Source organism: Petromyzon marinus, unplaced genomic scaffold, assembly GCF_048934315.1.
Source record: "Petromyzon marinus isolate PM22_M1 ecotype Great Lakes invasive population unplaced genomic scaffold, UKy_Petmar_22M1.pri1.0 PM_G_Scaffold_11, whole genome shotgun sequence".
In the NCBI taxonomy this organism is placed as follows: Eukaryota; Metazoa; Chordata; class Hyperoartia; order Petromyzontiformes; family Petromyzontidae; genus Petromyzon; species Petromyzon marinus.
In genome coordinates, this window is record NW_027422662.1 from 4,871,183 (window position 1) to 4,936,011 (window position 64,829).

Below are 64,829 nucleotides of genomic sequence, written 5' to 3' on the forward strand. Positions count from 1 at the left end.
AATGTAGACTGTAGTAATGGTTATTAAGTATGGTGAGTGTACTGACAGTCTATAATGTAGACTGTAGTAATGGTTATTAAGTATGGTGAGTGTACTGACAGTCTATAATGTAGACTGTAGTAATGGGTATTAAGTATGGTGAGTGTACTGACAGTCTATAATGTAGACTGTAGTAATTGTTATTAAGTATGGTGAGTGTACTGGCAGTCTATAATGTAGACTGTAGTAATGGTTATTAAGCTGAGTGAGTGTACTGACAGTCTATAATGTAGACTGTAGTAATGGTTATTAAGCTGAGTGAGTGTACTGACAGTCTATAATGTAGACTGTAGTAATGGTTATTAAGTATGGTGAGTGTACTGACAGTCTATAATGTAGACTGTAGCCTGGTTATTAAGCTGAGTGAGTGTACTGGCAGTCTATAATGTAGACTGTAGTAATGGTTATTAGGTGTTGTGAGTGTACTGACAGTCTATAATGTAGACTGTAGTAATGGTTATTAAGTATGGTGAGTGTACTGACAGTCTATAATGTAGACTGTAGCCTGGTTATTAAGTATGGTGAGTGTACTGACAGTCTATAATGTAGACTGTAGTAATGGTTATTAAGTATGGTGAGTGTACTGAGAGTCTATAATGTAGACTGTAGCCTGGTTATTAAGTATGGTGAGTGTACTGACAGTCTATAATGTAGACTGTAGCCTGGTTATTAAGTATGGTGAGTGTACTGAGAGTCTATAATGTAGACTGTAGTAATGGTTATTAATTCTGGATGAGTGTACTGACAGTCTATAATGTAGACTGTAGTAATGGTTATTAAGCTGAGTGAGTTTACTGACAGTCTTTAATGTAGACTGTAGTAATGGTTATTAAGTATGGTGAGTGTACTGGCAGTCTATAATGTAGACTGTAGTAATGGTTATTAAGCTGAGTGAGTGTACTAGCAGTCTATAATGTAGACTGTAGCCTGGTTATTAAGCTGGGTGAGTGTACTGACAGTCTATAATGTAGACTGTAGTAATGGTTATTAAGTATGGTGAGTGTACTGACAGTCTATAATGTAGACTGTAGTAATGGTTATTAAGCTGAGTGAGTGTACTGACAGTCTATAATGTAGAATGTAGTAGTGGTTATTAAGTATGGTGAGTGTACTGACAGTCTATAATGTAGACTGTAGTAATGGTTATTAAGTATGGTGAGTGTACTGACAGTCTATAATGTAGACTGTAGTAATGGTTATTAAGTATGGTGAGTGTACTGACAGTCATTAATGTTGACTGTAGCAATGGTTATTAAGCTGAGTGAGTGTACTGAGAGTCTATAATGTAGACTGTAGCGGTACGTAGCTAACCGTGCTAATTGTGTTCTGGTTGCATTTTGCACAATTATAATCGTACAATATGGCACCAATCTTTAGCACGAATGTTCAGTTTTATCCTGAAAATTCATCTCTGACACTTTCAGTGAATACCTGAAATGATTTCCATTGAGAATGTCAATCTCTTGACGCGTAAGGGGAAAATATCCCGGTGGGTTATGACCACGCGATGCCATGCATTCACCAAGACAATGCAGTGAATGTGCTGGGGGAAAGTAAGCACATTAAGAGCAAATATCCTAAATACATTTAAAATAAAACTTGATCGTAACTTACTTTTTGGCTTTTTCGGTGAAGTCACATAACGGCCAGCATGTTTTTTTCCCTCCAAATGTTATTGTAATCTGTGCACATGACCTGATGAAACGAATAACCTTTTTTATTTAAATAACCCACGTGACAGATCCAACTAATCTCTCTTCTTCAACTATAAACTAGTTTTTCTATTTTATTGTACAAGGTAAGGCCCACTGAGCTACGTGGCGTTTTTTCACAAGCGACCTGCCCATCACAAATGAAAGCTCAACACAAAGTGACTTCATCGTGTGGAAATGTATCGCAGTGAAATATTTTAAATGCGTGATGTTAATTCTAAATCTGGAGGGGGGGAAACCGGAGGAACCAGAAACAAATCCACGTGACCACGAGGCGAGAGACACACACACTCCAAATATACTACCAGCAGCTCCACTATCAACAACAACAACAAGCGCCATTCACCACTAAGTGGTGGTGACGTCACCACGACGCTTGTGCCAGGCCATCTGCACCTTGAGGCCACGTGAAGTGTCGAACGCCCGCTGGCAGGAGGTCACGGGGGCAGACCCAGATGCGACGGGTCGACTGACTGAGACGACTGGCTGATGCACCACCTGTGCCCCCTACTGTGCCAACTTGCTGTCCTCAACGGATGGCACCTCAGCCAGCCACTCACAGGGGGTGACTTCCTCCAATATTTGAGGCACCGCAGCCTCAGTAGGGTCATCCCCACTTTGTCCCACGTTTTCCTGGCTGAGGGATTTCCACTTCCCCAGGACCTCAGGAATGCTCAGAAAATCTGCAAACCTGTTCCTGGGGGTCGGATATTGGATCACCGTTCTTTCCCCTAATGACGGTAATAGGTGTGGCGCTGCAGGTTACTTTTTTGATGGAATTAAAGAGCGATTTGTGATCGTGGGCCACTGAGGCAGACTCCATCTCCTCAGCAACCCGCGACCACCACCCATCCTTGCAGCGCCTCACGGCTCTCCGAACCTCTGAGCGAAGGCTGCGGTAAGCCTCCTCATGCTCCGACGTGGGATGCTGTAGCCGATGAGAGTGGGCCTGTCGATTTTTCTCAGCCAGCTTGAACACCTCCTCTTGTCAGCCAGGGTCTCTGGCGAGGTCTGGACCGTGTACCCAAAGCAGCCACTGCAGCTACATGAGCTACAGTCCTAAACCTCGCCCATTTCCCCTCGACATCAAGAGGAGTGGGGGATGATGCCAATCCCAGCCACAAGCTATGATGAAATTCTCGTTTATAACTTTCATCAGCTAGCTGAGACCATGCCACTAAGGGTTTGAATGGGGTCCTGGGTGTACATCCACCACCGGAGTGGAAGAATTGCAGGTGTATCTTACAGATGACAAGTCGATGGTAAGTGGGCAGATCAGCTCCACGGTAGGTCCTGGTGTCAAGGACATGGGCCCGCATTCGCTGTTCCGTCACTATGTAGTCCAGCAGATGTTCTTGCTTGGACCCGCATGCATCCATGATGTGGTGTGGATGCGCCGATGCCGGAACAACGTGTTGGTAATTACAAGCCCATGGGCTGCACAATAATTTAGCAGCCTCCTGCCGTTGTTATTGAGCTGATCTGCCCGATGCCTTCCAATTATTCCAGACCAGGTGCCAGCATCATGACCAACTCGGGCATTAAAGTCACCCAACAAGATGACTATCCCGAGGGGCTACTTTAGCCAGCACCTGTGACAGGAGGTCATAGAAGGCATTTGACTCATTGGCCTTGCTTGCATTCCTCCACGGATGTTCGTCTTTGGTTGGGGCATAAGTTACCATGACCACCACTCCTCGCCTGTGGTTGATGGGAAGGCGAGCCCAAAGTAGCGTGGGGCTTACAGCATCCCACACCTCATCACCACGCTCCCACGCCCCCTTCATTCTTTTATTCAGAAGAAGAGCCACACCCTGTTGTTTGGCAGTCTCCTGCCCCGAGTAGAGGACTGTCCACCCCTCATGGTGGCAGGAGCCAGAGCCGGTCCACAGGACCTCCTTATTACCACAGAGATCCAGGCGGTACCGGTCCAGCTCTTGACAGAGGAGTGGCAGCCTCTCCTCCGCAGTGAGCGTTCGAACATTCCACGTGGCCACACGTAGTGGTTTTTTGTTGTTTTTGGAGGAGCCCCGAGGGGAAGGATTCAGTCTCCTGGCTCCGCCAAATGGGGTTTGGCCAGGAGACGTCATAGACGCCTGTCCCCCCGGGGCCTCCGGCACAAGCTTATTTATAAAATGTTGTGGTCGTGGTTTAGTGGTAATTAATTGGAGGTGGAGGGGTTACCAGCCCCTCACACCTGCCCAGAGCCCCCACTTAGCCACTGTGGTGGTTACAAACGTCATGAGGGGAAAGGCCAATCCGAATTGGCCCTCCCCCCCGGCACTGCCCACGGCAGCGTTGCCCGTCCGGCACCACAAGGAGGTAGGGGGTTGTTTTGCCGGACACCACCACCATTACCACCACTACTACCACCAACACTACCACCACCATTACACCACCACTACTACCACCACCACTAGCACCATCACCACCACCACTTCCACCACTTCCACCATTACCACCACTACTACCATACACTACCATCACTACCACCACCATTACCACCACTACTACCAGCAACGCTACCACCACCATTACACCACCACTACTACCACCACCACTAGCACCATCACCACCACCACTTCTACCACCACTTCCACTATTACCACCACCACCACTACTACCATACACTACCATCACCACCACCATTACCAACATCACTACAATCACTGACCACCACCGCTACCACCAATACCACCACCACTACCAGGACGTTTGCGTGCTGAATGCTGGAATCTGATCCCGCGTCTCCTCCCTCTCCTCCGGCCCTCCCCCCTCACCAGCGGCCTACCAGACGGCCTCCCCCGGCCCGGGCCCCGGCCCCGGCCACGGCCACGGCCGCCCCCTCCGCGAGGGCTCGCTCCTCCCGGCCCATCCAGGTGCCCAAGCACTCCGCGGACGACACCGGAGGAGGAGGAGGAGCCGAGTCCCACGCGGCGCCCTCCAAGGTCGCTCGCCTGCTCGGCGACGACGCCGGGGGGCCGGGGCCCACGCCGGGGCCTCCCCGCCGCAGCCGTCGTCTTCGTCGCCCCGTGACGTTCCGGGCTCTCGAGGGGAGGCGCCGCCGCCGGGAGACTCCGGCGGCGGCGCCCCCCCAGGAGAACTCCCGCGGCAGCGGCGGCGGCGCCCGGCCGACGCCGCCGCCGGGAATCGGCCCGAAGGTCGCCCCGGAGCGTGGAGACGGCGGCGGAGAGTCGGGGCCGGCGCTCGGCGCCGACGAGGCGGCGGGCGCGGCGGAGGCGGATGCGGAGGAGGCGGAGAGACGCAGGGAGGCCGCGGTTGGACCGCGTGCGGTGCGGAAGAGACACTTCGACTTTTGGTGGCAGGGCATGGGCAGGAGGGGGAGCAGCAGGAGGGGCGGAGGAGGAGGAGGAGCGAGAGGAGGAGGAGGGGAAGAGGAGGCCGAGGCGGCGATGAAGGCGGAGGAGGAAGAGGAGGAGGAGGTTTTGGCCGGGCGGTCGCCGCTAAGCAAGCGGCGGGAGGCGGCGGCGGCGGATTGCCCGGCGGGACCGAATCCCGATCCCTGCCCGGGCTCCTCTACCTGCCGCGCTCCTCCGTCTCCTCCGTCTCCTCCGCCTGCAGCCGAGCGTCGACAGAGCACGAGACGATGGGGAGGTGGCGGACAACGAGGAGGAGGAGAACGAGGAGGAGGAGGAGAGGAAGACGAGGAGGAGGAAGAAGAAGAGGACGAGGAGGGGACTACGGAGATCACGCAGTGCAGTCGATGATGGCGACTACAAGTTGGGCGACGAGGTGGAGGAGGAGGAGGAGGCGGAGGAGGAGGAGGAGAGGGTGGCGAGTCTCAAGAGGGTGGAGGAGTGCCGGATTCTCAAGCAGATAGACGACATCATGGCTGAGATACCCCAGCTGGAGGGGAGATGCAGGGTGAGGAGGAGGAGATGAGATGTAGGGTGGTGAGGAGGGGCTGGGTGTGTTAGGTGTAGGGTGGTGAGGAGGGGCTGGGTGGTGAGATGTAGGGTGGTGAGGAGGGGCTGGGTGGTGAGGTGTAGGGTGGTGAGGAGGGGCTGGGTGGTGAGGTGTAGGGTGGTGAGGAGGGGCTGGGTGGTGAGGTGTAGGGTGATGAGGAGGGGCTGGGTGGTGAGTTGTAGGGTGGAGAGGAGGAGGGTGAGGAGACTACCGGGCAGCGGGTGAGGGCGTTGGGAGTGGCTCACTCAGTCACTCACTCACTCAGTCACTCACTCAGACACTCACTCAGTCACTCACTCAGTCACTCACTCAGACACTCACTCAGACACTCACTCACTCACTCAGACACTTACTTAGACACTCACTCAGTCACTCACTCAGTCACTCACTCAGACACTTACTCAGACACTCAGACAGTCACTCACTCAGTCACTCACTCAGACACTCACTCAGTCACTCACTCAGACACTCAGTCACTCAGACACGTACTCAGACACTCAATCACTCACTCAGACAGTCACTCAGTCACTCACTCAGACAATCAGTCACTCAGACACACACTGACACACTGACACACACACACTGACACATACACTAACACACACACACTCAGACACACACTGACACACACACACTGACAAAGCAAAAAACAAAGATCCCCCGTATAGCCTTAACAGACTGTAGGGGCAAGTGCTGTTAGCGAGCACCTACACACACTGACACACACACTGACACACACACTGACACACACACACTCACACACACACACTGACACACACACTGACACACACACACCATGATACACACACTGACTGGAGGAGGTGGAGCGTGGTCAACACATCTATGCCTGAAACATTTTAGAAAGAAGCAGAGAATAGGGAACAACCCACCTGTTGTCCATTTCGATTTCCGTGTTGCCTCTAATCTTCAGTCTTGCTGTGTATCCACCGTCTGCTGGAGCTCACCTTCTATAGCGAGGATATCCATCATCTCCAGTTTGTGTGTCTTTAATAAATTGTCTCGGATATTTCTTGCTGCTATGTCCTTCATACATGCTGCTGCATTGACATTAAGGTTTCCGCATGGTCCATGAATCATATTTGCGGTCACTACTGCAAACAGATTTTGGGTCTTCCTCTGGATTTGGAAACTCGGCAGATATAACATCGATTTGGATTGGATGATTTTATTCTTTCAGCCAGATTAAAATATGAGCGTGGGGAAGTCATCTACATCATTAGACCACCTTTGGCGGTACCAAAATATAATAATAGGGGTTTTTTCCCCTTTTTCTGGCAACAAAACTGAAACCTTTTTACAAGGATTCATGTTACTGCATTAACCACAATACCTGCAGTCAAAATGCAAACAAAACACACGCACTATGATAATATGTGGCATTGTCCTTGAAACCGATTGGTCCACACCAAGGGACGGCTTTCTTGAGAGCCTCGACCCAATTGATGCTCGAGCAGAGGACGCTAAAGGTTTCAGTTTTGTTGCCAGAAAAAATGGGGAAACCCCTATGATGTGGAAGTCCTCGCTTCTGCCACTCAGTTGAGTACATCCAGCATCTTGTTTCTCCAAAAAACACGACTCTCAGTGAATGCTCTCGATGAATTTAACTTGCTTTTGTCTGAACACCCTGGCTGTGAAGTCGTATCGACGGCTGGGTGTCTGGCCGACTGAAAGTTGTTATTATTTTTGTTTTATCTCAGGCCAAGTCGGATTACATGTAAAGGTAATAAATAAGTCGGGGACATCCATACGCTCTAACGTATGACATGGCACCTTGAGCATATTCGTGTATGCGTCTAGGGATTCCTGTGATCGTAGCAGACGCCTGGATGTTACAAGAGGGGGGGGGGGATGATGTAGCGCCATTGTTGGGCTGTATGCGTATTACCACGGGAGCTGACCTGTAATAGCGGACATGCGTCAACAGGGGGTGGTGTACAGACCAGGTGGGACGAACAGGGCCCCCAGACCCCAGCTGGGGGGGAGGGGGGGCTGGGGGATGTTCCAGGGCCCCCTAGAGAGTTCCAGAAGGCTTGGCCAGGGGCAGAGAGACCCTGGAACGGGGAAAAAAGCCGGATCCCTGAACGGGTTTGGCGGTCCTCGTCCACCTGAAGCTCTGAAGAAGTCTCTGAGCGCTACCCTGAAGACCCTGAAGACCCTGAAGCGAAGAGCCCAGTGACTCTGGCTAGGGTCGGGTTCAGACATAACCAGTGTAGGGTTAGCGCTAGAACCAGAGTAAGGGCACCGTAGTGTGGAGGGACTGCCTCCTGAGGTTATCGGCTGTGAGGGGTCGTCACCCCTCTGTGTTGTGGTTCCCTTGTTGAATAAACGTGTTGCCTCCAGCGAACCGTCTCGCCTCGTCTTGGGCCCACTGCACGTGTAACCTGTGGTAATGAAACCTCTTGTCGCAAAAAAATTAGCGGCGTGCGAAAGTGAAAGATGTTAACAAAGTAAAAATAAATTTTTATTTAAAGCTTTCGTGACTGCGAGGAATTAATATTCTTGGTTCTTTCGGTAAAGTCACCACCACGTAGAAGGGAAACAATAAAATAATAAAAATATAAAACAAAATTCTCACGACGTTTCGACTGCAACACGAGCAATCATCATCAGGTGTGAAAACCACAGCAAGAAATTTTGAAAAAAGTGGCGGGTTTTTTTAACGTTAGCACCACGGAGAGCGATTTGACAGTCATTCAGATGGACGAGCCCATCTATGTTCGGGATAGAGGGGGGAGACGAAAATAATGGAATGCGGTCGGAAAGCCACCATAAGTGTGAACAATCATTTAAGACCTGAAATGGTTTATCAAATCCTTCCAATGATTGCTAAGCCAGAATTCCTTCCTCTCGGCTGAAATTGTCTGTGTATATGTGGATAGCCTCATGAACGAATCTTTCATGGTAGCCAGATGGATTGCAAAGAACCTCCGTCTTGGAGAAGTCAATGTCATGTGAGCCTACTGAATTATAACAGTGATCTGCCACGGCCGAGGTGTTGGTCCTACCGTGTTTTAGGTCTGCATTCTGTTCACGAATGAGGTCCGAGACATGTCGTATGGTTTCTCCAATGTAACTACTACCACAGAGGCAACTTAGTTTATAGACACCAGGGTACTGTATGTCCGAAATCACATCTATTACAGACGGAGCCAGATCACGGATTTTATGTAATGTGTTGAATCGGACCTGGATCTTGTGTTTATTCAAGATTTTGGAGATCTTTTTTGTGATCCCCGCAATGTAGGGCAAAGTGATGGTTTTGAAAGGCTCCTCAAGAGGGTCCTTCTTCATGGTTGGAGTGATAGCTTTGCGGATTGTAGTCGGAGTAACCATTAGCCTTAAGAGCATGGTGTACGTGCTTGAGTTCACTGGCTATGTGTTCCTGGTCGGATATCTATTGGGCTCTATGGTGCAGAGTCTTGACGAGGGAATTCTTCTGGGATGGATGGTGGTGGGAATCCGGTTTCAGGTAAGCATCCGTATGGGTAGCTTTCCCGTAGACAGAGTGGCTCATTGAACCATCAATTTTTTTACACCAATTCCACTTTACAGTAAAATTGTAGACACGGCACAATATATATTTCTGAATCTTTATTTTTACCAACATTTTAAAAAATATTCTCCCTTAAGGCAAAATTCTGAAATGTTGGATTTTTTACAAAGCCTTGTGAATTCACCTTGTATCTGAACATGTTCAATTTGTGCAAATAATTTTTTCAAACGTAGAAATTAAAAAGACTGCTTACAAATATCAGCTCTATGTTTTCAAGTAAATACATTTTTGGTAGTGAATAAATTATAGTCTAAATAAGCTACACATGACGAATTGTAGGCAATTATAGTTATAATCAAAGACATTTTTAAACAATCACGTGGTCCCTGTAGTCGCCGTTAGAAACACAATCTGCTTGAAACAGTTTATCAACATATGAATACATTGATTCGAATAAGCAGAGTTAATTTCTTATTTATGGCATGCCAGTTACGTGTCAGTTTTCGATATCAACATCACCTTATAAAAGAATAACATTTAAAATACGCACAGACAAGTATTCATTCGTAATTATTGACAGGCATATTAACAAAATTGATTTACTGCAGTGAAATATACTGCATCAGCTTACATCGTATTAACAAGAAGCTATTTTAAAAATACGCACCGCCTGCTTAAGTGTATGTACAACGTACTATTGTAGTGTCATTCAAAACGAGTAGGCCATTGCATGCTGGCATCTGGGTCAAAATGTAGCAAATTCTAAACATTAGCTACAAATAATAGATCACGGAGTTTAGATCGCAACTCAAGCAATCGTCATCAGGTGGGACAACCACAGCAGCAAGAAGACAAAACTGCTGAAGTAGGCGCCTACTACTTCAGCGTCTTCTTCTTGCTGTGGTTGTCCCACCTGATGACGATTGCTTGTGTTGTGATCTAAACGCCGTGATGTTATGTTTCTACCCACGTGGTGACTTTACCGAAATAACTCAAGAGTGTGGATTCCTGCAGTCACAAAAGCTTCGAATCAAGATTGCCTACAAACTACACAACTGGGATGACGCATCAATCATCACCCCCAACTGACAGGCTCTTGTCCACATGCAGACTGGTGCAGGGCCACCACCCTGTGCCACACAGGGGCAGCTGATATTTGGGGATGCTCTTCGAGTGTTTCAGACGAGGTACGACACAAAACTCCGAGTTGCCGAGGCGATAAAGCAAGCACCGTGTAAATGCAATTATAACATAGTGAATGCTGGGGGGCGTATTGTCTCTCGCTCCTGGTTAAAGATCTACCCAACCCACAGGCCCACAAAGGCTGGCCGCCCTTACTCTGCAGGTTGAACTAGGAACTGAGTGTCCAACTTCACGTTCTTGTCATTAAAGGCCTGTGACAAAGGTGCATCTATTGGAGCGACATCATCTCAAGCTTACACATCTACCGGGTCTCCACTTGACTTTGTATTGTCTCAGAGGAAGTCCACCCACACCTCCACTTTCACAAACTGCTGGGAGTTGCCTCATTCTGCCTCACAGTCAGAATTCTCCTCCTGCTTCACGATGTGAAGGTCCCATTTTGGAGTTGAATCTTCACCTTCACATTTTACCATCACGTCTTCGCTCTTCACCATCACCTCTTCACATTTCACCATCACCTCTTCACATTTCACCCTGATACCTTTAAAAGTGTCCAAGCTGGGATTTTCCTCCGGTTCTTGTATCATGCACATTCATCATGAGGGATGATGAATGTGCAAATGCCTTCCCGCACACACTGCACTTGAAGGGTTTCTCTCCCGTGTGTGTACTCTGGTGTGTTTTAAGAGCAGATGAATCTGAAAATGTCTTCCCACACACACCGCACTTGAAGGGTTTCTCTCCCGTGTGTGTTCTCTGGTGTGTTTTAAGAGCAGATGACTGTGAAAATGCCTTCCCACACACTGCACCTGAAGGGTTTCTCTCCCGTGTGTGTTCTCTGGTGTTTTTTAAGAGTAGATGAATCTGAAAATGTCTTCCCACACACACTGCACCTGAAGGGTTTCTCTCCCGTGTGTGTTCTCTGGTGTGTTTTAAGAGCAGATGACTCTGAAAATGTCTTCGAACAAACACTGCACTTGAAGGGTTTCTCTTCCGTGTGTGTTCTCTGGTGTTTTTTAAGAGTAGATGACTCTGAAAATGTCTTCGAACAAACACTGCACTTGAAGGGTTTCTCTCCCGTGTGTGTTCTCTGGTGTTTTTTAAGAGTAGATGAATCTGAAAATGCCTTTCCACACACAGTGCACTTGAAGGGTTTCTCTCCTGTGTGTGTTCTCTGGTGTGTTTTAAGAGCAAATGACTCTGAAAATGCCTTCCCACACACACTGCACTTGAAGGGTTTCTCTCCCGTGTGTGTTCTCTGGTGTTTTTTAAGAGTAGATGAATCTGAAAATGCCTTTCCACACACACTGCATTTGAAGGGTTTTTCTCCTGTGTGTGTTCTATGGTGTGTTTTAAGAGTAGATGAATCTGAAAATGTCTTCCCACAAACACTGCACCTGAAGGGTTTCTCTCCCGTGTGCGTTCTCTGGTGTGACTTAAGATTAGATGAATCTGAAAATGTCTTCCCACAAACACTGCACTTGAAGGGTTTCTCTCCCGTGTGTGTTCTCTGGTGTTTTTTAATGAATCTGGAAATGCCTTCCCACACACAGTGCATTTGAAGGGTTTCTCTCCTGTGTGTGTTCTCTGGTGTCTTTTAAGATGAGATGAATCTGAAAATGCCTTTCCACACACACTGCACTTGAAGGGTTTCTCTCCTGTGTGTGTTCTCTGGTGTGTTTTAAGAGCAAATGAATCTGAAAATGTCTTCCCACACACAGTGCATTTGAAGGGTTTCTCTCCCGTGCGTGTTCTCTGGTGTGTTACAAGATTACATGACTGTGTAAACGCCATCCCGCACATCCTGCACCTGAAGGGTTTCTCTCCTGTGTGTGGTTCTAAAAAACTGATGGCCATGCAAATGCCTTGTTACACACAGTACATTTGAAGGGTTTCTCTCCCGTGTGAGTTCTCTGGTGCCGTGTCAGATTTCCAGTGCGATCCGTGCTGTATGCACGCTGGTCGCATTGTTGACTTGTCGTACCGAGCTGCGCTGAGTGCCTTTGCTCCATCAGACCAATTCTGCAGAGGAAGCGTCAGCTGCAGACAGAAAAAAATAATATCCACACCATCTACACGTCAGGCACAGAGGAATGCACACGTGACTTACACGTCTATACTTATTAATATATTCATGACGTAGTGAAAAATTTCCCAAATTCATCAGATTTGATGAACGTGCAAACGCCTTCACGCACACACTGCACCTGAAGGGTTTCTCTTCACGGGCTGTTATGTCACACAATGAGAGGGAAAATGTCATTAATATGCCTGGAAGCCTTCATATCTTCAAGATGAATGTTAACTCAAAACTCTAAGCACACAATTTCGGCTGTCTGACTACAAAAGTAATATTTATTAAAGCTAAATTCAGCTGACATAGCAAAGGGTGTTGAAAACAATGCTATTTATGTTATGCAGAAATGCATAAATTAATGTTCAATCGCAACTTAGAGGTGTGAATCCAGGCTCAAATGTCCTTGAATGCTGGGATGAACAGATCCGACTTCAGCTGCATGTGTGTGCTGTGTTCACCTCCTGTTTTCATTCTTATAAAGAGTTCCAGAGGAAAACAAAAGTAAACTATTGTTTTGATATAACCTCCGTGTGCAATAGAGTTAATAGACTTTGCTGCAAACACAAACTTGACACTGTCACACACTGGCATGAGTAAACAGGTGGTGGTGTGACCAGAACCATGCATGGCCACCTTCATCTGCTCAGCATTAATTCTTCCTCACTCCACCAAGTAATGAATCGAGGATCAATCAACACAGCCGAGGCTATCCGTGTCTCTGTCTCTCTCTCCCCGTGGTGAAGGTGTTCCCCTCCACATATTCAGAGTCAACAGCGGCACGCGCTTAGCGTCTTTGACCGATAGATACATTGACGCACGTATTGTTGGTTCTTTCAGCAAAGTCACGTAGATAGAAAATAAAAACTGATTAAATTTAATAAGATAAAGACCACTTGTGTTGCTATCGAAACGTCGTGGTTTTTTTGCTTTAATTTCCATTTTTTATTTTTCATTTAATTTATTATCTGTTATTTTATTTTATTTTCTATCTACGTGACTTTACCGAAAGAACCAAGAATATTAATTCCTGCAGTCACCAAAGTTTTAAGTCAAAACATTCACACACGTTGACAAAGCCTCACCTTGTGTTGTTGTGGGCAGGTCGCTTCTGATAACAAGAGCGGTATAGCAGCTCAAGCGGGCTTGGCCTGCTAACAAAAGAACGAAAATAAAAACTGCGTGAATATTGACAATAAAACAAAGTTACAAAGTGGCGAGCCGGGTGAAGACAAATTAAACTTAAGCGAGATAATTAAAGTGAACGCAATCAGGCGAGGGCAGGAGGCAAGGCCCCGCGTGGCTAGGCCCCGCGTTGTAAAGTTCCAACCTGGACATCGATTCCCATGCTCGCTGCTACTCAACTGACATCCCTACGAGAGAGAGGCTCTACCTTGGTAAACAACAACAACCACCATCACTACCACCAGCCTCCTGTTACCTCTGGATGTCACGCGGGTAAGCAGGTAACATGACGTCACTTCCAGGGTAAGAGACACGCCCCTCCCATGAGCGGCTCTAACTGAATAAATTATGTTAATGTTAACTGGCCATATGTCGAGGGATGGGGCGTGGCTGCTGAACCCGACGGCTTTAACGGATACATTATGTTAATGAACCGCCATTCACTGGGTGTAGCTTTGCCAAATAAGGATTGCGGAGGTGACATCACGCTCAAAAGCGCTGTGGACGGGGTTGGGAGAGTGTGAATACCTTTGTGACATGACGTCACTAGCGAGGTACACCTCCCGCTGGCACTTCATGCCGATGAGGTCATGCTGAGTGGTGACGTCACAGAGCGGGGATGGAGGTTAAGTTGATCAATTTCCGTTGCCCCCTCCCTCGGGAGCGTGAACTCAGCAACAACGTGGACATTATTGTGTATACAGTGTGTGTGTGTACACACTGTGTGTGTACGTACACACACTGTGTATACGTACACACTGTGTGTACGTGTACACACACAGTGTGTGTGTGTAGTGGAGGGCAAAGGCGTTGCATTGGCCAGTCATCTCAGTCAGTCGACCCATGGCATCTTATCATCAATTTATTTTTTTAAATGTATTTTTATTTGTTATTTGTATTACATTTTTTATTTTCTTAATCTTTTATTTTGTTCATTTTGTTTTCTATCTACGTGACTTTACCGAAAGAACCAGGAATATGGTAGCGCATTCTCTATTTGTTGCAGAGGTTCAAAGTTCAAATCCGACAGGCATATCTGGCTACCCCAGTAACATTCACCACAATATGCGCTGTTCTGCTTCACGGCGGATGTCAAACAGAGTATTGTGTCACTCACAACGCACAGGTCATTGCATGTTGGTGTCACGGTCAAAATTGTGGTTAATTCCAAAACATTATCCGGAAACTCCACAACGTAGATGACGCGTCAATGATCGCCCCCTACCGACAGAATCATGCCACGTGCAGGCCGGTGGAGGGCCACCTTGTGCCACACAGGGGCAGCTGCCACTAGGGGGCGCCCTTAGATTGTTTGAGATGAGATTCGATACGAAACACCGAGTTGCTGAGGCAATTAGGCAAGCGACTTATGAGTGCAAATATGTTGTTTATAACGTAGTGAATGCTTGGGAGCTTAATTGTACCTCGCTCCTGCTCACAGATTTACCCAGCCCACAGATCTTACATATGAAAAGCTAATGGTCAGTGAGGTCAGCAGCACTGTAGGTTCTGGTGTCAAGGACATGGGCCTGCATTCTCTGGGCCACTGCTATATAGTCCAGCGGATGTTCTTGCTTGGACCCGGCGTGAATCCATGATGCTGTCTGGATGCACAGATGCCAGAACAGCGTGTTGGCAATGACAAGCCCATAGGCTGCACAGAAGTCTAACAGCCTCCTACTGTTGTTATTGAGTTGATCTGGCCCATGCCTTCCAATCGCTCCAGACCAGGTGCCAGCATCATCACCAACTCGGGCATTAAAGTCACCCAACAAGATGACTCTATCCCGAGGGGCTACTTTTAGCTAACACCTGTTACAGGTCATAGAAGGAATCTGAATCCACGGGCTTGCCTGCATCCCTCCACTGATGTTCATCTTCGGTGGGGGCGTAAGCAACCACCACCACCACCATTCCCTGCCTCCTGTTGATGGGGAGGCAAGCCCAAAGTAGCCTGGGGCTTACAGCTTCCCACACCTCGCCGCCACCTTCCCACACCGCCTTCATTCTTTTTTTCAGAATAAGAGCCACTCCTTGTTGTTTGGCATTCTCCTGCCCCGAGTGGAGGACTCTGCACCCCTCATGATGGTTGGAGTCAGAGCCAGTCCACTGGATCTCCTGAATGCCACAGAGATCCATGGTGGTACCGGTCCAGCTCTGTACAGAGTAGAAGCCTCTCCTCCACGTGGCCACTCTCAGTGGCTTTTTGCCATTTCTAGAGGAACCCCAAGGGTAAAGATTCAGGCATTGCTCCTCACAATGTTATCGTCTGGCATCACAACCACCAACAACACACCTGTATTTGAATTACAAGTAACTTTAATGAACACAACGCAACCCAAACAACCGTTCGTTTGAAAAACATAATATCCTTAATATTTCCGTTCTTCTTCGTGTGAGTCCCACACACACACCCGCTGCATTTAAATTCCAAATCATGTTCATAAACACACCGCCAGTCATTTGATTGGGTTCTCGTGCGTGCGATTGGAATCGGGTGAATTAATGTTCAACGCTGTTTTTTTATATCTCTCTCTCGTAACGTTGAGCGTAGGCGATCAAACCGGCCTGCAACCACAGCCACCTGGGGTGGTTTACTCTCCCCCGGTTGTTGCAGCCTTTCCAGAATTCCTGCCTAAATTAAAACGTCGAGTTTAAATTTCGATTTAAAGCTTTCGTGACTGCAAGGATTCATCTTCTTTGGTTCTTTCGGTAAAGTCACCACCACGTAGAATGAGAATAAAATAATAAAATAACACAATAAAATTCTCAGGACGTTTCGGCCACAACGCAAGCGGCCATCTTCAGGTGAAAGGTACAGACCTGTCGGGACGACAGAGCTTCAATGGAGCTTCAATGGAGCTTTGTCATCAAAAACAAAAAGAGACGGCCGCTTGCGTTGTGGCCGAAACGTCGTGAGAATTTTATTGTGTTATTTTGTTGTCGAGTGTGCGTGCTAAGATTGGTCCACAGCCACACACCACGATCCTACAGGGACGTCTCTCTCTCTTTAATGTGGAACACCGGAATGGAGTGAAATCACAGCTGACGCATCTGAAGGCATTCCTGTATTCCCTCGGGGAACGTTTCACCCCACACACGTACGTGTGTGTGTGTGTATATACGTCTCTTCATAAAATTAGTGCAAACCTGCAAGGGCGTATATTTATATAATTACGTGTAAGTTGAAATGGATTTTTGTTGTTGTCACGGACAGTGTATGCCATTTGAGCCTCTGATGCAGCCGGATGTCATCAGTAAATGTCAAAGCAGCCAGACGAACTTCCCTCAACACGAGCAGCAGAGAGATTGTCAACACCGCTGGCGTTTCCCTTCGTGCCCCAACTCCCATCGCTCGCGTCTTTTATTTTTACGCACAATTAAAAGAGTCATTGCCCGAAACGCAGCCGACTGCATACACGTTTAAACATTTTGATTTAAAGCTTTCGTGACTGCAGTAATTCATATTCTAAGCTCTTTCGGTAAAGTCACGTTGAAGGGAAACAATAAAATATATATAAAACAATATTTTTATTGTTTTATATATATTTTATTATTTTATTGTTTCCCTTCAACGTGACTTTATATATATTTTATTATTTTATTGTTTCCCTTCAACGTGACTTTACCAAAAGAGCTAAGAATAAGGAAAACAAAGTTAAGGAAAAATAAAATGTATTTTTTTTTTTACAAGGCTAACGACGAATAAAATTCAGCATGCGCAACTGAAATCACTTTTCACTTCGTCTCTGGAGGCGCTTCAGCTGGACGAGGCCCCTGGGCTGCAGCCCCTGAAGCCCCCCCCCCCCACGCCCGAATCCGGCCCCGATGTTGGATGTTGGTGGATGAGTGAGCGAGTGAGGACGAGTGAGTGAGAGAGAGTGAGAGAGGGGAGTGTGAGTGAGGAAGAGTGAGTGATGTACGCGCTATCGGTTCATCCGGCGGTTGTTTATTTTAGCGTTTCGGACGAATCACGCGGCGGCAAACGTGCGACCGGGGCGACAAGCTCGTACGCGCGGAACGTTGCAAATTACGCGGCTGTGGAAACTTTAGCTGACGTGGAAATAAGTCGATAATCCTTCGACGCGCCCGCGCGCACAAAACCAGAGCGCCGCGCAAATTCGAGAATGGTGTTGAAACCGCGTCAACGATTGGGGGAAAACAATAAATCTCGAGGCTCACTCAAACAACAAATATTAAGGAACGCGACCCTAAATAACAAACCGTGAGGCGGCGTGGCGCGCTCGCGAGTCCCGACGTACCGCGGCGACGGTGCCGAAGCAGACGAGCAAAAAAATTCTAGATTTGAAGATTTAGTGACCGCGAGGATCCACACACTCTTTGGTTCTATTCGGTAAAGTCACGCGGGTAAAAAAAATGAAACAATAAAAAATCACCACGTTTCGGCCACAACACAAGCGGCCTTCATCAGGTGACTTCTTGTCCCGTTGTCTGTTAAAAGCTCTAACAGATAGGTGAAAACCCTCCCCGTAGAGGCTATCAATTCTAGATTGGACGCTTTCGTTGACCGCGAGGATCCACGCTTTGGTTCTATTCGGTAAAGTCACGCGGGTAAAAAAAAAAAACAATAAAAAATCACGTTTCGGCCACAGCACAAGCGGGCGTCAAAGGTCTCGCCACGGAGCCCATGCCACTGGGTGGCGGGCCAAGGAGCTCGGGGAACGAGCGGCGAGGGTCGTCGAGCATTCCGGCAAACTCGTAGCCACCTACCCGGCGGGTAATGGGGGCGGTTCCGTGTACACAACGCGCGCGCACGTGGCATCGTGACGTGTACACAACGCGTGTGCACGTGGCATCGTGACGTGTGCACGTGGCATCGTGACGTGTGCACGTGGCATCGTGACGCGTACACGTGGCATCATGATGTGTACACAACGCGTGTGCACGTGGCATCGTGACGTGTGCACGTGGCGTCGTGACGTGTGCACGTGGCGTCGTGACGTGTGCACGTGGCATCGTGACGTGTACACAACGCGTGTGCACGTGTCATCGTGACGCGTGCACAAAGTAAAGGATTGGCGACGTTGTTGCCGGCGGTTTGGTGACGATGTTTCTCGCGTTGCTTTACGGAGATCGAGAAAGTTTTGATTTAAAGCTTTCGTGACTGCGGCGATTCATATTCTTGGTTCTTTCGGTGAAGTCACCACGTTGAAGGGAAACAATAAAATATATTGTATTATTTTGTTTTATTATTTTATTATATATTTTGTAATACATTTTTATAATAACAAATATATAATAAAATATGCATTTTATTGTTTTATATATATTATATTATTTTATTGTTTCCTTTCAACGTGACTTTACCGAAAGAACCAAGAATATGAATATACATTTTGATTTAAAGCTTTCGTGACTGCAGCTAAATTCAGCTGACATAGCAAAGGGTGTTGAAAACAATACTATTTGTGTTATGCATAAATTAATGTTCAATCGCAACTTAGAGGTGTGAATCCAGGCTCAGATGTCCTTAAATGCTGGGATGAACAGTTCCGATTTCAGCTGCATGTGCGTACTGTGTTAACTTCCTGTTTCCATTCTTATAAAGAGTTCCAGAGGAAAACAAAAGTAAACTATTGTTATGATATAACCTCCGTGTTCAACAGAGTTAATAGACTTTACTGCAAACACAAACTGTACACTGTCACTGGGTAAACAGGCGGTGACGTGTCTAGAATCACGCCTGGCCACCTTCATCTGCTTGGCATGAATGCTTCCTCACTGCACCAAGTAATTAATCGAGGATCAATGAACATAGCCGAGGCTAACTGGAGTTTGCGTGTCTCTCTCCGTGGTGTGATGTTAACTACCTCACCTGGTATACAGGAAGTCGTGGGTTCGATTCCGACCCTGACGCCTGCTGTATATTTGGAGTTTGCGCGTCTCTCCGTATAGCGTCTTTGACCGATAGACATTGACACACGTATTCTTGTTTCTTTCAGTAAAGTTACGTAGATAGAAAATAACAATAACTGATAATACAATTACATTAAATAAAGACTACTTGTGTTGCGATCAAAACGACGTGAGTTTTTTTGCTTTATTTACATTTATTTTTATTGTTATTTTCATTTAATTTTCTATCTACGTGACTTTACCGAAAGAACCAAGAATATTAATTCCTGCAGTCACCAAAGTTTTAAGTCAAAACATTCACACACGTTGACAAAGCCTCACCTTGTGTTGTTGTGGGCAGGTCGCTTCTGATAACAAGAGCGGTATAGCAGCTCAAGCGGGCTTGGCCTGGTGAAAAAGAAAATAAAAACTGCGTGAATATTGACAATAAAACAAAGTTACAAAGTGGCGAGCCGGGTGAAGACAAATTAAACTTAAGTGAGATAATTAAAGTGAATGCAATCAGGCGAGGGCAGGAGGCAAGGCCCCGCGTGGCTAGGCCCCGCGTTTTAAAGTTCCAACCTGGACATCGATTCCCATGCTCGCTGCTACTCAACTGACATCCCTACGGGAGAGAGAGGCTCTACCTTGGTAAACAACAACAACCACAACCACCACCACAACCATGAGAATTTCTCACCTCGGATTTCAGTGCAAGCACGGATCGGCAGCCTCCTGTTACCTCGCGACCTCACGCGTGTAAGCAGGTAACATGACGTAACTTCCGGGGTAAGAGACACGCCCCTCCCATAATAAGCGGCTCTGTAACTGAATAAATTATGTTAATGAGCCCGGCCCATATGTCGAGGGATGGGGCGTGGCTGCTGAACTCGTCGCAATGAACTCTCAACGGCTTCAACGAATACATTATGTTAATGAACCGCCAGTCACTGGGCGTAGCTTTGCCCAAATAAGGATTGGCACTGGATTGATATCGGCAGTGACCCAAGCGGAGGTGACGTCACGCTCAAGAGCGCTGTGGACGGGGGAGGGCTGAATACCTTGGTGACATGACGTCACTAGCTGCCACTTCATGCCGATGAGGTCATGGGGATGGAGTTTAAGTTGATTTAGATTCATTTTCCATTGCCCCCTCCCTTGAGTGCGTGAACTCAGCAACAACGTGGACATTATTGTGTATACGTACACACTATGTACACTTTGAGGCCACGTGAAGCGTCAAAGGCTCTCTGGAAGGAGGAAGTCGCGTGACAGACTCAGCAGTTGCGATGGGTTAACTGATGGATGGCTATCGATTAGAAATCACATATCCCCGAGTCTCACCTGTGAGTGGCACCGCCTCACGCTGTCGTGGATCCCCACGTGGCTCGGAGCCTCAAAAGCTCCGTAACTCCTGGGTGGTGATACAAAGACAAAGATCCCCCGTGTAGCCTTAACAGACTGTTGGGGCAAGTGCGGTTAGCAAGTAGCAGCACCACCTATGAAGGCCGGCGCGGCACGCGAAGGGAGTGGGTGGCCAGCACCGCGCCCGACCGCCTTTGTCTCCCCAGTAATGATGTTTGCACACCACACCGGGTACTCACTTGAGGCTGAGTCGACCTAGGGGAGGCCCTGAACCGGTTTAAATAATCGTCACTGGGTGTTGGCTGTGAGCGGGAATCAAACTCGGGTCGTTATGTTCGTAGAGCAGCGTACTAACCGCTAGACTACCGCCACACACGTTACACACACACACACAGTACACACACACAGTACACACACACAGTACACACACACACAGTACACACACACAGTACACACACACAGTACACACACGCACAGTACACACACACAGTACACACACACACACACAGTACACACACACAGTACACACACACGGTGCACACACACGCACGACACACACGCACAGTACACACACGCACAGTACACACACACGGCACGCACACACACACGCACAGTACACACACACGCACAGTACACACACACACGCACGGTACACACACACACACGCACAGTACACACACACGGTACACACACACGGTACACACACACACAGTACACACACACGGCACGCACAGACACACGCACGATACACACAAACACACGTTACACACACGCACGATACACACACACACACGGTACACACACGCACGGTACACACGCACACACACGGTACACACACACACACGCACGGCACGCACACACACGCACGGTACACACACACATGCACGGTACACACACGCACAGCACACATACACACACGTTACACACACACAGTACACACACGGTACACACACACAGTACACACACACGCACAGTACACACACACGGTACACACACACACAGTACACACACGTACGCACGGCACGCCCACACTCCTTCAGTCACGTGACTAAGGTTGACGCGCCGCCCCGTCTCCCGAGGTGACCTCTTGGCTCTCTCGTCTCTCCTCTACACGTAGATTCATTTCTTACTCTTACCTAGAAGCGTCATTGTCAGTCTGTCTGTGTCTGTGGATGCAACTTGCGAGGAATTGTACTCACAAACTGTGGGGTTTACGTTTCAAATAAAGTGCCCAGATACCACGCGATAAGCCCCGTGGTGAGCCAGTGCTATTCCTATTTCCAATCCGTCAACATGAAAGTAGTTAAATTAACAATTTATTACCAATCTCCATATATATCAAAGGCAAAGTTGTCAATGTGTGCGTCTGTTCAAAATGTTTAGCGTACTTCCCGACACGCACCAAGCTTGAAATTTGCCATGTCAGTAATTTCCAGACTGTACACCGTGCAAACATTATAAAAATAGACTTTTGTATATTTTTTTGGGGGGGGGGGGGCGCAATAATGTATAAGCATGAAAACACCACGATACATAGGACTTACTTTGATTAGAATCTTGGAATTGATTGGGTACATGTTGAAATTGGTAAATGAGCATTTTGAGCACACTGCTGTTTTAATAAATGTTCATGATTCTGAGAATACAAGTGTAATTCTGAGCATCATAATGACCATATTGGAATTGTCATCATGAATGGGGGTACAATGATTTTTTATAACAAAAAATACTCATTTATGACAACAGATTGATGATTAAATTGCGATTTTGTTTTGCTCATCAATCAGGATACTGTTAATGATGCGCATGCCCATAAATTGTTGAGATTACTAGAACTGCAAGTTGTGTATACTCTCCAACCCATTCCTCTACCTACCCATTCCCTTGACGGGCTCCGTGCCCACTTAAACCCATGACGATGGCGGTGACGATTCCACCTCTCGCTGTAACAATCAAAGCACCTCCAACTTCTGAATGCAAAGGTGCTGGTTGGTGCAAAGCCAAAACACATCGTCAACGCCGCTCCCAAGCCCGCCCTACGTTAGTTACATCGTTAGGATCAACAAAATAAAAAGTTCCACAGAGGAAACTGAAATGACATTGCGCAATCCCCAAAGTCGCACGCGGTCGGCTACACGACTCGGAGAACAACGTCAGACTTCAAGACTTGCATCGCCATCATCATCATTCTTCCTCTCCACAAGTCATCGCACGTCAATATTCAACAAGCTGCACACACGTGCAAGTAACCTCTCGACCCGCCACCTGCACAGTTAACGCGATCAGACCCGGGGGTCAAATTAAAATTGTGTCTTTGGTGACGTATTGCAATCGGTGTCATTTTAATGATGTACGTACAGCAGTTGCTAAATTATATCATTGACAACGGGGTCCGCTTTTGCGATATCTGCGTGCGGTCTTTTAATTGTATAGATACATAGTCAGTTCATTAGTATGGGGTTCCTCTATAATTGTAATTGTAAAATGTATTACTTAATAATACGCTTCCATGCCGCACTTAGCTTGTAGCAGTCAGAGCAGTTAAAATGACTGTACATGTGTAGGTATGAAATAAAATATATTTAATTTAAATAAAATACATTTTAGTTATTAAAACATTTCATTTAACGTAGGTATAAAATAAAATTAATTTAAATAAATGTAATTAATTTAAAAATTAAATTAAACGTAGGTATTAAATAAAATAAATGTAATTTAAACAAAATAAATTTATTTTAAAATTCAATTTAATTTAACGTAGGTATAAAATAAATTTTAATTAAATTAAACGTAGGTATACAATAAAATAAATGTAATTTAAAATAAATAAATTTAAATTATAAAAAAATACTCATTCATTTAGAAAAAAAATACGCAAGTATAAAATAAATTGTAATAAAAATGAATTCTTTTTTTTAATAAAATGTAGGTATAAAATAAAATTAAATCATAAATTAAATTGATTTTATTTTCTACCGAAAGAAGCAAAGAGTGTGGACCCACGTCAAATCAAGGCTGTCCTAGTAGTCTAGGCAAGGCCTCAGGGTGTACCGGGCCTTTCACAACAACAGCCGCAGCAGCAGCAACAACGGTTCTCTTGAGAAAATGCTTTAAAAAAAAAAGTCAACGTAGCTTACCTTGACACTCGCGAACTTTAATGATTAAAATAATTAAAACAAAACTAAACACTCACACACACATGGGCGCGCGCTGTTCAGCGTGTAGGGCATTAAAAATGGTAGCGTCCTCCCGCGATCTGATTGGTCGCCGCGTGCCAAAGTGGGGAGGGGGGAGGGCCAGGGATCCGATTGGTCGAGAGGCAAACCTGGGAGCGTCTCCGGCGATGGTGCGCAGCGATTGGTCAACGGTTGTCCTATGCTAATTTTGGTATGCTACTTAATTTTAATCTGTATGCTAATGCTCAAGAGAGGGGCTAGGAGAGAGAGAGAGCCAGAGGGAGAGAGAGAAACTCGCCATCATTCACTACGAACCGTGACGACTTCCCCGGGGGCTCGCTGTGTAGACGATGCTGCTTTTCGCCCCCCCCCCCCCCCCCCCCGTTAAGTCGCCCTCCCAACGTGGACGTGTTTGAGTGAAACATCGAGGACGTTCGCCTTTGACCTGCGCGACGACCCCTTCAAAGCCATCCCCAAGGAGCCAGCGAGCGGAGTTCGTCTCCCAAGTGCACGCGTCTCCGTCGAGAACGAACGGGGTAAGATTCTGTTACTGGTAGGAACGAAGTTGTAAACTGAGTGTACCAGCCTGCAATAGATTAATGTGTCCGTCCGTCCCCTTTCAATACTTTAACGAAGTGAAATCTCGTGCTGTTGGGTGTAAAATCAGCAATAGACAGCGCAGAGACTTGTCCTACCAGCCCACCCTGCAGGGACCTGTTTAATGTATTTGGTGATAATGACACTGTGGGCCATGCGGCTCTTCACTCGGGTGGTGTAACCGCAACAAAACACTTCCTGTTCGTGTGTCCGCGAGATCGGTGCTGGGATTCACCCCCCCCCACCCCAGGTCGACTCAAACCGGTGGTGAGGTTTTGTCAACAATTTAATTTGCTACATTAATTTAATTCCTAAATGCTTTTACAACCGGCTTGTTTGTCCGTCGTCCTGGGACGGAGGCGGTAAATATTTACGCAAAGATTGAACAAGGTATGAACAATGTATGAGCAATGTCTGATTACATTGCGTGTACATTTAATGGCGGTGAATCTTGCACTAAAGTATGTCAAACACTTGGCTGCGTTTCACTGTGGCACTGTATTTATTAATGGCAGTCGAGCATGTCATCTCTAGCAACTTTGATATAAGGTTATTCCGAAACGTGTTCATTATGTAATCAATGTGTGTGTATGTGGCCCAACACATGCCTCCCTGTGTTACTACTCAGTACAGCACGGTCTTCACAGCCAACTTTATCTCGTACAGATGTTTTAGCCACTCGGCATTGTCGGATATGAACATGAAAAGTAATATTTAAAATAACTTTTTTACAACACGCTTTAATGAAACGTACCGTGCTAGTGATGGAAGAACTCCAGGAAGTGGCCCAGAAGCTTGCCACGACGTAAGGGGCCGTGGTGATTTGCAGCCAACGTCAGTGGAGCGTGGACAATCAAACCCAAGCGGAACCATAACACGTAAAAAAATAATGTTAAAAAATATATATTTTATTGTTAATGATATAATATCGTATTGCCATCAGTATGACATAAGTATACCGAGTTTGCAGTCGATACCACATTGGGAAGTGGGTAAAAATTGAGTTATGATATTTGAGGATACAACAGACAGAGTGAGTTCATAAAAAGCGTGTAATAATAAGTAATTAAAAAAAACTTTATCAAAAACACGATTTTATTAAATGTACCTGTGGGGGCTGATTTCCCCCCCCCTCATCCCCCCCCCTCATCCCCCCCTCTCATCCCCCCCCTCATTCCCCCCCCTCATCCCCCCCCTCATTTCCCCCCCTCATCCCCCCCTCATTCCCCCCCCCTCATCCCCCCCTCATCCCCCCCCTCATCCCCCCTCCCTCATCCCCCCCCTCATCCCCCCCCCCTCATCCCCCCCTCATCCCCCCCCTTATCCCCGCGAGCGGGTGGGGCGCTACGTCCCCCCCCCTCCACCCCCTGCGCGTTTGCGTCTCGCGGGCCCCCCCCGACCGGGTGACCCCCCCCACCCCCCACCAGCGCCCTCTCTGACTGACAGCTGGCGGCTGGCAGACACCGCCTAGGGGTTAATTTGGCGCGCGCCTTCCACCACCCCCTCACTCAGTGGCTAAGCCCCGCCTCCGGCCACGCCCTCTGGTGGAACCTTCGAGCAGGTTCCCGGAGCATCTTGGCTAGCCCCTCCTGTTGCCTTTGCCTCAGATACGCCCCCTTCCCCTGATTGGCTGTTACCTCTGTGGCTGTACCCATGATGTCACTTTGTCATGTTACGTGCCCACGGGTGGGGTGGGGGAGGGGCAGTCACGTGCCCACGGGTGGGGTGGGGGAGGGGCAGTCACGTGCCCACGGGTGGGGTGGGGGAGGGGCAGTCACGTGCCCACGGGTGGGGGAGTTTGGTGGTGGTGGTGAGGAGCAGAGAAGCAGCGAGTTGAGGTGCGGAGTGAGAGCGATGATGTTGATGCTACTGATGATGATGTTGATGCTACTGATGATGATGTTGATGCTACTGATGATGATGTTGATGCTACTGATGATGATGTTGATGCTACTGATGATGATGTTGATGCTACTGATGATGGTGTTGATGCTACTGATGATGTTGATGCTACTGATGATGTTGATGCTACTGATGATGATGTTGATGCTACTGATGATGATGTTGATGCTACTGATGATGATGTTGATGCTACTGATGATGGTGTTGATGCTACTGATGATGTTGATGCTACTGATGATGTTGATGCTACTGATGATGATGTTGATGCTACTGATGATGTTGATGCTACTGATGATGCTGCTGTTACTGATGTTGATGCTGCTACTGATGATGATGTTGATGCTACTGATAATGATGTTGATGCTACTGATGATGATGTTGATGCTACTGGTGATGATGTTGATGCTACTGATGATGATGTTGATGCTACTGATGATGATGTTGATGCTACTGATGATGATGTTGATGCTACTGATGATGATGCTACTGATGATGATGCTGATGCTACTGATGATGATGCTACTGATGATGATGTTGATGCTACTGATGATGATGTTGATGTTACTGATGATGATGTTGATGCTACTGATGATGATGTTGATGCTACTGATGATGATGTTGATGCTACTGATGATGATGTTGATGCTACTGATGATGATGATGCTACTGATGATGGTGTTGATGCTACTAATGATGTTGATGCTACTGATGATGATGCTGCTGTTACTGATGTTGATGCTGCTACTGCTGCTACTGATGATGATGCTGCTGCTGATGCTGCTGCCTGCTATGATGACAACAGTACATACTGTGGTACCTGCTATGATGACAGCAGTACATACTGTGGTACCTGCTATGATGACAGCAGTACATACTGTGGTACCTGCTATGATGACAGCAGTACATACTGTGGTGGTTTTACCAGCTATGATGACAGCATTACATACTGTGGTGGTACCTGCTATGATAACAGCAGTACATACTGTGGCGGTGGTACCTGCTATGAAGACAGCAGTACATGCTGACGTTATGTATCTTAATTGTGAAAGGTAAATTTGTGAATGTGTGTGTCTGTTCGAAATGTTAAGCATACTTGGCGACATGCAAGCAAGTGTGATAAACTAATTTAAAGTTTTTTAATTAAGTTACTTTTCACAATAATAATGCCTGCGTCTAAGTCCATGTGCGTGTGTGTGGGTCAATGTGTGTGTGTGAGTCTGTGTGTCAGAGTCGATGTGTTTGTGTCAGCCGGTGTGTGTGTATGTTAGTCGCTGTGTGTGCATCGTTCCATGTCAGTCAGTGTAAGTACATTTCTTTCTGTGTGTGTTTTTTGCTCAATGTGTGTGTGTGAGTCCATGCGTGTGTGTCTGTACGTACGTGTGTGTGTGTGTACATCCATGTGTGTGTGTCAGTCGATGTGTGTATGCCAATGTGTCTATGTGTGACAGTCCATGTGTGTATGTGCGTCGATATGTCTGTGTGTGTAAGTTCGTATGTCTGTGTGTGTGAGAGTCTTATGTATGTGTGAGTCTATGTGTGAGTCGGTGTGTGTGTGAGTTGATGTGTCTGTATGTGTCTGTCCATGTTCGTGTGTTAGTCGCTGTGTGTGCGTGGTTTCCATGTTAGTGAGTGTAAGTCCATTTCTTTGTGTGCCTGTAGGTCCATATGTGCGTGTTAGTCCATGTGTGTGTGCTTTATTGACCTGCTCAACGCCTATGATACCATCAGTAGGCCTGGGCTCAGGGTTGCTTTTCGTGCTTTCGGAATCCCTGACTCTCTGCTCACGATCATTAAGGACCTTCATGATGGTGAGCGGGCCCGGGTAAAACTACGTGGCCGGGAGTCAGAGCCATTCCCTGTACACCTTGGGGTGCGACAGGGATGTCCTCTGGCTCCCACATTATTTAACATTTATTTTGACCACGTAGTTCGTGAAGCCTTCAATAGCTGTACTGGAGGAATTTCCATCTGGGTACAGATACAATGGGAGGCTGATTGATGCCCGGGTGCGGTCAAGGGATGGCTCCCTATTGCTCAACCACGTTATGTATGCTGATGATCTGGTAATTAATGCTCACCCAGAAGAGGAGTTGGACGCGCTGCTGCTGAACCTGGAGCTTGCCACTAAGACGTGGGGCCTTACCATCAGCCCCACCAAAACTAAGCACCTGCCTGGGTATTTTGTACCATCGGAAAATCCACCCCCACAACTCACAATTGCTGATGGCCCAATTGTGGAGAGAGTGCAGAGTTTCCCATACCTGACCAATGTGCTCATGACCGGCTCCGGTATAACACCAGAGGTCTCACTCCGAATCAGTCGAGCGGCATTATCTTTTCATCGGCTGCGTAACACTGTGTGTAAGCTACCTGGTCTCTCGCTCTGCACAAAGCTCCACGTTTTCTCGCCCACGATCATTCCCTCCCTTCTCTACGCTTCCGAAACTTGTATCCCCCTAATGCAACATCTTTACCGGCTAGAAACATTTAGGCTGGCCTGCTAACAATCCATCTTGGGTTTAACCATATCTGTGTGTGTGCGTCTAAGTCCATGTGTCTCTATGTGTGTGGGTCGACGTCTGTGTGTAAGTCCATGTGTGTGTTTGCCAATCTCCGGGTCCGGGGAAATCGTGAAACATCCCTAAGGGGGTCCTCGGGTAAAAACCCATCGCACACGGGCCCCCCCTCCCCTCGAGACCCTACGGGCGTGTATGCGAGTGTTTAGTGGGGCGTGCGTGCGGTCGTTCGTGGGGGGGTGCGAGCAGAGGGTAGCGCCGGCCGAGTTGCTCCGCTGCGGTGGCACCACATACCCTACTAGTAATGGCAGAACTCCACAACTCCAGGAAGTGGCTCCGAAGCTCGCCATAACGTCAGAGGCCATGGTCATTTACAGCCAACGTCAGTTGAGCGTGGACAATTAGACCCAAGCGAAACATAACATAAAAAATAATGTTTTAAAATATATATTTTTTTCTTTTTAATGATAGAATATAGTATTGTCATCAGTATGACATACGTATACCAATTTTGCAGTCGATACCACATTGGGAAGTGGGTTAACATTTAGTTACAAGATTTGAGCATTTGACAACAACAACAGAGTGAGTTAATAGAAAGCGTGTTAAAAGATTATTTAAAAATATGTTTTTTTACTTTTTATTATATAAAATAGTATTGTCATCAGTAAGACAAGTATACGAAGTTTTCAGTCGATACCACATTGGGAAGTGAGTCAAATTGAGTTACAAGATTTGAGGATACGACAACAACAACAGACAGATTGAGTTAAATAAAAGCGTGTAATAATAAAAAGGACACTCCGTCTTGCGACAATAAGACGCCTTATTAAAGTCATTGGGGACTGAGGAGCGGAGGGGGGAGAGGAGAAGTTGGGGGGGGGCGTGGGTTTTCCATAGGTCTTCATTTGAATTCTGACCACACGCTTCAACAAAACACAGATGCCTTATCAACGCCTTTGAGAATTCAGCGAAGCATGCCAATATTGCGTGTGGTCCTGGGGCGTTTCGTTTACTTTCTATTCACATCTTAAATGCCAGGAATGAATGAGACACGAGGAACGAAATGGAAAGGAACCCTGAGATGAAATGCGAAAGGGAGTCCGAGACATCATAAAAATCTGTGGTGCTCTATTATTGATAAGGCCAGGATTACATCTATCATGAAAATTGATTGCTTTGGTCTGATTTCCAGTTGGGATAATTTCACACTTTTTTTTGGTCCTTTGCTACTCCTGCCAAAAAAAAATACCCGACGGAGGCCAACCTCCATGGGCTTTGGTAAAAGTACGAAGCCGCTGCCTGCTGCTCAGTGAGCCAAGCCAGCAATCTCGCGGCCGGATTAGCGCGCCCGAGTATTTTTATTCGGCATTCTGTAGCGCGCGCGTGGTTGTAGCACACTGCACGTGATGCCCCCCATGGGGACTTGGCACAGCGCTATTCCCACTAACACGCGTTCACACAACCATTTAACTTACGGCAAGGGAAACCTCGCGCTGTAATGTGCCTCAGCCCATCCATACGCCTCGTGCGCTTTTCGGGCACATGCTTTTGTGATTATTTGTTACTTCTGATCTTATAGATGTTGTTGGGTCAACTTAAGATGCACTCCAGAACAGCATCATGCCGCCTCTTGGTGGCATAACCTGATTACTTCTATTTCCAGCGTGCACTGTGTTTAATTAGCGTCCAGGTGGTGGGTAAGATACTGTTAGTTTCACGGTTCATTTTATGTCCTCGCAGTTTAATAATTGCGCCAGACCCATCCTCCCCTCCTTGTTTCTGGTTATTATTTCTTGGACCGAACGAGAGCGCTTTATTGCAGACACCTACAGAGCGCTGCGCCCCGTATGAAGATGCGATTTCGAATAAAAAACAAAGAGGGGTGGACCGTCCGTTATCTTCATCACGCGCACAGAAATGCACGGGTCGGTGTTGGGATCAAATATTTCTCCCATTGATCTCGCATTTACAGAATATCTTGCAAAACCCAACAACACCTGTCAGCGAGCCTGTGGATAATGACTAATTTAATAGTGTTCCAACGGGCTGCAGTCTGTCCATTGGCAGCGTTATGACCACTGTCACATCGTATTGCCACTTTCTAAACGTTTTCAGTTCAGTACAACGTTGCATATCCGACTGGCGTATATCTTCCTCCCGAACACAATTCACCGCCCGCACTCAGCAGCGGTACGTTGTGCACGGTGTAAGTGTGACTTTAAATAGATGTTCGCATATCTGATTCTTTCACCTCATCCGCATATATACCTTAAGTTCCAAATGAGCAGATACGCGACGTTGTACCGTGTTTTAAATATCACGGTTTAAGTGTTGGGTAATGCTAGGTGTACTAGCTATGGTGTTTAATGCAGTACAAATAGCTGCCATGGCTACAGCCTGATGTAAATATCAGTAATTGTCAATTACCTGCAGACTGATATATATGTAATGAGCGACTTCCACGACACGTCGTATAGAGGGTACTTCTTATTTATTTCTCACACTGGGCACAACACCGGTTCTTCCTCTCACTGAATGTAACACGAGGCAGTAACACCTCTACTGGCCACACGCACAGCCGATCACTCGGCGTGGTCCCCTCGCCCTTCACTCGTCACCGCCGCTGGCTGGCGGTGTGACGACGACGGCGATGGAACCCACGCAGGAGATCTTCCACGTGGTCGGACGACGGAGAGCGATGTCGGTGAACAGCGACGCAGCCAGGACCCAGGACCCCACACGAGCCCCGAGCTCCGGGTCCGCTCCCCCTTATATACCCCCAGGAGTGGCTAAGCCCCGCCTCCGGCCACGCCCTCTCGTGGAACCTTCGAGCAGGTTCCCGGAGCATCTCGGCTAACCCCTCCTGTTACCTTTGCCTCAGATACGCCTCCTTCCCCGATTGGCTGTTACCTCTGTGGCTGTACCCGTGAAACCCTTGCAATGCCAGAAGGTGTCACTTTGTCATGTCAGTAGACGTAACCCTGACATTACATCTATATTAGAGCAATTAACTAGATTGTTGCTGCAAGGGGTGCACTAATAAGTACGTAGCTCAATATGGCTTTTATCAGCCCCTCTTTAGCCACTGTTTGTTTTTTATGCCCCCTATTCAGCTGACGTAGTGATGCCAGACACATTATCTGATACACGAGCCCGTTTACGAAACAGATTTTCCTACGATGAATGTTGTGTCGGCCACCGTGTCTCTGGCCGATGTAACCCCCCCCCCTCCCGAGTGTGAGAGTGTATACCGAAGAGCGCTCGTGCTACGTGCAATGCACGACCACTCCATTCCACCATTTCCATTCCTCCGCTCTAGCAATGAATGCAAATTTTGGCTGATGGTTTTTTTTATCTAGATTTGAAGTTTTCGTGACTGCAGGGATCCATACTCTTTGTTTTTTTTGGTAAAGTCATCACGTAGTGTGTAGAAAATACAATCAATTAAACCACATGACGTTTCGATCGCAACACAAGCGACCGTCATCAGGTGGAACAGAGGAACAGATACAGCAGGAGAACTGCTGACATAAGAGAAAGAGCTGCTGCTGCAACAAGAGTTTATATCGGATTTTGGTGGGCTCAACCCAAAGGTAAGTGGGCAGAGCTAGAGAAGGAATTTGTATGTAAATGTGAGAGATTAGCGTGTCATTGTGAGAAGGTCCCCAGCCACCGGAGGTGGAGGGGATCCTGTGCCTGGGCTGCCTCACAGACATTTAGCCCGGTGATGTACTCGGAGAGTCGGAAATAACAGCTGAAACAGGCAGGTAGGATGGAAACATAACTGTCAGTTAATAACATCCTTACACGAGGAGGCCAACGTCTACGAGATCTACGTGCAGGCGCGCGACCGGGGGCCCAACTCCATCCCCGCATACAGCGAGGTGCTCGTGCGCATCCTCGACGTGAACGACAACGCGCCCGACGTGCAGGTGCTCGTCCTCGGCCAGGGCGGCGGCAGCGTCACGGACGACGCGGCCGTCGTCGGCGTGTCCGAGGGGGTGCCGCCCGGTGCCTTCGTGGCCTTCGTCCGCGTGAAGGACCGCGACTCTGGCCCCAACGGGCGCGTGAGTTGCACGCTCGAGAGCGCGTCGGCCGTGGGGTCCGGCGCGACGCTGCCCTTCGCCCTGCACGCCTCGGACGGGGGCGAGGTCTACGCGCTGGTGACGGCGACGCAGCTGGACCGCGAGGCGGCCGCCGAGTACAACCTGACGGCGGTGGCGCGGGACAACGGCGTGCCGCCGCTCGTGTCGGTCAAGACGTTCGCGGTGCGCGTCACGGACGAGAACGACAACGCGCCGCACTTCTCCCGCTCCGCCTACGAGCTGCACGTGCCCGAGAACAACATCCCCGGCGCCTACGTGGGCTCGGTGAGCGCCAGCGACTCGGACGCGCAGCAGAACGCGCAGGTCGACTATTCCATCGTGGACTCGCAGATCGACGGCATGTTGGTGTTCGCCTACGTGTCCATCGAACCGGCGAGCGGCGCCCTCTACGCCCTCCGTGCCTTCGACCACGAGCGCACGCGCCGGCTAGAGTTCCGCGTGCAGGCGCGCGACAACGGCGCGCCGCCTCTGCGCGGCGAGGCGGCCGTGGCGCTCATCATCGGCGACGTGAACGACAACGCGCCGGTGGTCATCGCGCCGCCGCTCGACGCCAACGGCACGGCCGACGTGTACGTGGCGCCGGGCGCCCGCGCCGGCACGCTCGTCACGCAGGTGCGCGCGTCCGACGACGACGGAAACGAAAACGCCCGACTGAGCTACGCCATCGTACGTGGCAACGATTGTGGCCTCTTCCGGATCGACGCCTCCGATGGGGTCGTGCGCACGGCGCGGGCGTTGCCCCACGAGCACGCGCGGCACGAGCTTGCCATCGCCGTGCGCGACGGGGGCGAGCCGGCCATCACCGCCACGGCCACGGTGCGCGTGCTCGTCACAGACGCGCACCCCGAGGGCCGGCTCCTGGGCAGCTCCGGCGACGATGTCGGTGGCAGCAGCGGCACCGGCGGGGGCGGCGCCTTCAAGACATCGTTCATCGTGATCGTGGCGCTGGGCGCAGTGTCGTGCGTCCTGAATGTGGCCATGGCGATGATCGTGCTGCACTGCAAGCGGGAGAACAAGGAGTTGCGCATCTACAACTGCCGCGCGGCCGACGAGTCCAGCGCGCGGCCAAGCCCGCGCAAGAACGACGTGATGCTGGTGCGTGACGAGCTCGAGGCGGCCGCCTGCAGCAAGGCGGGCTCCGATAGCGATCCGGCATCCGTCATCGCGCTCGACACCTACGAGTACCGGTCGTTCCTGCCCTCGGAGGCGGCGGACGCGCGTGCCGGTCTGACCTGCTGCTCGGCGGCTTCGCGCAGCCTGCCGCACAGGTAAACGATGTGAGACGCCCCCCTTTTTTAAGTTACCGCGCGGGCCCGGGGAGGCCTGCGAAGTAATCTCCGCTGAGTTTTCACTCCGTGACTGCCCTGGCAATAACTTAAGAAATATTGAAAATCAATCGTCCATCACGATTCATCATCTCCCCCCCTCCACCAAGTGTGCGTTACGCACAATGCAGCATGCACGGCGAGGGGGAAATACAAAAAAATTCTATACACATCTCCATAGACTGTCCACGTAATTAAATTTCAATCAAGTATAAAATATGTTGGGCCATAGTTGGCATTGTGTATGATTCATTGACTTTGCTGAAATTTCATCTCCATGCATTTTACTCCGGTTATCAATTATAATGTAATGGTGGTCGCATTTGTCGCTCGGACAGGCGAGGGTTGAGCAGCACGACACGGGGGGGGGGGGGGGGGGGGATTCCCACGAGTCCGTGGGATCTGCTGGTGGCAGATGTTTAAGAGACTCAGAAGCGGATATAATGAGGCACATTAGAAGAATACGGATTGCCACAATTACGCAATACGAATCGTGCTGAGATCCGGGCACTCCTTTTGGCGAACTTAATATACGTTTAAAAAAAACACGAAACACGTGGTCCCAGCGAGGACCCATCTTCAAAGGTGGAGTATTTGTCGCGTTGGCCAATGGCCTGGCCGTTACCAAACCAGTCGGCGGAGACCATCACAGACGTGTTCCTTCATGGCTACGTATTAGACAAAGGCGCCCCTGAATGTCTCTTGACAGACCAAGGCAAAAAAATGTTCGTCGAAGCTGTTGAAGGAGGTTTGCGAGCATTTGGGTACCAAAAAGGTGGGTACGTCGCCTTATCACCCCCAGACGGATGGTATGGTAGAGAGGTTACGCAGAACCCTGACTTCGATGTTATGCCAACGTGTCAATGAAACACAATCCGACTGGTACACTTTCCAGGTGTGCTCGCAGCATACAGTTCCGCCCCGCATGCTTCTACTGGGTTTTCCACGTTCTTTTTGATGTATGGAAGGGAGCGTGACCCACCGATTGATGTGCAGTTAAAACCGCTGGAGAAGTGTACTAGGATATCGGACCCTAGCACATGGGTGAGAAGCCGGGCATGTGTGACGAGTGCGGCAAGACGTTTTTCTCGCGCTCGGCCTATAATTATATATATATTTTTCTATTCTGCTTGTGTGTTAATCTATGTATACCCCGGATATTTTAAAGATGGCAATTCTCCTGCTGTATATCATACTGCTGTCCCTCCCGGCCATATCTAGTGCCACACTCAACTCTACAAACGGCTACCCTCGTTACTTTGCGTCCATACTTGTTGCTCGATTTGCCACTACACCTGCAAATGAAACAGCTCATAGACACTTCTACACTCCATCATTGTATCCTTTTAAACCCTATCTTTGTCCCATTACTTCACCAGCACTCCTTTCAAACTTCATTCTGCTCTTAAAAATAACACCATCTGCGAGCTGCTGCTATTCGTCCAAGGTTCACCGCTCTTCATCCTTTCACGGAAAATACTTGTGCAAACTATTAATTCTACTTTTCTTATTTCTGGGTGGTATTGAGCTTCATCCTGGCCCAAATATAAAGAACTCGTATAATTCTGTAGATTTTTCTGGCAGGAAAGGTGTTGGTGTTCTACATGTCAACATCAGAGGGCTTGTGATTGAATTAAGTCAACTAAAACTAGAAGTGGCAGATCTTTACCTGGACATTTTTTGCCTAACAGAAACATTTCTCACTCCTACCATCAATGACTAGCAGATTACGATTGAACTACAACCTTTTTCGGCTTTACTGAGTATCTAAAGGAGGTGGAATTGGCATCTATGTTCGTAATACTATTGCATGTTCACCAGCTCACTCCTTGTTTAAAAAATGTTGCTTTGAAGGTTTGGCTCTCAGAATAACTCTCCCAAATAATCAACAGATATTGGTAGTGTGCTGCTATAGACCGCCTAGTGGGAAGGATGTTGAAGCTGCATCGGCACTGAGAGAGCTTTTTGGGGGCCTGCCTAAAGGTGAAATAGTTTTAGTGGGTGATCTAAATTGGATTTGGCTAAACTCGCCAGCCATGGCCACAAATTTTACAGATGAATTTAACCTGTTTCAATTAATAAATGTCCCCACAAGACCCAACCTAAAAAATCCGGGACAGTCAACTCTGCTTGACATCCTATTGACAAATGCCCCTCACAATTTCGCACTGACTGGTGTTCTGGGTAATAACCTTAGTGATCGCTCCTTCATTTTTGGGGTGAGATCATCAGCCAGACCCAAAGCCCCTGCTAAAATTGTTGAGAAGCACTCTTTGAGGCACTTCAGCACTCAGGCATTTACTAATGTGCTTTACTCGGATATTGACAAGGTCTGTGATATCCCCAACCTGACTACGGCTTGGGAGACTTTCAGGTACAGTGGTCCCTCGTTTATCGCGGGGGATACGTTCTAAAAATAACCCGCAATAGACGAAATCCGCGAAGTAATCAGCTTTATTTTTTACAATTATTATACATCTTTTAAGGCCGTAAAACCCCTAACCACACACTTTTAAACACTTTTCTCAGACAGGCATTAACATTTTCTCACATTTCTCTCTTATTTAAACACTCTCAAAGTTCAAACTTTCGCAGATTTAAAAAAATAAGTACAATATTAGTAAATGAAACCAAAGATCAAAACCTGTTTTCAAGCCCAAACATTTTTGTAAATCTGGCTAGCCGAACGCATTTTGTACTCCCTTAGCTAATCAGGACGCAGAACAGATGTGCGGTTCTCCCTTAGCCAATCAGGACGCCGAACACAATGCGCGTTCATACTGTACGCAGGAAAAAAAAGCATGCGAAATTTCACTAAAAAAATCTGCGAAACAGCGAGGCCGCGAAAGGTGAACCGCGTTATAGTGAGGGACAACTGTACACGTTTCTGCAAATTCTTAACAAACATGCTCCATTGGCTAGATTTAAAACTCAAGGCAACCGCCCACCATGATATTATCCTTTGATTACAAAGCTCATGAAAACTAGGGACAAGGCTTGGGCATGTGCTCAGAAAAGTAATTTGGTAAATGACTTGCTAGAATACAGGATTTTAAGGAATAGATGCATCAAAAAAGTACGGCATGGAAAAAATGCCTACTTTTCCTCCATTCTCCTGGAATCACATGGAAATGCCAGGATTTTTTGGAAAACATTCAAATGTATCGAAAAGGCATCCAAAACAGATAATCTGCCCGTTGAGCTTAACCAAAATGAGGAATATTTTTCAGTTCCCAAAAAAATAGTTGACAATTTTAACTTTGGTTTAACACGTAGGCTTTCGCGACCAATATCCATAATAAAGGTTTTTGGGTTAGATCGCGTTATTTATAAATGTGTCGTAACCCTCCACCACCCGACACGGCCAATCAGCAAAAAAGTGTCACGTTGACAAATGACAAATAAAGACAAAAAAATAATTAGCCCACCGGTGTGTTGAAGAGTGAATCCACAACATTTACAGTTTGAGTACGACGTTTCGCTGGTAAATACATCCAGCATCATCGGGTAATTCGCCAGAATGGTAAAGCCCTCGCTTGCTCCCGGTTTTAAATAGAGCAGCAGGGTGACGTCATCATTTAACTCATATCAGGTGCAGTGATCAGAGGCGGAGGGTATTGTAATTATATAATCGATTAGTAATCAGTCAATGGTTATGATTAGTAATGAGTTGTAGATTAGTAATTAGTTGTAATGTGTGTTAGTGATTATATGCTATTTTAGTAATCCGTTAATTAGTATGTGTTTCCCCATAAGGAATTGTAATGTGCATTCATATTCTTAGCTCCCTCGGCAAAGCCACGCTGAAGGGAAACAGGAAAACAACAAATATATATTTTATTATTTTATTGCTTCCCCCCAACGCGACTCCACCAAAAGAGCCAAGAACATGAATTACTGCAGTCACGAAAGCTTTAAATTTAAATGTAATGTGTATTATTTAATAATACGCTTCCAGGCCGCACTAAGCCTGTAGCTGTCAGAGCGATTAAGGTTATTTTTATTCCTCTCAATTTCAATGGATTCTTTAATTAGTCTTTGCCAGTAATAATTAGTTTTACACAACACTGCAACATTATCAAAATCAATTGAGTGTCCTTGTTGACAAGCATGTTCTGCCACTGCCGACAGTTGTGTTTGAGATAATTTAATATTTCTCTGATGTTCTTTTAGTCTTACACTGATGTTACGCCCCGTCTGTCCAATATAGCATCTGCCACATAAACAATTAATCCAATATACACCTTCTGTTGATAATTCAGGTAATGCGTCTTTAGTGCAAGATACTAGTTTTTGAATTTTGTGTACTGTACCAAATCTTACTGTAATGTTTTGCTTTTGCAAAACACGGGCTAATTTGTCAGTTACTCTTGAGATATATGGAATTTTTATTGTTTTAACAATCTGATCGCTTTCAGCAGTATTGCTTTGCGATCGTGATTTGGCATTCAGTGCTGTTAATTTGAGCATTATTGTAGCCATTCTGTCGTGTTTGATCTCTCTCACTAGACTCTCACCATCTGACACTGTTTTAGCCCGATGTATGAGCGTCTTGATAAGAGAGGATTTCTGAGCTGGATGATGATGTGAATCTGCATTCAGATAGGCATCAGTGTGCGTTTGCTTTCTGTAAACGCTGTGTGTTATTTTACCATTTAGGCCATGTCCAAGCAAAATATCTAGGAATGGGAGTGTGTTATTCACCTCCATTTCCATGGTGAACTGGTTGGCCAGGTTTTGTGCATTGAGATGATTTAGAAAATCATTAAGTGTATCTTTACCATGTGGCCAGACAACCAAAGTGTCATCCACATATCTAAACCAAAAGGATGGTTTTAATGTGCTCGAGGCAAGTGCTCTTATTTCAAAGTGTTCATGTACAAATTTGCTATAGCAGGGAATAAAGGAGAGCCCATTGCTGCCCCTTCCTTTTGTTTAAAGAAATCCCCTCTCCATAAGAAGTAAGTGTTATTCAAACAATGGTCAGCAAGTTTCGGAATATCTTTTGGTAAACCGGTATTCTTTACTAGTGTATCAAGTAATTTAAGCGATTCGCTCACTGGAACCTTAGTGAATAGAGAAATCACATCAAAACTTACCAGAATATCATCAGGAGTAAGTTTAATATATCTAATCACATTCACAAGATGTTCTGAATTTTTTTTATGAATGAAGATGTCCTACCGATGTAGGGCTGTATTTGTTTGGTTATATATTTTGCTAATTGATATGTGGCAGAGCCAATTGTACTATGGGTCATAATGGGATGCCGATTTTATGAATCTTTGGTAGCCCATAGAGTCTAGGTGGTTTTGAGGCCCTTGGATTAATTTGGTATTGCTCATTTTTAGGGATTAATGAATTTGCAATTATTGCAGTGGTCTTCATAAAATCGGCATCCCATTACGACCCATAGTCAGTACAATTGGCTCTGCCACATATCAATTAGCTTAAATTGCTTGATACACTAGTAAAGAATACCAGTTTACCAAAAGATATTCCGAAACTTGCTGACCATTGTTTAAATAACACTTACTTCTTATGGAGAGGGGATTTATTTAAACAAAAGGAAGGAGCAGCAATGGGCTCTCCTTTATCGCCTGCTATAGCAAATTTGTACATGGAAAACTTTGAAATAAGAGCACTTGCCTCGAGCACATTAAAACCATCCTTTTGGTTTAGATATGTGGATGACACTTTGGTTGTCTGGCCACTTGGTAAAGATACACTTAATGATTTTCTAAATCATCTCAATGCACAAAACCCGGCCAACCAGTTCACCATGGAAATGGAGGTGAATAACACACTCCCATTCCTAGATATTTTGCTTGGACATGGCCTAAACGGTAAAATAACACACAGCGTTTACAGAAAGCAAACGCACACTGATGCCTATCTGAATGCAGATTCACATCATCATCCAGCTCAGAAATCCTCTCTTATCAAGACGCTCATACATCGGGCTAAAACAGTGTCAGATGGTGAGAGTCTAGTGAGAGAGATCAAACACGACAGAATGGCTACAATAATGCTCAAATTAACAGCACTGAATGCCAAATCACGATCACAAAGCAATACTGCTGAAAGCGATCAGATTGTTAAAACAATAAAAATTCCATATATCTCAAGAGTAACTGACAAATTAGCCCGTGTTTTGCAAAAGCAAAACATTACAGTAAGATTTGGTACAGTACACAAAATTCTAAAACTAGTATCTTGCACTAAAGACGCATTACAGAAGGTGTATATCGGATTGTTTATGTGGCAGATGCTATATTGGACAGACGGGACGTAACATCAGTGTAAGACTAAAAGAACATCAGAGAAATATTAAATTATCTCAAACACAACTGTCGGCAGTGGCAGAACATGCTTGTCAACAAGGACACTCAATTGATTTTGATAATGTTGCAGTATTGTGTAAAACTAATTATTACTGGCAAAGACTAATTAGAGAATCCATTGAAATTGAGAGGAATAAAAATAACTTTAATCGCTCTGACAGCTACAGGCTTAGTCCGGCCTGGAAGCGTATTATTAAATAATACACATTACATTTTAATTTAAAGCTTTCGTGACTGCAGTAATTCATGTTCTTGGCTCTTTCGGTGGAGTCGCGTTGGGGGGAAGCAATAAAATAATAAAATATATATTTGTTGTTTTCTTGTTTCCCTTCAGCGTGGCTTTGCCGAGGGAGCTAAGAATATGAATGCACATTACAATTCCTTATGGGGAAACACATACTAATTAACGGATTACTAAAATAGCATATAATCACTAACACATTACAACTAATTACTAATCTACAACTCATTACTAATCATAACCATTGACTGATTACTAATCGATTATATAATTACAATACCCCCCTCCGCCTCTAATCACTGCACCTGATATGAGTTAAATGATGACGTCACCCTGCTGCTCTATTTAAAACCGGGAGCAAGCGAGGGCTTTACCATTCTGGCGAATTGCCCGATGATGCTGGATGTATTTACCAGCGAAACATCGTACTCAAACTGTAAATGTTGTGGATTCACTCTTCAACACACCGGTGGGCTAAAGTAGTGAATTATTTGTCTTTTGTCAACGTGACACTTTTTTTGCTGATTGGCCGTGTCGAGTGGTGGAGGGTTACGACACATTTATAAATAACGCGATCTAACTCAAAAACCTTTATTATGAATTTTAACCTTCATTTTTCTGAAGCTGGTAATCTTTTTGATAATGTATTGGGAGTCACCCCTGCTCATGCAAATTCCTACACCCCTGTCCAAACATTAAACAAATTTAGTTTCCAGCCAATCCACGAAAGTAATGTTCTGAAACAACTGTCCTACCTCAAAGGGTCCTCCTCTACCGGAGGAGATAGTTTTCCCGTCCTTGCTCTACTAACTGTTGGTCACCTAATATACAAACCTATAGCCCATGTTTTCAATCTGTCCATCAAAGAAGCATCAGTTCCTCTAGAATGGAAACATTCCTATGTCCGTCCACTTCACAAAGGGGGCCCTAAAGATGATCCCAATAACTACCGACTGATCTCAATTTTGTCCCCATTGATGAAATTTGTTGAAAAATTATTGAACTACCAAATTAGCAGTTTCCTGTCCACCAACAATCTACTACATCTAAAACAATCTGGGTTCCGAAAAAAATACAGCACCCCATCTGCTGCATTAGACTCTCTGAATCAAATTTACAGTAGCCTTGATCATAAGCAGTTCTGTGCCTGTCTTTTTCTTGACCCTGCCCAAAGCTTTTGATACAGTAAACCACAACACCCTGCTTAGTAAACTAAGTTGCCTCGGTTTTTCCGAAAACACAGTACAATGGTTAAAAAATTACCTCTTTTCTCGCACCCAAACTGTATTCACAGATCGTTGGAGGTCAAACAGTGTTAAGATAACAAAATGGGTTCCACAGGGTTCCATCCTCGGCCCCCTCTTGTTCTCTCTTTATGTCAATGACTTGGGCACTGACCTGGATCATTCCAGGATAAATCTTTTGCTGATGACACGATACTGATTACTGCTGGCCGCTCTCCAGATGACGTGATTGCTAAGCTCCAGGGTGATTTCAACAAACTACAACATCAGCGAGTTGCTCTTAAACTAGTCCTGAATTCCTCCAAAACCAAGGTGCTATGCTTCTCACCGGGACTAAAGCAGGAAGTTATTTTTCCCCAATTACATTCCTTAAATAATTATCAAATAGAGCAAGTCAAGATCTATAAGTATCTTGGGGTCATCCTGGATTCAAAACTGAATTTTGAAGATCACATTGATTATATTGGTAAAAAGACAAATAAAAATTGGTTTTCTGTATCAGCACAAGCACTGCTTCCCCCCAATGTTCCGTTTGGAAATGATAAAAGCTACCATACTGCCTCTACTTGACTACTGTGACATCGTGTATAAATCAGCCCCAAGTACTGTACTGAAGAAGCTTGATTCCATCTATCACTCGGCCTTAAGATTTGCATTGAACTGCCCATATAGGACTCACCACTGTGATCTCTACATTGGGTCAAACTTAACATCTCTTAATGTTCGACGACTTGTGCACCAGATCTTATTTATTCACGATGTACTTACAAAAAATCTGCAGACTACCTACTGGATCTCCTCTCTGTTTCAAAGAACAAATTTGACCTCAGGTCTTCGCTCATTTACCAGCTTCACGTTCCCTATTGCAGTACAAAAACCGGAGGAAGGGCCTTTGCTATTGATGCCCCCAGGGTCTGGAATGCTATTGCCAATAAACTGCAACTTGAATCACTACCTATGAGATCTTCACTCAAAACTGCTCTAGAGGAGTTGTACACCCCTAGCTGCCACTGCTATTCAGTGACCTAAAATATGGCTCTCGGGTTTGATGTTACATATTAATGTAGTTTATTGTTAAAAATTTGGTCACAGTCCCTATGATCACTGTTACATTGCATTTATGGCTTTTATTTTGGTGATTTCGAAAACGTTTTTTTGGTTTGGCCAAGTTTTTGTTTATTGTAGTACGGAGTTAGACTGATGGCCTTAATCTTAGTTGTCTTGTGGTTGTTATTGTTGTTGTTGTTTGACTTGCATCCCACTGGGATTTTTGCACACAGCGTTGGTGTACGGTGCTATTTCAGGAATATTTTGATGGTTTTTTTTCCTGGATTTTCTGTTTGCACAGTGACATAATCACTTTAAGATGTTTTCTTGTTCATGTTTTTGTTTTTTGTTTGTTGCGGTTGCACCCGATTCAAGAGCCGAATGGTTCACAGGGCTATACCAAATGGAACAAAAAAATGGAACCCCTTACGCCTTACCCTACAGCGATTAGATGAAGCTAGAGAGGCATCTGGGGGAACTCGCCCTTGCGACAGGCGGCCAACGAACGGCTCGTCAAGCCTCGCCAGTCCATTACCCTATGGACGCCAGGAGACAAGGCGTGGCTCCACTACCCCCACGTCCCGTTGGGTACCTCCCCGAATTACATGGCAGGGCCGGTCGAAGTGGTGGAGGTGCGGAGTCCGCAGTGCGTGCGGATTCAGTGTGGTCGCCGCGACTGGTTTGTGTACCTGTCATGGCTAAAACGTTTTTTTCCGCCTGACGTTAGTCTTTTATCGCCACTTCCTGAGGGCCGGGTGTCTGGTCAGGCCGAAGAGCTGGGGCGCACGTCGGCTGACGTCCTCCCTCAGGACAGTTTTATTGTTCCGCCCGCAGGGTCCAAGCGCCTAAAGGGGCCGACGTCACCGGTCAGACCGGCCCGGGGGGAACGGGGAAATCCGGAGCCACCATCGCCTGACCTCCTACCACATGAGGGTTCTTCGGCTCAGGAGGTGCTGGGCTCGTCGAGCCTTCTTCTGGCTGCTTCCGTAGCCGTCGGTGGACCCGCACCCTCCTCGCTTGACGGGCCGGCATCAAGGACTCAGGCAAAGACGGTTCGATTTAAATGACCATCCTCCGGCGTCGATGTGCACCTACACCCATGGTCCGCGACCGCGACTCGAGCCAGATGGGTCAATGGCTGACTCGGGCTCGTCTTGTGCTCGAGTGCGGTGTTTTATGTGCGGGGTGGCTCGTCCATTGTCAATAATTGCATCCAAGTTGTTTTTCTCTCTTCCTCCATCCTTTCTTCTCTCCTTGGTTCAAATTATTGGTTCTTCCTCGGTCTGGATTATTTGTTGTTTTTTTTTTATTTAAAGCTTTCGTGACTGCAGGGATTCATATATTTTCGTCATATTTTTGTTTCCCTTCTACGTGACTTTACCGAAATAATAAAAATATATTTTATATTATATTTTTGTTTCCCTTCTACGTGACTTTACTGAAAGAACCAAGAATATGTTGTATTGTTCCCTTGTTGCATTCTAGGTTGGCGGCCCACACATTACATTGGTTTTATGTCGGTCAGCCAAGACGGCTGAGTTTCATAAGGGGGCGGGGGGGGGGGTGATATAGAGACCTAAATGGCGTCTCTACGGCGTATATGCCGACTGCAACTACAAATGGTAATGGTGTGTGCACGTACCTCTCGAGGGAGCCGACGAAGACGTGGCGGAGAAGCAGGCCCCTACGGAGCAGGGTCCCGTCGCAGAGAGGGAGAGGGCATGTGCCAACTCAGGGGATTAAAGGGGGCCCGGAAACGGAGGCCCCGGAGGACATGTGATGCTGGCTCTGGTTCCGTCTCGAGAGACCGAAGTGGGGGCGTGGCCGGAGGTGCAGCGAGGCCACGTCTCTAGGACTGTATGTGCTTCATAGCACATAGGATGTTCTTATGCACTGTGCTAGTTGCGCACCACTGCCAACGAATGCTGTATCGCCAAATTATGACGCGAGTTACTTATTTGCCAGTCATAAAAAAACATTGGATGACAACGAGACATGACAATTATTAAAAAAGCCATCAACGACCACATGGGGGCCCACCTTGCGGGTGAGCCGTATTGCAGCTCAGTGGGGTTCGTTCCCGGTACGCAAGTTGAGCCGGATGGCTTTGCAGCCATTGCCATCATCATCATTGGATTAACCTATCAACCATGGACAGGAAGGTTTTATCCTAGCCAGGCGTGGTGGCCCATGCAAGCCTTTCAATTACATATACGACAATACGGCATGTAAACAAGTAATTTGGCGATACTGCTTCTACGTTGGCAGCGGTGCACAAGGACAACAGAAACTAAAACTCAATGCATTCATCAATATCACTGCAGCCTTAACAGAAAAAATATATGCCAGGCGACGTTTCGGGCAACGGCCCATATTCATATCACATCAAATGTGTTGATGGTTTAATTAAAAGTGGTTCGTCCGCAAGCAGGCGCACGCATCACTCGCCTGATGAACTTGGAAAGTTCCGCACGCGCAGCAGCAGCGTAACACTTGAAAGTCGACCATGCTGGTATCAATAACGAGCATGAACTTGTCAAGACACCAAACCGCGACAAGAGGCGATGTGGTGTAATTATAACGCTGATAACGACGCCGACGACGTTAACGCCCTGCCCGACGAAACTTTCCCGCCTTTGCTAAAGGGCCCAATGATGACGTCACGAAACGCGAGCGAGCAAAGACGTAATTTCGCCCGAAGGGAAATGACATCACGCGTGAGCTGTTGAGTGGAAGTAAGTCCAGGTGTAGAATTTTGACTTCATCATGACCGCGGTAAAATGCACCGATTGTACACTGATGTGATGATTCTTTTGCGTAGTGTATTATACAGGGTGTTTCAAAACGATGGACCCAATTTCAAAGCAGTATATTTCACGATGGCAACATTGTAATTGTAACATGTTGCCATCATGAAATATACTCCTTTGAAATTACAAACGGTTTAATGAGTTATCAAGTTTTACTAACCATTTTATAAATGCTCTATGTGCCCTCCACCTGCTGTAGGGACAACATCGAGACGATAGTTGAATTCGTCCCAAATGCCTCTCAAAGTGTCTTCTTCCACTGAAGTCACCGCTGCCGTGATTCTGTTAAGGGTCATCCATATTAGTCGCTAATGGTGGCACAAAAAGACGGTCTTTGACGTATCCCCACAAGAAAAAGTCGCAGGGTGTGATGTCTGGGGATCTTTGGGGCCAAGAGTGTAGCGCCAAGTCTTGGGGTCCCGTGCGACCTATCCAACACTGGAGGCAGTGTGTCTTGCAAATGACTGAGGCTAGGGGCTGTTTGTGCACTCGGAGAAGCGTCTAGCGGTAATCATTTGAACCTTTATGCCCCGCCCTTTCAAGCGGTAAGATTTTCTTTCATGGGGCCAGTTTCGTGGTTGCAGAGATATAGCGATTTCAAATCGGGAGAATTTTTTTTTTCGCACCCTGTATACTCTTTTTTTCGTCGACCAAGGAACCCATGTCTAAGAGAAAGTCCTAGACTCTAAACATCTGATAGTTGACCCTCTTTGGTTCCAACAAGGCTGATTCTGGCTGATGCGAGACTCAATGTCGAAACCGACCCAGAGTTTGCCTGGGTTTGAGCCAAATGCCCTCTGTATGACCGATGGGATGTTTAAATAAATACTTTCTTTTTTTATCTGGAGATGTTCTTCGAATAAAATTTTGATTTAAAGCTTTCGTGACTGCAGTAATTCATATTCTTAGTTCTTTCGGTAAAGTCACGTTAAAGGGAACAACAAAATAATAAATTATATATAAAACAATAAAACAAATTCTCACGACGTTTCGACCATAACACAAACGGTCGTCTTCAGGTCTGTTGGTTTGCATAAATTTATTTTTTAACGGTGCATTTATTTATTTATAATAAAAAACGTTAGCGCCACGCGCAGCGATTTGGCAGTTTATTTAGGACTAGTCCATCTATATTCTGAAAAGAGGAGGGGGGAGACGAATTTTTTTGTTTTATATATAATTTATTATTTTGTTGTTTCCCTTTAACGTGACTTTACCGAAAGAACTAAGAATATGTTCTTCGAATGTTTCAGTTGAAATTTGACCCATGGCACTTTGATTTTCTGAGGCATTAAGTTGCACTTAAATGAAAGATTACTGTCATTTAACTGAACATATTTTTACGGTATTTTACTTGTTATTAAATTTTGTACTTTTTGATTGTTGAAAGGTTTTCTGTTTCCCAATAGCACCGATTTGCTAACTATTCATATACCAATTAAAAACTGGTCATCAGAAAACATAAAAAAATATAATTCTAATCAAGGCCCCATCATGTAGAATGCGGTATTCAACTTGTATTATCCCCTCTGTGACCCATGCTCTTTGAATAAAGGCCATTGCTTGAAATGTCGCATGTTACATTTTTTATTTTAAGACCACTTTTTGACGAATTCTTTTTTTATAATTGCTAACCATCGTATTTAGACATTTCTAGAGTGAGTGATAAGACACTTCTAGAGTGAGTGATAAGACACTTCTAGAGTGAGTGATAAGACACTTCTAGAGTGAGTGATAAGACACTTCTAGAGTGAGTGATAAGACACTTCTAGAGTGAGTGATAAGACACTTCTAGAGTGAGTGATAAGACACTTCTAGAGTGAGTGATAAGACACTTCTAGAGTGAGTGATAAGACACTTCTAGAGTGAGTGATAAGACACTTCTAGAGTTAGTGATAAGACACTTCTAGAGTGAGTGATAAGACACTTCTAGAGTGAGTGATAAGACACTTCTAGAGTGAGTGATAAGACACTTCTAGAGTGAGTGATAAGACACTTCTAGAGTGAGTGATAAGACACTTCTAAAGTGAGTGCTAAGACACTTCTAGAGTGAGTGATAAGACACTTCTAGAGTGAGTGATAAGACACTTCTAGAGTGAGTGATAAGACACTTCTAGAGTGAGTGATAAGACACTTCTAGAGTGAGTGATAAGACACTTCTAGAGTGAGTGATAAGACACTTCTAGAGTGAGTGATAAGACACTTCTAAAGTGAGTGCTAAGACACTTCTAGAGTGAGTGATAAGACACTTCTAGAGTGATAAGACACTTCTAGAGTGAGTGATAAGACACTTCTAGAGTGAGTGATAAGACACTTCTAGAGTGAGTGATAAGACACTTCTAGAGTGAGTGATAAGACACTTCTAGAGTGAGTGATAACACACTTCTAAAGTGAGTGCTAAGACACTTCTAGAGTGAGTGATAAGACACTTCTAGAGTGAGTGATAAGACACTTCTAGAGTGAGTGATAAGACACTTCTAGAGTGAGTGATAAGACACTTCTAGAGTGAGTGATAAGACACTTCTAGAGTGAGTGATAAGACACTTCTAGAGTGAGTGATAAGACACTTCTAGAGTGAGTGATAAGACACTTCGAGAGTGAGTGATAAGACACTTCTAGAGTGAGTGATAAGACACTTCTAGAGTGAGTGATAAGACACTTCTAGAGTGAGTGATAAGACACTTCTAGAGTGAGTGATAAGACACTTCTAGAGTGAGTGATAAGACACTTCTAGAGTGAGTGATAAGACACTTCTAGAGTGAGTGATAAGACACTTCTAGAGTTAGTGATAAGACACTTCTAGAGTGAGTGATAAGAAACTTCTAGAGTGAGTGATAAGACACTTCTAGAGTGAGTGATAAGACACTTCTAGAGTGAGTGATAAGACACTTCTAGAGTGAGTGATAAGACACTTCTAAAGTGAGTGCTAACACACTTCTAGAGTGAGTGATAAGACACTTCTAGAGTGAGTGATAAGACACTTCTAGAGTGAGTGATAAGACACTTCTAGAGTTAGTGATAAGACACTTCTAGAGTGAGTGATAAGACACTTCTAGAGTGAGTGATAAGACACTTCTAGAGTGAGTGATAAGACACTTCTAAAGTGAGTGCTAAGACACTTCTAGAGTGAGTGATAAGACACTTCTAGAGTGATAAGACACTTCTAGAGTGAGTGATAAGACACTTCTAGAGTGATAAGACACTTCTAGAGTGAGTGATAAGACACTTCTAGAGTGAGTGATAAGACACTTCTAGAGTGATAAGACACTTCTAGAGTGAGTGATAAGACACTTCTAAAGTGAGTGCTAAGACACTTCTAAAGTGAGTGATAAGACACTTCTAGAGTGAGTGATAAGACACTTCTAGAGTGAGTGATAAGACACTTCTAGAGTGAGTGATAAGACACTTCTAGAGTGAGTGATAAGACACTTCTAGAGTGAGAGATAAGACACTTCTAGAGTGAGTGATAAGACACTTCTAGAGTGATAAGACACTTCTAGAGTGAGAGATAAGACACTTCTAGAGTGAGTGATAAGACACTTCTAGAGTGAGTGATAAGACACTTCTAGAGTGAGTGATAAGACACTTCTAGAGTGAGTGATAAGACACTTCTAGAGTCAGTGATAAGACACTTCTAGAGTGAGTGATAAGACACTTCTAGAGTGAGTGATAAGACACTTCTAGAGTGAGTGATAAGACACTTCTAGAGTGAGTGATAAGACACTTCTAGAGTGAGTGATAAGACACTTCGAGAGTGAGTGATAAGACACTTCTAGAGTGAGTGATAAGACACTTCTAGAGTGAGTGATAAGACACTTCTAGAGTGAGTGATAAGACACTTCTAGAGTGAGTGATAAGACACTTCTAGAGTGAGTGATAAGACACTTCTAGAGTGAGTGATAAGACACTTCTAGAGTGAGTGATAAGACACTTCTAGAGTGATAAGACACTTCTAGAGTGATACGACACTTCTAGAGTGAGTAATAAGATACTTAGAGTGAGCGATCAGACACTTCTAGAGCGAGTGATAAAACACTTCTAGAGTGAGTGATAAGACACTTCTAGAGCGAGTGATAAGACACTTCTAGAGCGAGTGATAAGACACAAAGGTGCATCTATTGTAGCGACATCGTCTCTGGTTTACACATCTACCGGGTATCCACTTGACTCTGTATTGTCTCGGAGTAAGTCCACCAACATTTCCACCAACTGCTGGAAGTTGCCTCGCTCTGCCTCACAGTTAGAATTCTCCTCCTGCTTCATGTTGCCTCCATCGATGTGAAGGTTCCATTTTGGAGTTGAATCTTCATCTTCACATTTTACCTTCACTTCTTCGCTCTTCACCATCACTCCTTCACATTTCACCTCAATACCTTTAATAGTGTCCAAGCTGGGATTTTCTTCCGGTTCTTGTTTCATGAGGGATGGGCTCATGGCGGCACTTTGACTTTCACAAGCCGATTTCAGACTCCACTCCTTGTGGATCTTCTGATACTTGTGTGTTTTCTGGTGTACTTTAAGATGTGGTGACTGTGCAAACGCCTTCCTGCACAGAGTGCACCTGAAGGGTTTATCTCCCGTGTGTGTTCTCTGGTGTATTACAAGAGCAGATGACTGTAAAAATGCTTTCCCACAAACACTGCACTTGAAGGGTTTCTCTCCCGTGTGTGTTCTCTGGTGTGTTACAAGGGCAGATGAATGTGCAAACGCCTTCCCACACACATTGCACTTGAAGGGTTTCTCTCCTGTGTGAGTTCTCTTGTGCCGTGTCAAATTTCCAGTACGATCCGTGCTGTATGCACACCGGTCGCAATGTTGCCTTGTAGTACTGAGCTGCGCCGAGCGCCTTTGCTTCATCAGACCAATTCTGCAGAGGAAGCATCAGAGGAAGCATCAGCTGCAGACAGAAAAAATAATATCCACACCATCTACACGTCAGTATCGATGCACAGAGGAAAGCATATATACACAGTAACCGGTGACTTACACGTCTATACTTATTAATATATTCATGATATAGTGGAAAAGTGTCCCAAATTCATCACACGGGCTGTTATGGCACAGTTTAACACGTAGGCTTTCGCGACCAATATTCATAATAAAGGTTTTCGGGTTAGATCGCGTTATTTATAAATGTGTCATAACCCTCCACCACCCGACATGGCCAATCAGCAAAAAGTGTCACGTTGACAAAAGACAAATAATTCACTACTTTAGCCCACCGGTGTGTTGAAGAGTGAATCCACAACATTTACAGTTTGAGTACGACGTTTTGCTGGTAAATACATCCAGCATCGGGCAATTCGCCAGAATGGTAAAGCCCTCGCTTGCTCCCGGTTTTATATAGAGCAGCAGGGTGACGTCATCATTTAACTCATATCAGGTGCAGTGATTAGAGGCGGAGGGGGGGGGGTATTGTAATTATATAATCGATTAGTAATCAGTCAATGGTTATGATTAGTAATGAGTTGTAGATTAGTAATTAGTTGTAATGTGTGTTAGTGATTATATGCTATGTTAGTAATCCGTAAATTAGTATGTGTTTCCCCTATAAGGAATTGTAATGTGCATTCAAATTCTTAGCTCCCTCGGCAAAGCCACGCCGAAGGGAAACAACAAAACAACAAACATATATTCTGTTATTTTATTGCTTCCCCCCAACGCGACTCCACTGAAAGAGCCAAGAACATGAATGCCCCCCCACCCCCACTAGCTCCACCACTGTCACACACTGGCATGGTTCACAGGTGGTGGTGTGTCCACACCCACGCCTGGCCACCTTCACCTGCTCAGTATTAATGCTTACTCACTCCACCAAGTAGTTAATTGAGGATCAATCAACACAGTCGAGGCTGCATGTCTCTCTCTCTCCTCGTGTGGATTTCCTTCCCGATCCCCCGGTTTCCCCTCTACATGTAGAGAATGAACACCGCCACACGTCTAGAGTGAACACCGCCACACGTCTAGAGTGAACACCGCCACACGTCTAGAGTGAACACCGCCACACGTCGAGTGAACACCGCCATGCGTCTAGAGTGAACACCGCCACGTGTCTAGAGTGAACACTGCCACGCGTCTAGAGTGAACACCGCCACGCGTCTAGAGTGAACACCGCCACGCGTCTAGAGTGAACACCGCCACGCGTCTAGAGTGAACACCACCACGCTGTTGACAAGCCTCACCTTCTTCTTGGTTCTTTCGGTAAAGTCACATATAATGGAAACAAAGTAATAAAAATAAAACATAATAAAATAAAATAAAATTATCATGAGGTTTCGGCCACAACACAAGTAGCCTTCTTCACGTGAAGGAACAGAACTGTCGGGACAACAGCGCTTCAATGAACGCTGCTAAGATTCGGTGCGTCTTTTAAGCTAGGTGAGAGAAGTGAAGCGCCTTGAAATAGCTGAGGGATTAGCTTGTGACTGGTCACAGAAACAGCTATGTTAAAGTCAAAGTTTACATATCAACAGAGGCATGAAGTATATGGATGCTAAAGGGCTGCAACTACCCAACTATCATACAGGAAACCAATATGAAAAAAAACTAAGTCTAAATTACATCAATATAATAAATGTACTCAATATATTCTTCAATAAGCTGAGCTATTAACACAAATCAACTGGGTATACACTACACTATATAATGAATACTATATAGTAAACCAATAAAAAACTAAAATATAAACTACCTCAATGTTATCAATAAACTCTATATACTCTCCAATCAGCTGAGCCACCAACAATAAATCGTTATATATCACAATGCCATATGGCGAAAAATTGGGTGGCGGTTTCTTCCCCTCAACGTCAGCACCACGGACAGCGACGAGCCCCGTTTAGACGGACGAGTCCATCCATGCTCGGAACGGAGGAGGGGGGAGAGAAACAGCCACGATGCGCTGTTATACTCCATGTTATAAACCATACCATTAACCGTGGTGTGCCAGCGAAAGAGCTGCGGTCTGAAGGTCACCGTAAAATACAATTAATTAAGAGCCGAAATGGTTTAAAACATCTTTCCAATGGTTACTAAGCCAGAATCCATCTTCTCGGTTGAAATTGTCTCTTTGCTTGTATATGTGGATGGCCTCATGAACGAGTCTCTCATGGTAGCCGGTTGGCTTGCAAAGAACCTCCGTCTTGGAGAAGTCAATGTCATCTGAGCCCACTGAATTATAACAGTGATTTGCCAGGGCAGAGGAGTTCGTCCTACCGTGTTTCAAGTCTGCTTTATGTTCGCGGATGCGGTCCGAGATATGTCGTTTGGTTTCTCCAATGTAGCTGCTACCACAGAGGCACTTCAGTTTGTAAACACCCGGGTACTGTATGTCTGGAACAGCATCTTTTACAGATGGAACCAGATCACGGATTTTATGTACTGTGTTGAATCAGACCTGGATCTTGTGTTTATTCAGGATTTTGGAGATCTTTTTAATGACCCCTGCAATGTAGGGTAAGGTGAAGGTTTTGAGTGGCTCCTCAAGAGGATCCTTCTTCATGACTGGAGTGACGGCTTTGCTGATTGTGTAGTCGGAGTAACCATTAGCCCTGAGAGCCTGGTGTACGTGCTTGAGTTCACTGGCAATGTGTTTCTGGTAGGAAATGCATTGGGCTCTATGGTTTAGAGTCTTGATGAGGGAGTTCTTCTGGGATGGGTGGTGGTGGGAATCCGGTTTCAAGTAAGCATCTGTATGGGTAGCTTTCCTGTAGACAGAGTGGCTCATTGAACCATCAGGTCTCCTTTTAATTAAGACATCCAAAAAGGGTAGCTTGCCATCTTTTTCGACCTCCATGGTAAATCTGATGGCTGGGTGTATGGAATTGATGTGGTCGAGGAATTGGTCTAGAGCAGGCTGGTCATGTGGCCAGATGACAAAAGTCCGTCATTTGTTGTGTGTAGGGAGAGGGAGATGGGTCACTGTGTGTGTGCAATATAAACGGAGTTAATCCTTTTGTTGCGTAGACTTTAACATAGCTATTTCTGTGACCAGTCACAAGCTAATCCCTCAGCTTTTTCAATGCTAAATTCTCCTGTTTGATTTGTACTAGGTGCCTCTGTGGATGTGTAGGCTTTGACTTTAACATAGCTATTTCTTTGACCAGTCACAAGCTAATCCCTCAGCTGTTTCAATGATAAATTCTCCTGTTTGATATGTAAACCCCTTGGTCAAGGTGCCTCACTTATCTCAACCAGCTTAAAAAGACGCTACGAATCTTAGCAGCGTTCAATGAAGCTCTGTCGTCCCGACAGTTTTGTTCCTTCACCTGAAGAAGGCTACTTGTATTGTGGCCGAAACGTCGTGAGAATTTTATTGTCTTATTTTATTTTATTCTTTTATTCTCATTCTACGTGACTTTACCGAAAGAACCAAAGAAGATAAATCCTTGCAGTCACGAAAGCTTTAAATCGAAATTTAACCGCCTCTACGGGGAGGGATTCCACACAACCTTAAGATCATTCAACAAACTCCGGGACAACAAAGCTCAACTAATCGAGTCTCTCACCTTTCTGAAGAGATGCCGCGACTCTAAGGTAATACCAACCGCATTTACACTAACCTCTGCTGCTGCAACTTCTGTCAATGCAAAACGAATTCCAGCTAGAACTAGCTTCGCTCTTATCTCAGAAAAAATCAGACTTACACGCACCGAACTTGATCAGTTAGACAAGACACTCAACAAATCACACTTAACATTGACAGCAACAATGTCTACATCGGATTGGGAACATGTAGACAATATGACTGCCTCTTCAGCTGCCACTGTCGACAAAATATAGGGAAAATTTGATTTCCAAATTCAATCACCTCTCCAACAAAAAATCGGATCCACACACCGAAAAGATAGACGTTAACAAAGTCATATTAATCGCAGTAACAGTTCCATTTCTGATGGCCTGAAATCCGTTTTAGCTAAAGGTCTAAACTTTGCTGTCACACCGAGACACATCCCAGTTAATGATATCATTGCCCATGTCGACGTTGCACTCAAGGGCTTGAGTCACATCTCTGCAGACGTAGCAAGATCTGAAATCGCTGCAACCCTCAAAAACGCTAAGATGCCACCAAGCAACATCAGCAAAGATGAACGCTTTGAATAATCTCAATTAAAAAAGAGAGATGATATTGTCATCCTCTCAGCCGACAAGGGCAATGTCACTGTCATCATGGACAAAACAGAATATAACAACAAAATTCAAGAACTACTCAACGATGGCAGCTATACAAAAATAAAAAGAGATCCCACCAACAGCCTGGTTACCAAAACGAACAAAATCATCTCTGATTCAACAGCATTAATTGATCAGACCAAACAGTTCTCGTTGAAACCCTCTGCTGCCAGACCACCAAGATTATATGGCCTTCCAAAGATACACAAAGTAGATACACCCTTCGTCCCATCGTCTCTACTATCAACTCCCCCACCTATAAACTGGCACGTTTTCTTGCTGATATACTGCGACCTTTCAATGGAAAAACCACCTCTGCGGTACTAAATTCTACTCACCTGGTATCGACAATCAAAGGCATTTCCCTGTCCCCAGACGACCTGCTTGTCAGTTTTGATGTGGTGTCCTTGTTCACCAAAGTTCCGGTACCTGACACCATCGCAATCATTGAAGACTTGGTTCATCAAGGACTGCATACTGATGTACCCCCCTGGTGAGACATTGCTTAACCAACACATACTTCACCTGGAATGGAACTTTCTACAAACAGACTGAGGGCACCCCAATGGGCTCCCCCCTGTCTCCGGTTGTAGCCAACGTATTCATGGAAAAATGTGAAGCTGGCGCCATCCAGACTGCCACTCTACGCCCGACCTTATGGAAGAGGTACGTGGATGACACTTTTGTCATCTGGCCACATGGCCAGCCTGCTCTAGACCAATTCCGCGACCACATCAATTCCATACACCCAGCCATCAGATTTACCATGGAGGTCGAAAAGATGGCAAGCTACCATTTTGGATGTCTTAATTAAAAGGAGACCTGATGGTTCAATGAGCCACTCTGTCTACAGGAAAGCTACCCATACAGATGCTTACTTGAAACCGGATTCCCACCACCATCCATCCCAGAAGAACTCCCTCATCAAGACTCTATACCATAGAGCCCAATGCATTTCCAACCAGGAGCACATTGCCAGTAAACTCAAGCACGTACACCAGGCTCTCAGGGCTAATGGTTACTCCAACTACACAATCCGCAAAGCCATCACTCCAGTCATGAAGAAGGATCCTCTTGAGGAGCCACTCAAAACCATCACCTTACCCTACATTGCAGGAGATTACTAAAAAGATCTCCAAAATCCTGAATAAACACAAGATCCAGGTTCGATTCAACACAGTACATAAAATCCGTGATCTGGTTCCATCTGTAAAAGATGCTGTTCCAGACATACAGTACCCGGGTGTTTACAAACTAAAGTGCCTCTGTGGTAGCAGCTACATTGGAGAAACCAAACGACATATCTCGGACCGCATCCGCGAACATAAAGCAGACTTGAAACACGGTAGGACGAACTCCTCTGCCGTGGCAGATCACTGTAATAATTCAGTGGGCTCACATGACATTGACTTCTCCAAGACGGAGGTTCTTTGCAAGCCAACCAGCTACCATGAGAGATTCGTTCATGAGGACATCCACATACACAAGCACAGAGATAATTTCAACAGAGAAGATGGATTCTGGCTTAGTAACCATTGGAAAGATGTTTTAAACCATTTCGGTTCTTAATTGTATTTTACGGTGACCTTCAGACCACAGCTCTTTCGCTGGCACACCACGGTTAATGGTTTGGTTTATAACATGGAGTATAACAGCGCATCGTGGCTGTTTCTCTCCCCCCTCCTCCGTTCAGAGCATGGATGGACTCGTCCGTCTGAACGGGGCTCGTAGCTATCCGTGGTGCTAAAGTTGAGGGTAAGATTCCACCCATTTTTTCGCCATATGGCATTGTGATATATAACAACTTATTGTTGGTGGCTGAGCTGATTGGAGAGTATATAGAGTTTATTGATAACATTGAGATAGTTTATATTTTAGTTTTTTATTGGTTTACTATATGGTATTCATTATATAGTGTAGTGTATACCCAGTTGCTTTGTGTTAATAGCTCAGCTTATTAAAGAATATATTGAGTACATTTATTATGATAGTTGGGTAGTTGCAGCCCTTTAGCGTCCATATACTAAATGCCTCTGTTGATATGCAAACTTTGACTTTAACATAGCTATTTCTGTGACCAGTCACAAGCTAATCCCTCAGCTATTTCAATGCTAAATTACCCTGTTTGATATGCAAACTCCTTTGTCAAGGCGCTTCACTTCTCCCACCTAGCTTAAAAGACGCTATGAATCTTAGCAGCGTTCATTGAAGCGCTGTCGTCCCAACAGTTCTGTTCCTTCACCTGACGAAGGCTACTTGTGTTGTGGCCGAAACGTCATGAGAATTTATTTTATTACGTTTCATTTTTATTTGCATTACTTTGTTTCCATTCTACGTGGTGACTTTACCGAAAGAACCATGAAGATGAATCCCTGCAGTCACGAAAGCTTTAAATCGAAAGCCTCACCTTGTGTTGTTGTTGTGGGCAGGTCGTTTCTGAAAACTAGAGCGGTATAGCAGCTCAAGCGGGCTTGGCCTGGTAACAAAAGAAAATTAAAACTGCGCGAATATTTACAATAAAACAAAGTTACAAAGTGGCTAGCCGGGTGAAGACAAATTAAACTTAAGCGAGATAATTAAAGTGAATGCAATCAGGTGAGGGGAGGCAAGGCCCCACGTGGCTAGGCCCCGCGTTGTAAAGTTCCAACCTGGACATCGATTCCCATGCTCGCTGCTACTCAACTGACATCCCTGAGAGAGAGAGGGAGGCTCTACGTTGGTAAACAACAACAACCACAACCACCACCACAACAACCACAATCGCAATGAGAATTTCTCACCTCGGATTTCAGTGCAGGAAGCGATAGCTTCCTGTTACCTCGTGACGTCACGCGGCAGCAGGTGACATGACGTCACATCCGGGGTACGAGACACGCTCCTCCCACAATGAGCTGCTCCGTAAATAAAAAAATTAGAGTATGATTAAATTATGTTAATGTGACATGCGATATATAGAAGGTGCTGAACCCATCGCAATAAACCCGCGACGGCTTTAACGGACACATTATGTTAATGAGCCGCCAGTCACTGGGCGTAGCTTTGCCCAAATAAGGATTGCCACTGGAACGATATCGGCAGTGACCCATGCGGAGGGGACGTCACGCTCAAGAGCGCGGTGGACAGGGGAGGGGTGAATACCTTGGTGACATGACGTCACTAGCGAGGTACACCTCACCCTGGCGTTTCACGCCGATGAGGTAATTAAGAGTGGTGACGTCACAGAGTTGGAGTTTAAGTTGATTTAGATTCATTTTCCATTGCTCCCTCCCTTGAGTATGTGAGCTCAGCAACAACGTGGACATTATTGTGTATACACTGTGTGTGTGTACACTGTGTGTGTGTACACTGTGTGCGTGTATACTGTGTGTGTACACTGTGTGTATACACTGTGTATACACTGTATGTATGTGTACACTTTGTGTGTGTACACTATGTGTATACACTGTGTGTGTCACTGTGTGTCACTGTGTGTGTGTACACTGTGTGTGTACACTGCGTGTATGCACACTGTGTGTGTCACTGTGTGTGTGTACACTGTGTGTGTGTACACTATGTGTATACACTGTGTGTGTGTACACTGTGTGTGTACCCTGTGTGTGTACACTGTGTGTACACTGTGTATACACTGTGTGTGTGTGTACACTGTGTGTGTGTACACTGTGTACAGACACTGTGTGTGTACACTGTATGTGTGTTCACTGTGTGTGTACACTGTGTATACACTGTGTGTGTACACTGTGTGTGTACACTGTGTGTGTGTACACTATGTGTATACACTGTGTGTGTCACTGTGTGTGTGTCACTGTGTCACTGTGTGTGTGTACACTGTGTATACCCTGTGTGTGTGTACACTGTGTGTGTACACTGTGTATACACTGTGTGTGTACACTGTGTGTGTACACTGTGTGTGTGTACACTATGTGTATACACTGTGTGTGTCACTGTGTGTCACTGTGTGTGTGCCACTGTGTCACTGTGTGTGTGTGTCACTGTGTGTACACTGCGTGTGTACACTGTGTCACTGTGTGTCGCTGTGTGTGTCACTGTGTGTGTGTCACTGTGCCTGGCATAAGCGTCGTGGTGACGTCACCGCCACTTAGTGGCGAATGGCGATTGTTGTTATGTCACTGTGTCACTGTGTGTGTGTCACTGTGTCACTGTGTGTGTGTACACTGTGTGTGTCACTGTGTCACTGTGTGTGTGTACACTGTGTGTGTACACTGTGTACCGTGTGTGTACACTATGTGTGTACACTGTACGTGTGTACACTGTGTGTACAGTGTGTGTACACTGTGTGTGTAGTGTGTGTATACACTCTATTTGTACCCTGTGTATACTGTGTGTACACTGTGTATACACTGTGTGTGTACACTATGTGTATACAGTGTGTGTACACTGTGTGTGTACACTCTGTGTACACTGTCTGTGTACACGGTGTGTACATTGTGTGTGTACACTGTATGTGTTCAGTGTGTGTACACTGTGTATACACTGTGTGTGTGTACATAGTGTGTACACTGTGTGTGTGTACACTGTTTGTGTCCGCATTGAACCGAACCCTCGGCAAGGCCATCTACTTAATGACGAGAGAAAATTCACACGAAATGTCCTTTTCAATGAAGTCTTCCAGATGTAAATTGATACAAGCTTTTAATGAAGAAATAAAATAATCTAAGTCAAAACACAACACAATTCAAAGATGTTTCATTTTAAAACAACAAAACGGAGCATGGGGTACTTGCGTGAATGCGTCCTTCGTGTGCCGTAAATGTTGTGACTTTCCTGGCCTGAAGGCCGTCAATGTGTTGGACCCTTATTGGTGCACAGCGTCTCAACAACAGCAGTGGGGTTTGCTTCAACCGATAGGTACGAACATCCAGACGTGAATCAGCAAGGTGCATTTCTAGTCCCAGTTAGACAAAATCTACGTCAACACGTAAGACAAAACTACAATTCGTGTTGTAGAGAATGTACCACCTCCTATACGTGTAACTTTCAAGTGGTATGCCTTGTAACTGATGAATGATCCGAGCGTGCTCCCTATTTCAAAGACAATTGAGTTGTTCCAGATGCTTCCTGAAACACAAAAGTACCCTTTGACCTGTATCACAAGAACAACGGGTCTCACCTGAGTTCTCTGTACAGGTTGCTTTCAAAACACACACACACTTTGTCCTAACATCACTTATTCAATGTTTGCCCCTCAGACAAAATGATACATGTACAAGCACAGTCAGACAAGTATTCATTCTAAATCATTGACGGGCATATTAACATCGAATTACTGCAGCGAAATTGACTGCATCACGTTACATCGTATTAACAAGAAGTTATTTTACAAACACGCACCGTCTGCTTAACAGTGTATGTACAACGTACTATTGTTGCATCATTCAAAACGAGTAGGCCGTTGAATGCTGGCGTCTGGGTCAAAATGTAGCAAATTCTAAACATTACGCTACAAATAATAGATGAGGGCGTTTCGATGGCAACACAAGCAATCGTCATCATGTGGGACAAGCACAGCAGCAATAAGAAACTGCTGGAGAAGGCGCCTACTACTTCAGCAGTTTCTCTTGCTGTGGTTGTCCCACCTGATGACGATTGCTTGTGTTGTGATTTAAACGCCGTGATCTGTTATGTTTCTACCCACGTGGTGACTTTACCGAAATAACCCAAGAGTGTGGATTCCTGCAGTCACGAAAGCTTCAAATCAAGATTGCCTACAAACTACACAACTGAGATGACGCATCAATCGTTGCCCCCTACTGACAGGCTCTTGTCCACATGCAGGCTGGTGCAGGGCCACCACCTTGTGCCACACAGGGGCAGCTGCTACTTGGGGATGCTCTTCGAGTGTTTCAGACGAGGTACAACACAAAACTCCGAGTTGCTGAGGCGATTTAGCAAGCACCGTGTAAATGCAAATATGATAACATAGTGAATGCTTGGGGGCTTATTGTCTCTCGCTCCTGGTTAAAGATCTACCCAACCCACAGGTCTACAAAGACTGGGCGCTCTTACTCTGCAGGTTGAACCTAGCAACTGAGTGTCCAACTTCACGTTCTTGTCATTAAAGGCCTGTGACAAAGGTGCATCTATTGGAGCGACATCATCTCAAGCTTACACATCTACCGGGTCTCCACTTGACTTTGTATTGTCTGGGAGGAAGTCCACCCACACCTCCACTTCCACAAACTGCTGGGAGTTGCCTCGCTCTGCCTCACAGTCAGAATTCTCCTCCTGCTTTACGTTGCCTCCATCGATGTGAAGGTCCGATTTTGGATTTGAATCTTCATCTTCACATTTTACCTTCACTTCTTCGCTCTTCACCATCACTTCTTCCCTCTTCACCATCACTTCTTCACATTTCACCATCACCTCTTCACATTTCACCTCGATACCTTTAAAAGTGTCCAAGCTGGGATTTTCTTCTGGTTCATGTTTCATGAGGGATGGGCTCATTGCGGAACTTTGACTTTCACAAGCTGATTTCAGACTGCACTCCTTGTGGATCTTCTGATGCTTCTGTGTTCTCTGGTGTACTTGAAGATTTGATGAATGTGCAAATGCCTTCCCGCACACACTGCACTTAAAGGGTTTCTCTCCCGTGTGTGTACTCTGGTGTGTTTTAAGAGCAGATGAATCTGAAAATGTCTTCCCACACACAGTGCACCTGCAGGGTTTCTCTCCCGTGCGTGTTCTCTGGTGTGTTTTAAGAGCAGATGACTGTGAAAATGCCTTCCCACACACGATGCACTTGAAGGGTTTCTCTCCCGTGTGTGTTTTCTGGTGTCCTTGAAGATTATATGAATCTGAAAATGCCTTCCCACACACACTGCACTTGAAAGGTTTCTCTCCCGTGTGTGTTCTCTGGTGTCTTTGAAGATTAGATACATTTGGAAATCCCTTCCCACACACACTGCACTTGAAGGGTTTCTCTCCCGTGTGTGTACTCTGGTGTCTTTGAAGATTAGATAAATTTGGAAATCCCTTCCCACACACACTGCACTTGAAGGGTTTCTCTCCCGTGTGTGTTCTCTGGTGTTTTTTAAGAGCAGATGAACGTGCAAACGCCTTCCCACACACACTGCACTTGAAGGGTTTCTCTCCTGTGTGTGTTCTCTGGTGTTTTTTAAGAGTAGATAAATCTGAAAATGCCTTCCCACACACACTGCACTTGAAGGGTTTCTCTCCCGTGTGTGTTCTCTGGTGTGTTAGAAGATTACATGACTGTGTAAACGCCATCCTGCACATCGTGCACCTGAAGGGTTTCTCTCCCGTGTGTGTTCTCTGGTGTTTTACAAGATCAGATGACTGTGCAAATGCCTTCACGCACACACTGCACTTGAAGGGTTTCTCTCCTGTGTGTGTTCTCTGGTGTTTTTTAAGAGTAGATAAAACTGAAAATGCCTTCCCACACACACTGCACTTGAAGGGTTTCTCTCCCGTGTGTGTTCTCTGGTGTGTTACAAGACTACATGACTGTGTAAACGCCATCCCGCACATCGTGCACCTGAAGGGTTTCTCTCCCGTGTGTGTTCTCTGGTGTTTTTTAAGAGCAGATGAACGTGCAAACGCCTTCCCACACACACTGCACTTGAAGGGTTTCTCTCCTGTGTGTGTTCTCTGGTGTTTTTTAAGAGTAGATAAATCTGAAAATGCCTTCCCACACACACTGCACTTGAAGGGTTTCTCTCCCGTGTGTGTTCTCTGGTGTGTTAGAAGATTACATGACTGTGTAAACGCCATCCTGCACATCGTGCACCTGAAGGGTTTCTCTCCCGTGTGTGTTCTCTGGTGTTTTACAAGATCAGATGACTGTGCAAATGCCTTCACGCACACACTGCACTTGAAGGGTTTCTCTCCTGTGTGTGTTCTCTGGTGTTTTTTAAGAGTAGATAAAACTGAAAATGCCTTCCCACACACACTGCACTTGAAGGGTTTCTCTCCCGTGTGTGTTCTCTGGTGTGTTACAAGACTACATGACTGTGTAAACGCCATCCCGCACATCGTGCACCTGAAGGGTTTCTCTCCCGTGTGTGTTCTCTGGTGTGTTACAAGACTACATGATTGTGTAAACGCCATTCCGCACATCGTGCACCTGAAGGGTTTCTCTCCCGTGTGTGTTCTCTGGTGTTTTACAAGATCAGATGACTGTGCAAATGCCTTCACGCACACACTGCACTTGAAGGGTTTCTCTCCTGTGTGTGTTCTCTGGTGTTTTTTAAGAGTAGATAAATCTGAAAATGCCTTCCCACACACACTGCACTTGAAGGGTTTCTCTCCCGTGTGTGTTCTCTGGTGTATTACGAGATGATATGACTGTGTAAACGCCATCCCGCACATCGTGCACCTGAAGGGTTTCTTTCCCGTGTGTGTTCTCTGGTGTTTTTTAAGAGCAGATGACCATGAAAATGCCTTCCCACACACAGTACATTTGAAGGGTTTCTCTCCTGTGTGACTTCTCTGGTGCCGTGTCAAATTTCCAGTCCGGTCCGTGCTGTATGCACGCTGGTCGCATTGTTGACTTGTCGTACCGAGCTGCTGTGCTGACTGCCTTTGCTCCATCAGACCAATTCTGCAGAGGAAGCGTCAGCTGCAGACAGAAAAAAATAATATCCACACCATCTACACGTCAGGCACAGAGGAATGCACACGTGACTTACACGTCTATATTTATTAATATATTCATGATGTAATGAAAAGTTTCTCAAATTCATCAGATTTGATGAACGTGCAAATGCCTTCACGCACAGAGTGCACCTGAAGGGTTTCTCTCCACGGGCTGTGATGGCACACAGTGAGAGGGCAAATGTCATTAATATGCCTGGAAGCCTTCATATCTTCAAGATGAATGTTAACCCAAAACTCTAAGCACACAATTTCGGCTGTATGACTACAAAAGGAATATTTATGAGAGCTAAATTCAGCTGACATAGCAATACTATTTGTGTTATGCATAAATTAATGTTCAATCGCAACTTAGAGGTGTGAATCCAGGCTCAGATGTCCTTGAATGCTGGGATGAAGAGTTCTGACTTCAGCTGCATGTGTGTGCTGTGTTCACCTCCTGTTTCCATTCTTACAAAGCATTCCAGAGGAAAACAAAAATAAACTATTGTTTTGATATAACCTCCGTGTGCAATAGAGTTAATAGACTTTACTGCAAACACAAACTTGACACTGTCACACACTGCCATGAGTAAACAGGTGGTGGTGTGACCAGAACCATGCCTGGCCACCTTCATCTGCTCAACATTAATTCTTCCTCACTCCACCAAGTAATGAATCGAGGATCATCAACATAGCCGAGGCTATCCGTGTCTCTGTCTCTCTCTCCCCGTGGTGAAGGTGTTCCCCTCCACACATTCAGAGTCAACAGCGGCACGCGCTTAGCGTCTTTAACCGATAGACATTGACACACGTATTGTTGGTTCTTTCGGTAAAGTCACTTAGATAGAAAATAAAAATAACATTAAATTCAATAAGATAAAGACTACTTGCGTTGCGGTCGAAACGTCGTGGGTTT

General features: G+C 45.8%; 2 protein-coding genes across 3 annotated transcripts; one reads left to right on the forward strand and one right to left on the reverse strand.

Annotated features, from left to right (window-relative positions):
* Window positions 1-32,188: 32,188 nt before the first annotated feature.
* Window positions 32,189-47,695, forward strand: LOC142908978 (protocadherin-17-like). Its single transcript, XM_076059664.1, has 3 exons — window positions 32,189-32,224; window positions 32,825-34,383; window positions 44,151-47,695. The coding sequence occupies exons 1-3, from the start codon at window positions 32,189-32,191 to the stop codon at window positions 44,230-44,232; spliced, it is 1,677 nt and encodes a 558-aa protein (XP_075915779.1). The 3' UTR covers window positions 44,233-47,695.
* A 251-nt stretch (window positions 47,696-47,946) lies between these two features.
* LOC142908946 (uncharacterized) lies at window positions 47,947-58,143 on the reverse strand. 2 transcript variants are annotated; one of them, XM_076059628.1, is made up of 4 exons: window positions 58,078-58,143; window positions 57,705-57,773; window positions 55,636-55,726; window positions 47,947-50,993 (listed from the first exon to the last, which is right to left on the reverse strand). In XM_076059628.1, exons 3-4 carry the CDS (start codon window positions 55,656-55,658, stop codon window positions 50,267-50,269), a joined length of 750 nt encoding a protein of 249 aa, XP_075915743.1. In that variant the 5' UTR covers window positions 55,659-55,726; window positions 57,705-57,773; window positions 58,078-58,143; the 3' UTR covers window positions 47,947-50,266. The 2 variants fall into 2 exon arrangements, 1 of the variants encoding a protein (XP_075915743.1); XR_012932041.1 differs by lacking the exon at window positions 55,636-55,726.
* Between the last annotated feature and the right edge of the window lie 6,686 nt (window positions 58,144-64,829).

Bases quoted from the DNA above. Each gene is read 5' to 3' on its own strand.
- LOC142908978 (XM_076059664.1), top strand. From the start codon at position 32,189: ATGAATGTTGTGTCGGCCACCGTGTCTCTGGCCGAT. The intron at 32,225-32,824 runs GTAACCCCCCCC...TTACACGAGGAG, and splicing joins CCACCGTGTCTCTGGCCGAT to GCCAACGTCTACGAGATCTA. The intron at 34,384-44,150 runs GTAAACGATGTG...TTCCGCCCGCAG, and splicing joins TCGCGCAGCCTGCCGCACAG to GGTCCAAGCGCCTAAAGGGG.
- LOC142908946 (XM_076059628.1), bottom strand. From the start codon at position 55,658: ATGCCTTTGATTGTCGATACCAG. The intron at 50,994-55,635 runs GTGAGTAGAATT...CTTCCTCTGCAG, and splicing joins CCTTTGATTGTCGATACCAG to AATTGGTCTGATGAAGCAAA.